The following is a 72,089-nucleotide window of genomic DNA, read 5'->3' as shown; positions in this document are numbered from 1 at the left end:
TTAGGAGCAAGGAATACATTGGTCCTGCTAAACCACGACTCTGTGAAGTGGCCACTCACGTGATTTATTTCATTCTTGGTTAAAATGGAAGCACAGGAACAACACACTGTGAGTGTGATATGCCTCCCCAGCACATGTATAGGTCGTCCTCTATCGTCACTAGCTAAGGATGGGGTCTGAGAGCTGCCCATGAGACAGTACTGGACTCACTACCAGCAACTCAGAAGCTGACTGAAGGAACTTTTTTTTTTTTTTTGTCTTACACAAAATAATGCACTCTGCAGGAATCTAAGCCACGGGTCCAGTGACTGGACATTTCACCTGGTCATCTACGTCAAGGCTCTGTGATGGGTGGGACTTCTCCTAGAAATTTTGTTTTCTGAATGTTACAGGGGTGGATGCTTTACGCCCTAGATTATTATCTTCCATCCCCAACCAGTCATTGAACAGTGTACTGCAGCTAATATTCAACCTTTGAGAACAGGAATAAGCGTAGGGCGGCTCAGCTTGTCTGCAAAACATATCTCTCACCTCCTGCCTCATACCCTGTGTGGCATCCTTGTCCGCCACATCCGTGGAAGGTAGCCATTTCGACACGACAAGCAACTTGGAAAAGACAATGTGCATTAGTTCTCAGAGCTTGTAGGCCTTGTAACGTATCCCTTAGTTAACTTTTCCATTGTCACTTTTTCTATGCATAGTACTCGTATAGAAAGTCCAAAAGTTCTAATTCTTGATCCTCTTGCGTCTTTCTTCTCAACCAGTAGCTATTAACAATGTCTTTATATTATGTGAGGGTTTTTTTTGTTTGGTTTTTGTTTGTTTTCGCTTCAACACAGCAGTGTTGACTCAAGCATCCTGGAATTACTGAGTATTATTATTAGGGGTACTTTCATAAGTGGAGGTGTACTTTTGTTGTGATTCAAGCTATTTTATCACAGTCACACTCAGCATGTGTGCTAGATCCCTAGCCTCCATCTTTAATTATAATATGCTTTTTGGCAAAGTCCCTGAATGTGAGACAGTGGTCAAGTTTTAAATGCATTGTCTGCTTTTATATAGACATTATTCTAATGCTATACTATCCAGCTGAACACATTCAGAGCCTCCATACCTCAGATTTTTAAAAAGCTTGAGGCTTGGAGGAGTGCAGGGTCTCAGTGTTAGCAAGAAAAGTTAAGAGCCAATTTCTCTGTTTAGACAGGGCGAGAAAACTTCTGGACCAATCCACCTCTTTTAATTGATGAAATGATTTGGATTTAGTCTTGCCCTCATATGTTTTCCCAGTCTTTACAGTATGGTAAACATTCTTATGTTTATAGTTTTCCAGTGTTGCGTAAAAGGTATAAAGGGAAAGAGGAGACCGTAGAAGGTATCTTCAATTTTATGGTCATCCTTTGTGAGTTCATTGGGCAGAATCAATGGGACCCACACACATGTATATTTACTGTGAAAGTAAGAAGATGTTGATGATTTTTAAGCCCTAATTAAGATTTAATTTTAGGTCACAATTTCTATGATTTTACATTTAGAATGAAAAAGGCAAAAGTGCCCATTGCCTCTGTTTGGGGTAGTAATTAAAAGATGCAACAGGGAATAAGTAGGCAATATGATTGCTGAACGAGAAAGCGAAGCTAATTATCACTCACTACAGTGCCTCAGAGTTTGTGATGTGTTCTGTGTGCCTCTTGGATAGGAGTCTCTCATTGTTAAAGGGAAAAGGTTACTTGTGGTCAAGATAAGGACATTCTATTGTGCTTTATTAAGAATCACACAGAGGAGAAAATGTTCTTTTATTAATATTTACTTTCCTAATTAATAAGTACATTCTCATTAAAAGAAAACATTCTTAAAAAAATGAAACAGATAATGCAATCTTGAAGGCAGGCAGACAAGTGTATCCATGATAGACGCAGATAATAGAGGCACAGCATCGAGACAATGACATTCCTTACACATTCCTTAATTTTCCTAGTAATTGACAAGATCGGTGATGCCTTTGTTTCTTCTGTGTTCTCACATTACTTTATGTGTACAATAATTGAAAAGGTCATTTTCCTAACCCTATTTTTACTTTTGATAGAGAAGTATTTCACGTAAGGACTTGACCTGGTCGCACACGTACTAGAAAACAAAAACACAATTTGTGATCAATAGAATCTTTATTCCAGGTACCTGTGTGACCCTTGCTTAGCCTCCAACAGACGTCCTTAGAGAAACACTGTGGTTAACATTGACAAAGGTCGACACTAATTGAACCTAAATAAAATGAAATCAAATAAAATAAGGAAAGGAAAAGAGAAGAGAAAATAAAAAAGGAAGAGGAAAGATGGAAAAAGGGGGGCAATTTTAAAGGGGGAAAGTGACCGGGTAAGAGGAAACAGGGAAAGGAGGGAAGCGGGAGGAAAAAAAAGTAGGAACTTAACTCGCACTATTCCTTAACCATTTGTTTATACCATTCTTGAGTCCTAGAAAAAAAGAAAAGTGTTTAAAAAAATTAAGAAATAACTGCAGCTTCATCTATGCTGGACACATTAGTCAAAGTATCCCATTTAATTACAATAATAACTTATTATTTCTGTAGTTTGTAAATAGAATGCTGAAACCTAGAATTATTTATAGTTTTTCCAATATCACTTTAGGCTTGGGAACAGCAAAGCTAATAAATATCAACTGACTTCTCCTTGATCAAGATGTTTTTGCCTATCAGGGCTTTTTTCAGGGTAGTCAAGAATTGGGTGTTGTCTGAATCCTTATAATTCTTTTTATTTTTTTTTTCAGATAAGTTCTAGATGTTACTTTTTTTTCTTTTTGTTTCGATTTTTAACAGATTCAGTACAAGTCATAGATAGAATCCCTAAAATGCAATAACATTCCAGTGCCTCTCTGCCTCCTAACCTCCCTCCCTCTTCCTTGTCTTCCTGGCTTCCTTCCTTATGTTCCCAATAGCAAATCAAAGAAAGGTTTGAAACTGCATGAGCATCTCTACCCAGATTCAGAAAAACATTTAAAAAATCACAAGAAACCTTCTTAAAATGGAAACGTTATGGTTGATTCTCAGCTCTGTCTCTAGAGATGTAGCAAGTTAAGAATTGCAAAGGAGCAGGCAAGGAGCAGGAAGGAGTGCCTGCTAGCGTTCCTTAAGGGCAGACAGCAGGTGTCTGATGGGTTTTGTGTACAAAGCAGAAGACTTCCAGCTGCTTTGTATCATTGCAAAAGTAAAAACATAAGTGATTCAGGCCAGCTTACATTCCAGTCAGCTAAAGTTTCACTACATTAAATCAGAGTTCAGTTGGATCTTTTGATGAGCACTTTATTGACAAACAGAAACCACTTGCTAAATGTGATGTAGTGGAAGAAAAGGAGTTATTTTATTTGTATCTATCTTCCTAATCAATAATTACATTATAAGAGCAATAATTCGTAAAAATAGATAGGAAAGACAAAGTTGAGCTGATTTCTGGACCCTGTTCCTGGAAACACTTCCTCAAGCTGCAGAGCTATGATAAATTATTTGTTTAATGAAGAAGGATTTAGGCATATCATTCTGTTGCTCCTTAAATGCTAATCAAAAGGAAAAAGAGTTTGCTTAGGTCACTGCACAAACAGTTTGTCCCTCCAAGCAGAGTTGACAGCTCAGTGTGAGCCGTGAGATACGAATGCTGCACAGGAATGCTGTTCTTACCCATTGGTTCACAGGAAATGGAAAGGAAGCCACAGCTCACATCCATTGGTGTCAGTGCATTCATCAAGGAGAACAGAAACCTAATGCTCCTACAATTTTCTTAAAGACTTTTTTATTTTTATTGGAAAGACAAATCAGCTTTATGGAGAGAAGGAGAGACAGAGAGGAAGATCTTCCATCCACTGGTTCACTCCCCAGGCAGCTGCAACCACAGAAGCTGAGCCAATCTGAAGCCAGAAGCCAGAAGCCAGAAGCCAGGAGCTCTTCCGGGTCTCCCAAGCCAGTGCAGGTTCCCAAAGCTTTGGGCTGTCCTCCTCTGCTTTCTCAGGCTACTGAACCTGGAAGAGAAGTGGAGCAGCTGGGACATGAGCCAGCACCCATATGGGATCCTGGTGTTTGCAAGGTGAGGATTTAGGCATTGAGCTGCAGAGCCAGACTCAATGCTACTATAATTTGCTGAGTAATTTTTGTTGTATTTGCTGTAATCACATTTTGGGAAAGAAATGTAACTACCAATTCTTAAGAGCTCAGTAGGATAGCATATTTATTTTCACAACTATTTTTGAAAGACTAGAAATGCATTTTAGGCAAAATCTGATATTAATGTTCTAAGAAAGCAAGCTTGCCTTTTCTTTTTTTTATTAAATTTATTCATTAATTACATTGTGTTGTAATTACATAGAATCTGGGATTCTCCCCCCCACCTTCCCCCCATGGTGGGTTCCTCCACCTTGTTGCATAACCATAGTTCAAGTTCAGTTGAAATTCCCTCTTTGCAAGTATATGCCAAGCATAGAGTCCAACATCTAATAGTCCAGTCAAGTCCATTTACTTATTGGGTAGACCCTCTCTGGTCTGAGGGCAGAAACAGCAGAGCATCATCTTGGTCAAATAAAAGCACTAACATACCATCTGCAACAATTAACATCGTTATGGAATTAATTGACATCGTATTGAGCAGTCAACATGTTAAAAATAAACGCGATTTCTTAACCACTTTCTGTGACCCCCCATTCACAGTTCAATTTTAGTTTATATATGACATATGACATAACATCCATAACATAACATGTTATGCATAACATCATATCATCTTAAATTAAGGCAAACATGTGGTATCTAACCTTTTGGGATTGGTTCATTTCCCTTAGCATTATGGTTTCCAGTTTGGCCCATTTGGCCACAAAGAACTGCATTTTGTTTTTTTTAATAGTTGAGTAGTATTTCATGGAGTAGATGAACCATAAGCTTGCCTTTTCTTAAGGACAGAACACAAGACTATAACAAACAGATACATGCATGCAAGTTAATTTTTGAGGTGCCTCATGTAAGCCATAAAATAATTCATTAGATTTTATATAGAGAGAGCAATTCACACCACTAAAACAATATGTGTTCACATGTTTTTATAATTTATAACAGGTATTTCATATTTTAAACAAACATATATGCATTGTTATAACTATTTGCATACATAGAAATATATGCCATGTTTCATGTGAAAATTTTATATTTGATTTTATTTCATCTGAATATTTACAAAGAATTATTTTTGCACTACAAACATGATGTAATGCTTCAAGATTAGCAGAGTAGATAAATATATTATTAATGTCTGCATGACAGCTTCCACAAGTCACAATGTCTTTTTTTTTTCCTTTCTGATGTATTTATTTTTGGGGGGAAAGGCAGATTTACAGGGAGAAGGAGACACAGAAAGATTTTCCATCCACTGATTCATTCACACATTGCCACAATGGCCAGAGTAGAGCTGATCCGAAGCCAGGAGCCAGGAGCTTCTGGTTTTCCCACCCAGGTGGGGTATCCCAAGGCTTTGAGCCATCCTCTTCTGCTTTCTGAGGCCACTAGCAGAGAGCTGAAAGGGAAATGGAGCAGCCAGGATACAAACTGCTTCTAAGGCAAGAATTTAGCCACTGAGCTATCATATCGGACCCCCAGTGTGTTTTAGGATGAATTTTCTTTGCTTCTAAATCTACAGATAATGAAGATTGACTAAGTTTCAACATTCCCTGTCTCTTAATGAAGTTCAGAAGTTAAAGAACGCTCGAGGTCAGTGCATAGTTAAAATGGACTCAGCATCCATTTAGATCATAGTTTACCTTTCCTGAGACAAAGTGACTGTATCTCTGAATTTTTCTTCCATTCTTTAAAAAATATAAGTACAAAATTTCAGTGTGTGTACATATATATGTGGCCTGAAACTAAGCTTCAATTTTAATAGCACCAATAAAAGATTAATTTTGTATTAATTTTTAAAGTTTTATTATGTTAGTAAGTTTTAAAATGTCAGTTTTCTATTATGTGAAAGACAGAGTTGTAGAGAGGGGAGAGATAGAGAGGTCTTCCATTTACTGATTCACTTCACAATTGGCCTCGAAGGCTGGAGCTGGGCTGGTGTGATGCCAGGAGCTGGGAGCTTCTTTCAGATCTCCCACTCTGTGCAGTGGCCCAAAAACTCGGGTTAACTACTGGTTTCCCAAGAAAGTTAGACAGAAAACAGTATCAAACAGAAGTGGCACAGCTGGAACATAAACCAGCATCCATATAGGGTGACGATGCCACAGGTAGAGGCTTAATTTACTCCACTGTGGTGCCAACCCTTGGATTAATATTTTTATTGTTATTAATTACATCTTTTCAGGTTTGCAAATATAGTAGTTAAGAGCTGGTTTCTCTTATAAATTCTGTAACTTTCTAAATCCTAGAATACTCAACTTAGGAGAGAGGAAAAAAATGATTGTGGGATCAATAGAGTTATTGTTTTATAAATATAAAAAGCAATTGCATTTGCCTCTTCACAGAATGTAAAACAACCGTAGAGATGGCGTGTTCTGGGCCCTCGTTTCATTTCACTGTGAAAGGCATCCATGTGGTCTGAATGTTTGTGTTCTGCCAAAATTCAAAATTTGTATTTTGAAATCTCATCCCCAACTTGGTGGTTCTAGGAGGTGCAGATTTTTAAATGTGATGAAGCCGTGAGGCTGGAACAACCGCAGTGGGATCAGGCCCTTCCACAGTCGACCCGGGGATGGCAGCCATACTCTAACCAACAGCCATGAACCATCCATGTGCTCTTTCCACACACTGAATAACACACTGCCTTGACCCTGGACCCCCAAGCTTTCAGAAACATAGCAAATAAATGTCTATGTTTGAAAATGCTGAGTCCGTGGTATTTTCTACTAACAGTGCAAGTAAGCTGGAAGCTTCCTGATGTGAGTCCCAAGTGACCTAGACATACCTGATAAGGCGGCCCCTGTGTGAGAAGATCCCATTGAGTAAACCTGACATGACTATGGAGAGGGGTGGTCACACTAATGTTTATGTTCAAAGGAACTTCTTCAGAGTGTCTCAAGTGGATGATAGTGGTAAAACAGCAACATCTGAAATTATACAATGTTAAAGGGATGGAAAAGCAGTGTCTGCTCTTATTATAGTAGAGAAAATACATGTTCAAAGGGTGTGTTTTCTTTTTTGTCTCATTAGGCATAATAAATGAAATTTGGGGACACAGGTGTAATATTACAATACACAGACCCAATTTAACCTGATCAAATGAAATATAATTGCCATTTCCATGTGCTTAAATTTTCTTGTGCTTAGAGTCTATGAGTTCCTCTCTTCTGGTTCTTCATACAGTATATAATACACCGCTGTGAACTATAGTCACTCCACTGTGCAATGGAACACTGGAACTTTATCTGACTGCATATCGAGAGCTATTATCCAGTCTTCTTAACCTTTCCCTCCCCAGCATGTTTTCTGAATAGCCTCCTGAACTGTAAAATGGATTGTACTAAGTCAGCCAGCATGGTGGGGAAACCTTTACATGGAGGGACATCAAATGTATAAAATATAAAGATCTAGAGTATCATGAGAATTTTTGGTTCATTGTTCCAAATTGTCTCAGGAGGTTTAGAAATTGGCATACAAGGTAGGCATAGATTATTATAGACACTGAACCCTTTGTAGGGACTGGCAAACATAACCCAGCCTGACACTAGGATAGCAATTATTTTCATAGACAAGTAATTTGATCAGATCTCAGGTTGAGATATACACCCTGTAGTGTGGAAAAATAATTGGAGAGGGATAGTTTATGGGTAAGATTGACCTTTTTTGTGCACAGGGTACGTAGCACATCTGAAATTATACAATGTTAAATGGGTGGAAAAGCAGTGTCTGCTCTTATTATAGCAAATACATAATAGTGACATTTAGTTTACTTAGCAGTAGCAATAAAGAAAAATGAAGTTTAGAAAAAGTTGAGGCTTAGTCGTGCAATTCAGGTGCTCTCTGTGCCTTAGCTGCTTCTCTCCCAGATCCCTTTACATTTCTGAGTTTAGTCACTTCCAGCAACTAGGACCTGTGTCCCTGTCCCAAGGACTTCCTCCTGGCAGTGGGAATTTATTTTCTAGAAATTATGAAGCTTCCTGGGATTTGTAATTGTCCTGTATTGACAATCAACCAAAAGTCTCACAGGTGTAAGAAAGAATCCGTCAGCTCCCTTGCATAAGATAAAGAAAACTCTGAGATGAGTCCTAGACCATCTCTACATCTTCTCTTCTTTGAAAGTTGATATTTACCACAGCTTGTTCAAATTTTACCCTTTTCAGCATGCAACTCTTTTTTGGCATTTGTTTTGCTAAATTTAACAACTAGTGTTTCCAGAAAAGCAGTCAGCGATACAGTATGTTAGCACACATTGTTGTCTCAAGATCCGCTTCGGTAAAATCCAAGCTTTGTGTAATATGTTTGTCTTGGCTACCTGAGAAATACCGGGGAAAACCGGGTATCACTCCATCACTTGACAATGGATCACAGGAAAAGTCTGTATCTCGAAGGAAAGAAAATTATGGGATGTCAGTGCTTCAGATGGCAAAGTATCCTCTACACCACAGTGCCGCCCCTCGACCTCTCTTTTAATAGTTGAGCAAGAATCACATGATGAAGATGCTTTCTACATGCAAAGTGAATGTGATAGGAAATAACTGAGAGTCACATATGCCAACAAACTAATCAAAGATGAGTAATTTCCCATTTCTGAATTACAATTGTATGAAATTACACATCATAGTCTTGCTTTATTGTATAACCCCATTTAATGCATGACAAGAATGCAGAAGAAAAACCTGAATGCTACAAGGAGATGAACTGACAAGGTAAATCCTATTTGTTTTGCCTGAACAGAGTGCAGGACAGACAGAATTTCATGGGCCTTGGCTGGGAGTAGTGAGAGTGTACTATCAGGCTCCACCTGCATTTTAGCTAATTTATCTTCAAGAATCCAATTAGAGAGTCTCCGACCCACACTATGCTGTGTGCTACCTCTAGCTGTGACTTCAACCTTGCACGGAAGTGTAATTTCCACAGGAAACTTTCTATTAAGTGTTCTGTAATTGAAAAATTGTATGTAATTAGTCAAGATGCTACTCAGAGGCCATTACACAAATTATCACCAAATTCTCCTGAAGTGAAACTCAAATAGCATACGCTAAGTTTTTTTAATTAGTATTATTACGTGTTTTTCATGATACAGCTCCTTAGGTTGAGGGATTCCTCCACCTTCCCCCATCCCTCACATGCTAAGTTTTTAGTAGTACATACTATGGCATAGCAATTTTTCTCTAAAAGCTTTATTTAATTGGGTAAAGTACTGAGGAGGCGACACAACGGCTATGTCATTTACATAGTTCATATAATTTCAGACAACAAAGGGTGGGGGTATCTTCACTTAACACAATTCATCCTCTGTATGAAAACATTCCAGGGAGTAAGAGTCAAAAATTTTGGTTTGGCCCAGCGTGATAGTGTAGTGGTTGAAGTCCTCACCTTGCACGCCCGGGATCCCATATGGGTGCCAGTTCTAATCCCGGCAGCCCCTCTTCCCATCCAGCTCCCTGCTTGTGGCCTGGGAAAGCAGTCGAGGACGGCCCAAAGCTTTGGGACCCTGCACCTGTGTGGGAGACCTGGAAGCAGCTCTTGGCTCCTGGCTTTGGATTGGCTCAGCTCCAACTGCTGCAGCCACTTGGGGAGTGAATATTCAGATGGAAGATCTTCCTCTCTGTCTCTGCTCCTCTCTGTATATCTGAATTTCCAATAAAAATAAATACATCTTTTAAAAATTGGTTTAAGGTAGCTCTACCACTTTGCCAATGCCTTTTCTTTGTATATATTTTTGATTTGTTTAAATTCTAAGAGAAACTGGTGTTGTCATATAGCAAAAAAAAATGTATAGAATTATGGTGACATTAAACCTGTTTGAACAGTTCTGTTCAAAAGTCTTTCTTTTTTTTTTTTAACAGTTTTTAACAAGCTGCTGCTACAGTCAGTAGATAACTACCACACGTTGATGTCTACTTTAACTGTTCTCTCAGGCTGCAAGTCCTGCTGTTTTAGTAGACTCACACTGACTAAGAACAAAGAGGAGAAAGATGAGACTGTCGAGGGTGCTTGAGTGACTTCTGCGCGGAAGGGCCTCTGCAACACAGCCTTGGACCACACTTGCTCTTATGTCATCTGAGGCAAGCAGGTTCTGCAAGCTAATACGCTTGGTGGGTGCTTTGCAAATTAAATTGCTTCTCAATTCCTTATAGTACTATCTTGAAACATGAGTTTGTATTTTCAATTCCACAGCTTTATAGTGCAAATACATGGAACAAAAGGTGACATGTAAAACTCATTTGTACATTTATAAATAAGTAATATTATCATGTATACACAAAGGAATCCCTGTTTGAGACTAGCTCAAAACTACAATGGAACTTGTTGGAATTAGAGCCTAATGATAGCTTACATAAAGAAGAGATATGTGAGGATTTCACAAAGTTCTTTTTTTCTTCATTTACTTATTTTATCCATTTACTTTATTTTGCTCAGGATTTTATTCCATCAATTGTTTCATCTTCCCCCACCATCGCAGGGTGTGCATTAGCAGGAAGTTGATATGGGTGTGGGCATGCCATGTGGCTGCTCCACTTACTGAAACACAGTCACACTCAACCACTGGGAAAAAACGAGGACAAGGGAAAATTCACTTATTTTTTAAAAGATTTATTTATTTTTATTCAAAAGTCTGATATACAGAGAGGAGGAGGGACAGAGAGCAAGATCATCCATCCGATGATTCACTACTCAAGTGGCCCCAAAGGCCAGAGCTGAGCCAATCCAAAGCCAGGAGCCAGGAGTCTCCTCCAGGTTTGCCACACGGGTGCAGGGTTCCAAGGCTTTAGGCCATCCTTGATTGCTTTCCCAGGCCACAGCAGGGAGCTGGATGGGAAGAGGGGCTGCCGGGATTAGAACTGGCGTCATATGGGATCCCTGCACATTCAAGGCGAGGACTTTAACCGCTATGCTATCGCACCAGGCCCAAGACTGCTGGTTTTTAAGTTCCCAGTGGAACTGAGGAGATAGTTGGAGAGTAAGGCCATGTACTGTTGTAAAGCCCACAGTAGCTTACCACTGAAGTCTGCCAGTTTTTCCTAAAGAACCTCCAATAGTTACAGCCCTTGGATAATTTCTGGGGTCTTGGAAATACTGGTTTTTGACAGTTTTACCAGGTTGTTGTTTTAAGTGAGGAGGAGATCATTGGAGCATTCCACTCTATGGTCCAGGGATATCACCCTAGACATGCATGTTAACCACTGACAAAGGTCATTAATTTTCCCAAGTTACTCATTTCAATATTAAGCAATTTAAGGTACTTCTCAAAGTCATCTTCTCTAATTGTGGTTTCAGCTTTGAACCGCAGGGAATTATGTAGATACATTAGATCTCCAAATTAAAACTTCATTTGTAGGCATAATACTTTATATACAGGATCAGTTCAAATTTAGATGAAAGACCATGTTTGTTATCCAAATGCATTTAACTTACTCTGCAGTTAATTTTGAAATATAAACAAGAGGGGAGAGTAAACTAGTTGCTCCTTTATCTTTCTGAAATAAAAAAGAGTAAAATATCAATATCATTGCAATAGAGTTAAGAACATGTATAAGAAAAGTGTGCAGAAATGAATACTAAATATTATAATGGGTTGTATTCAATTATTTACAATAAAAATCGAATACTGTTCCAACTATATAGTTCAAAGGATCTTATGCTTTTCCATAAACATGTCCTCTTTGAATTCATAAACTGAATATATTTTACACAGAATATACCACCAAAATATTCAGTGGATCATTTGAAGTAATTATGTAGTATAATTATTCAGGAAGCCTAACCACACAGTTAAAATCGCTTTGGAAAGTATTGGTTTCTGTATGCTTATGACAACAAATTGCTTGTTTTTGAAAAGTGAAAATCAGCACTGAGACCAGAATGTAAAGTAGACATCTTGTTCAAGAGACACAAATCTTGAATAATTCAGCTAGAATTGCCTTCTTTTCTTAAGATGTATTTATTAATTTGGAAAGGCAGATATACAGAGAGAAGGAGAAACAGAGAAAGATCTTCCACGTGCAAGTTCACTCCCCAAGTGGCCACAACGGCCAGAGTCAGGAGCCAGGAACTTCTTCCCACGTAGAGACAAAGTTCCAAGGCTTTGGGCCATCCTCAACTGCTTTCCCAGGCCACAGGCAAGGAGCTGGATGGGAAGTGGGACAGCTAGGACATGAACCAGTGCCCATATGGTTTCTTAATGCATGCAAGGCAAGGACTTTAGCCACTAGGCTACTGCCCCCGTCAGATCATTTGAATTTTTCCCTGGATTTGTGTCTGTGTCTTCTGTAGCTACAGTGACACAGAAGGGATGAGAGAGCTGTCAGACTGAGCTTGAATTTGCTTCACATTCATGGCCCATAGTGGAAAAGTTTATTACTGATGTTAATATTGCTTAGCAACTTTCAATATTTGTTATTTATTTTTTTTTTTTTTACTTTTTGGCAGTTGTACATGTTATGGGGTACAGTGTAATTTTTCAGCATATTCATATATTGCATGATGATCCACTTACTTCTTTGTGATGAAAACATTCAGACTGCTCTATTACACTAATTTGATTTAAACAGTACAATATTGCTGCCAGTATCATCTTTCTGTAGAACAGAACACCACAAGTTTCACCTCTTGTTCTGAGAGAATTTAATTAGTAGTTATAAAGTCACAACCTTGTATAAGTCATTGTGTCAATTTTGCATTTCATCTCAAGAGCAAAATGTACCTTTGGGTTTTAGTCTCATAAGTCTGGATTCCATTCATTAGTATCCTCAAATGCAATAACTTAAATGTTGATTGAGATCATAGTGTTAGGATTCTGTTAGAACACCTCAGGCAGTATTTTATGGTGGGTGAACCGTAGCTGTGTGTGAATCTGAGTTTCCAGCAAAAATTGATTTTTCATATTTAGTTTCTGTCTCTAATCTTACTTGAAAAATGAAGAAGCAATAAAGAAAAGAAAAATAAGAGGAATACAAAATTAAATAATAGAGGGACTCCATTTGAAAATGACAGGGAATAAATATAACACATCCGTGCATGTACAATACTGACCTGCTTTTCTCAGCGATGATTTGCTTTCCTTTCTGAAAACTGTGAAAATTGATCTTTTTTTCTATTTATATTAGATTTATAGACACAAAAATAAATAGGGGAAAGACAATAGTATAACTTCTGGTAGCATTATACATCTTTCATCATAATCCCTTATTGTTCTCATTTTCAGATTTTAAGAACAAGACGAAAGGCATCCAAAATGATCACACTCATGAAAGTTTCCTAGAGGAACAGACAAAGAAATCCTTCAGGAGTTCACAGCACCACATATTTCTGGAAGTATTTCACCATGGCACATTTGTGGTGCTGCAACATTGCAAGAAATAATCTCATGTTAATGTACATTTCATAATTCTGTCAAAGCCATGGAATCTGTCTGGTCGTCCCGCATGACTGACAGGAACTCCACGACTAGAATTGTCGTTCTCTGTTATCCGAAGTCCAAGAGCAAGGACCTGGGACAGAAGCAGAGCAGAGGGACTTGAATCACTGTTCCGGTTTGACATTCTTCACAATCTACACTCTTGCCTTCCCAAGCAAGACGGTGCAGCAAAGCACAAAGGGAGCAGACTGTATCCAGGTACTTTCACAGGTCATGCGTCGATGCCTTGGGTATAAATTGAGTTCCCATGTTTGTAGGTTCCAAACCCCTTGAAATAGTAGCGGACTAAATCATACACATACAGTACAAGAGCATATTTTAGAAAATAAATGATAAAGAAATCCCTGTATAATAATTCCCTCTGGTTAAGTATGATTAAAATTCCATCCAGGAGTCATTTGTGCCAGAAATTCATATTATAATATTCATGGTGATGGAACTTCTCAACTCTGTGGGATGAAGAATGCAAAAGAGCTTTAATTACTGGATAGTCGCATGAAATAAACATGCAGAATACGAATCATATTTGCCTATCAACTGGAAAAGACTGAAATCGAATTTTTTGAATTTCAATGGAGCATACTCCACATGGCTTGGTGAACACATTAGTATCTGAGAGCACCTGTGAACAGAATGACGGATTCAGGAGCCAAGCAGATGGTAGCCAATCCTTGAACAACAGTGTGAGTTGTCTGAAAGGAACTTGGTTACAAACACTGACTGCTCCAAATAGGAACTCCTCATTCTCCAGTCTCCTCCAAGTTCAGAATTTGACTATGAACGTCAAATGGACCAGGTTTAGTAAACTTCCACTTTATTTCAGTATTACAGTTCTTGGTTTCCATATGAATAAACAAAGTGTGGTAATCAGTGATGAAGCAAAGGCATGAGCCTCAGCAACTCCAGTCCATCATCTCTCTCAACTTCCACACCCCACTGAACATCTCAGGACCCTCAAGAAAAGGTCGGGCCTGCAACAGGACTGGGTTGCCGCCATGTGCTTGGTAACTCTCCACCTCTGACATTTTTATGACTCTTTAATGATAGATTCAATTTGGCTATGAATCCCTACCCATCTCCTTTTCTGTTCCGCATTTCTTTCCTTATATTAGCCCTAGCCATAAAAAGGTGAAATCCATTATCACAACATATATGAAAACATTGTTCTAGGTAAAACAGGATATTCATAGAAAACTCTCTATTTTATGACTTATTTAGTATGGAATCTACAAAATGAGGCAATTAATGAAAGCAATAAAAGAAGATGGGTTATTATAAATGCTTGGGATTGAGTCTGCATGGCAGCCAACACCTAAAGCTTATAGCGTTTCTCCCTGGAGTGAGTCATTAAATATTCTGAGACGTGCTGTAGTGACAGGAGCTGGAAACAGCTCAGGTCTCTAATGTGCGTGGCAGGGAAGCTGCCACTGAAGCCACCACCTGCGGCCTCGCAAGGACCTGCTTAGCAGGAATCGGAAGCAAGAGCTGCAGCCAAGTCTTCCTGCACGAGCACAGCAGCATTTTCATCACGAGGAATGAAGCACAATGCTGTTCAAAAACAAATAAAAAGTGAGAGAGAGAATAACATAAAAAATCATGCAGAATACAGAAACACATTTTAAAATATTTGGAAAACTGGAAACGTCGACCCCCAAATCAAGAGAATAGTTTTACTAAACATTATCCATTGATGATTTAATCAAGCTTGAAAAATATTAATTTAAAGGTGCTTAATGTATAATTTAAAAGACGTGGTAAACTACAATGAAATTACATATTTCAAAAGATATTTGAAAAGAAAATATAATGAAATAATAAAAAATAGATTAAAAACTTACTACTTACTATTTAAGTGCCTTATTTGATGCAGAAGACTACATTTTGTGTTGTTTGAACTAACTGTATAAAGCCAAAGAGTTAATAAAAGATGACAATTTTTCAAGTAAATATTTGAAAATAATCACAGAAAATTTGAGCAATCAAGGAAATAAAACTATCATTTCAAGTTTCATGTATTGAAAGTGAAGGATGTTGAAATATTTTCCCCGAAGCAGCATTATTCATACAGAATTTATTGATAATTAAAATAAATAATTGAAGCTTCATAGTGTAAAAGTATTTAATACTAAAGTAATTGATTAATCAGCATCAAACCTGTAAAGAATCAAAAATATCATACATATTGTATTTCATTCAATGCAAATAAACCAAATATTTGAGTTTATAAAAGAAATTGTCAGATGAGACAAAAAAGACATAGCACTATGTTACTTGAAATAACCATTATATAGAAATATATTTTGAAAAAATAAATATATATGGAAAATTTTCAGAGAAATATGTAGCCAGCAAATAAAAATCATGATATAACAAGTGTTACTTAATATCATTTTTTTTAAAGATTTATATGTTTTTATTGGATATGCAGATGTATATAGAGAGGGACATAAGAGAGAAAGATCTTCCATCCGCTGGTTCACTTCCCACGCAGCCACAGCAGCTGGAGCTGAGCTGACATGAAGCCAGGAGCCAGGAGCTTCCTCCAGGTCTGCCACGTTGGTACAGGGTCCCAAGGCTTTGGGTCATCCTCCTCTGCTTTCCCAGGCCACAGGCAGGGAGCTGGATGGGAAGCCAGAATTAGAATCTGTGCCCATATGGGATCCTGGCACAAGCAAGCAGAGAACTTTAGCCACTAGACTCCTGCGCCAGGCCCTACTTAGTATCATTTAAAGTAGGCTTCTGCACAAGGAGTATTAACAGACAAAGGAACAATTCTTTATGAAAAGGAATCCATCCATGCAAAAAGTAGTAATTTTATATCTGAATGCTTTTAAGACACTTCTGTAATTAGAGAAACAAATTTAGGTAAATAAAAAGGCAGTGTGGAAATAACTCAGAAATCTAAAACATATCAACCACATGACCCAGACATCCCACTTCTGCGAATTCACCGAAAGGAAATGAAATCCATGTACAACATACTTGTTTATAGTTAATGAGCTTACAACAGTTAGGATAGGGAGTCAACTTAGATGCCCATCAACTGATGATTGAAGGAAGAAAATGGAATAAATATACAACACAGACTTCTACTCAGTCATAAAGCCATGAAGTCCTGTCCAGCAACAGGATGGGTGCAACTACACACTGTCATGCTTAGTGAAATAAGCCAGTCCCCGAAAGACAAACAGTACATGCTCTCTCAGATACGCGACAATAACACAGAATACAAAACAATGCATGGAAATGAAACCAACATCTTGTGTTATGATTGCTGTTTGTAGCCCCTCTTGGTGAAAAATGGAATTAAAAGTTTATTTTGATCCAAAAATATTTAAAGATTACCTTGTTTATTCTAAAGGCAGAATTACAAAGAATGGGAGATAGAGAGAGAGGATCTCCCATCTGTTTCCTCACTCCCCAAATAATTATAACTGCTGGACCAGGCCAAAGTCAGGAGCCAGGAGCACATCCTGGTCTTTTACGTGGCTGCAGAGGCCCAGGAACTTGGGGTATTTTCCCCTGCTTTTCCCAGGCACGTTAACAGGAAGTTGGATTGTACGTAAGTGGAGCAGCGGTGACCAGAGCCATCACACATGTGGGATGCTGGCATTACAGGCTGTGGCTTAACACGTTATACTGCAACATTGGCCCCTGGAGTGGGAGAGAATTGAAATTCATACACAAAAGGCATCTGCAGAAGCTTCATGAAAGATGTATCTTCTGGGGGCTGGTGCTGTTTTACAGTGGGTTGGGCTTATCTACCTGTGCTAACATCCCACACGGGTGCTGGTTTCAGACCCAGCTCTTCCATTTTCTTGTTCTATCATTTTATTTCTTTCCTTTTTAGATTTATTTATTTGAAATGCAGAAAGATAAAGACAGAGAGGGAGAGAGTGAAATAGAGGCAAACAGAGCCATAGACAGAGAGAGCCAGAATGGTTCAGATTCAATTATCTTCCACGAAATCAGGAAAAGATCATTAGTCCAAGATACCATGTCTGTTCATCATTTTCTTCACAGTCTTGCAACACGCACTGATCTGAAAACATGAGATAAAATCTCAAAAGCAGCAGTTAGTATTGTGCTTATAATTTTAAAAAGCTTATTTTGTATAAAGAATATACAAATAGCAGCTGTAAGTAGTAAGTGATTCAGCAATAAATGGGACACAGAGATCAATAAAATAATTCTATCATTTACTAGCAACAAAAATGGAAAATTAAAATCAAAACAAGATCTTCTGTAGTTATGCCAAAATTGTAACTTTAGAACTACATTTATCAATGTTGTGCAAGACCATTTTCTTGAAAAGTACAAATATGATTAAGTGCAATTTAGAAGGAACCGAATGAGGAATTAGCAAACTATTGTTTGCATATCAGTTTGGCATATTGCATGTGTGTTGCCCCAAAGCTGAAAAAGCATTTTTTTCACATTTGAAAGACACAGTATACAAATAACCACATATATACTTCAGAAAGTTCATGAAAAATGGAATAAGAAATAAATTATTTTGGTGAGCAATGATTTTGAGTGATAGCCAGACACATGAGAAGTCTTCAGAAAACTTGTGAAACTATTTTTCGCATAATGGGCATTTTTTTGTTAGTTTTTTGACAATCTTTCTTATACCTGCCCTTCAATATTGCCTACCCCAGGTGCCCGGCACAGTGGACTAGATGCTAACGTCCTCACCTTGAATGCTCCGGGATCCCATATAGGTCCTGGTTCTAATTTCGGCAGCTCCACTTCCCATCAAGGTCCTTGGTTGTGGCCCGGGAAAGTAGTCGAGGACGGCCCAAAACCTTGGGACCATGCACCAGTGTGGGAGACCTGGAGGAAGTTCCTGGCTCCTGGCTTCAGATAGGCACAGCACTGGCTGTTGCGGTCACTTGGGGAGTGAATCACCGGATGGAAGATCTTCCTCTCTGCTTCTGCTCCACTCTGTATATCTGACTTTGCAATAAAAATAAATAAATCTTAAAAAAAAAAAACCAATATTGCCTACCCCGCTCCCCGATATGGACCTGGTAATTTCACATGCTATGAACTTTTTGAAGTATGTTTGTAACTTTGCCACTAGCAACACTCATTGTTAACTACCTGGTGAGCCAGAAATCTCAGCCAAACTCATCCAGAACCCGATTAGGCATAATGAGAGGATAAGTGAGGAAATGCATTCTTCAACGACCTGGCAGCATGTCTACGTACCCACCTGCATTCACTTCCTGGGAGAGGAAACACGCTAAAAGAGAAGATTGAAACATGATCCAGGGAGCAGGCATTTGATCCGACGTTTAAGATGCCATTTGGAACACTCAACATCTCATTTTTCAGTGCCTAGATTGGAGTTACAAAACCTCTTCCACTTTCATGTTTACACTTACACATATTTTGAGAGCTCCTGGATGTCTCAAATCCTTGGGTTCTGGCTCCCTATGTTACGGATGTGAATGGAGTCATGGGCTCCTGGAAAAGGTATTATTAAAAGATGCGACAGGAGAAGTTTGTAGTCTAGACATGTCCTCTGCTTTGTATAGTAGCAGCGTAATTTTTTCCTGGAAATCAAGATTAATGACTTCAGATAGAGATGTCTGTCTATATCTGTTGATTTAGAGTCATCGGGTATCAGTGTTGGCTGGGTTATAGTCTCAACTTCCAGTAAATGTATTTGTTACTGTTATTTTGGGTCCTCTTCTTTTTTCTTTTAATAAAGATTTATTTATTTATTTATTTATTTAAGGCATAAAGGTGGTTTATTCAGGTTAGCCTAAGTCTCCCTGCCACCTCCCCCAGCCCAGCAGGGGGAGATTTATTTATTTTTAATTGAAAAGAAAAACATACAGAGAGAAGGAGATACACAGAGGAAGTGCTTCAGTCCGCTGATTCACTCCCAAAATGGCCACAAGGGAGCTGATCCAAAGCCAAGAGCCAGGAACCTGCTCTGGGTCTCCCACGCAGGTGCAGGGTCCCAGGGCTTTGGGCTATCCTTAGTCACATTCCCAGGCCACAAACAGGAGCTGGATGGGAATCAGAGCCACCACTATTAAGTGGCTGAAGGGGATCCTGGTGCTTGCAAGGTGAGAACTTTAGCCACTAGGTTACTGCACTGAGCCAGATTCTTCCCTTACTGGGCAAACATGCAAATAAGTAGAGCCTAAATAATGGGAACAAATTCCAAGTTTCCTAGTGAGTTTCTAATGGAAGAAGCTGTTTCTATTTCTACTTAACTTTTTTTTTCAATAAAACAAATATAACCATATGTTATCCTTGATTGTAGATGTGAACAGTAGGGGCTCGTGTCATGGCTCAGCAAGATAATCCTCTGCCTGTAGCACTGGCATCTCATGTGGGCACCAGTTCATAATCTACCTTCCCCTATTGCAATCTAACTCCCTTTTATGAAAGCAAAAAGAATGACTCAGCTTCCTCCTGTATGCACATAGGAGACCTGGTGGAGGTTCCTGCCTCTTAGTCCTGCCCCAGCCATTGTGGCCATTTGGGAACTGAAATAGAGGATAGAAGATTTTGTGTGTGTGTGTCTTTTTCTTCATAAATCTGCATTTCATATAAAAATTAAATAAATCTTTTAAACATGTAAACAACATCCCCAAGAGCACTGTCAAACCTGAACCACATTACTTGCTGTTGATACTTTAACAATGGCTTTATAAAGTCTGGACAATATTCTGTCAACCCAGTTTCTTAAAACTGCTGAAGGGCATCATGAAACAAAAGAATTAAATGATCTTCAGGCACACTTGATTTGTTATGAAATAAGATCCCCCAGGCTAAACAATGCAGTGGGAAACTTCGGGAAAGGGATAAGTCAGTCTACAATTTCAAATGATAAAGTTTAGCAGGAAAAGTGTATGAAGAGAAGCCAGATACATGTCTGTGTGTCCATTGCAGACAGATGTAGTTCACTGTGATTGGCTTCCCTGAAGCCAGCTGACCGCCTGAAGCAATATTGCCATATCAGGGTCTCAGTGATGCCACAATGACCTGGATGGGTGGGTATCCATGCTGAAGCTCCGCAAAGCTATTTTCTTTGTAGATCCTGGCACAACAACAGGGCTTGCTCATGAAAGCAAGCGCTTGCTATGAAGAAAATGAGTCATTCTATTCACTTGATTGTTTAAGTCTTCTTCTGGGGTCATTTTTTTTTAAACAAGCATTCATATAGAACCCAGATAACATTCAGTCCCTTGTTCACGAAATTATATTCCTCATTCTAAGATCTCATTGTCTCTAACTTTTGACTATATCTCATACAATTCTAATGTAAACTAGTCAATATATTGCTTATAGTTGTTAAATTAATATTATATAGAAGTTGCATGTGACCATTTCACCTTCCAGACAAAAATGTCTGTCATGTGCATTGATTACATCTGTACCAACTGAAAGTATTCTCCTAGCCAACATTCCTTATGGTTGTCCCTACAAGGGACAGCACTTCAAGACATCAGCCGGATATTTCCAAGAACCGTCCGTAAACTAGATGTGATTTTTTTCCTTATGTAATGGGTGACAGAGCAGTTTTCACAGCAGCCCAGACCTATTTCAAAGGATTCTATTGCTTTAAAATACACTCTTAGTGGTGGCTTTTTAGGTCAATCAGAATATGGACTTGAGTAGCACACTCAGATGAGGAGTATACCATCTGAAAAAAGCCAAGGGAAATCATGAATTATTATGCCTCTTTCTTTGGTAGTATCTGTGACCAAAGGAGAAAAAGGTATTATTTGCCTTTGAAGGAATAACTCAACATGCAACATCACAAAGTACCATTAGAAATATCACTGGTGTGGAAAATCTCCAGATATTTCTCAAATCTCTTAAGACATAAATCTGTGTCGCCAATACAGCAGAACTGGTGTCACTTACTGCCCAGCAGGTCTGTTGAACATAATATCATTATTGGGATGAGGCAGCATGAGCTCTTACACGAGAAAGGTAATCAGCATCCATATGAATGAAACTATGGGCTAGAGACTTGAGAGTCTTCTGAGATAAAATAGTGAAGGTTGTTTTCAAATTTTATGAAAAATAAACTGTCACTGCACATAACCATCAGTAGGTATAAAGTTCTTTTTTTTCTTAAGCCTTTATATTTGTGATTCTAAAGTGAAGTGAAATACGCTATTGCATTATTTTGGGTCCAACGCGATAACCTAGGAGATAAAGCCCTTGCCTTCAATGTGCAGGAATCCCATATGGGCACCAATTCTAGTCCCAATGGCCCCACTTCCCATTCAGCTCCCTGCCTGTGGCCTAGGAAAGCAGTCGAGGACAGCCCAAAACCTTGGGACCCTGCACCCATGTGGGAGACCATGTGGCTTCAGACTGGCTCAGCTCCAGCCCTTACAGCTGCTTCAGCAGTGAATCATCGGATGGAAGATCTTCCTCTCTGTCTCTTCTCCTCTCTGTATCTAACTTTCCAGTAAAAATAGATAAAATCTTTAAAAAATGCTATTGCATTATTTCAAAAACTAAGGAAAGGAAAGACTATGGAGAGATGCTTGTGTGATAAATATTATTATGCACTTAAAATTGTACAGAAGAAAGACATGAAATGTGTTCTTTTTATATAAGCAAAAAATGTTTAATCAGAAGTTGCATCCCAGTTAGCAAGGCATATGCTAACTTTCTAAAGTTTTGCAACTATTCACGAAAGACCAGCTCCAATTGGAAAATCTATCTGATTAAACTGGTAGGTAATCTCTACTATCTCTCCAGGAAGGCATTGTTATCTAAGAAACTATTTTTCCTTATCAAGGCACTGTATAAAATTCCAGTTCAATTTTTCCTGCTATAATAAAAGTTTTTTTAATTATTATTATTACAATAGGTCAGGGAACTAATGGATTGCTTCTTGTTAGTCGTTGAAAGTTCTCACTTGAGTTAAGCTTTCTAGTGTAAGGAAAAGAGCACTTGGCTCCACTGGGATATAGATGTGAGCTAAAACTCCATTGATCATCTACTCTGTATATAATCCAAAACTTAATGGTGACCATATTAATGTTTTGGACCCACAGGAATTAATAACAGTTACGAGCAAAGGTTCAACAATCTTTCCTCCAGAAAATAGTCATGGTGCCATGCGGAAAAGGATCATAAAAGATAAACTCACTTTGGCCAGTTTGCAGGGTTATTCATGCCTATCCCTCCTACCCTCATTACAGAAGTCTGGATTCTATAAGCAGGCTCCAAAAATGTTTGTGGATGAATGATCATATCTATACATGATTTGAGTTATAATGCTGTTGTAGCCCTAAAAGTCTGCTACTTATGTTGAAAAATCAGTAATTTAGTGACTTCCCGTTACAGCATTACTAGTAAATCAAGAAAAATCAGCCAAGCCACAGTGGGACTATGTTTTTTTGTACCTATAACAGATCAGGTGCTACCTTTTATCCCACCACCGGAGATTGCACTGTTGCCACCACTAGATTATTTGATGATTGCAGTTTCTACAGATATTTCTTAAAGAAAATAACCAGTGAGCTAGTCAAGGATAATTAACACTCACCCCTCCTAACCCCAATACACACACACATTTATTACACGTTTATCTTTCACACTTGTGATTACACGTATTTTCAGGATCCTGGCAGGATGTATGACCTACTCTGATAGGGTAATCCACTCTGGTATTCCAATTTCGTATGTCAATAGACATTGTCCTTCACTATATATCAGTGTAGTTCTAGAATGTAAAAGGTATTCAATGTAGGCTGTTCCTCAGTTCCTATTTTATCATCTTATCTAACGTTGTTAGCCTTTGGAACTCCTTAACTTAAAATATGAAATGTCTGTTCTGAAACAATGTTAAAGAATGGCCTAACTTTGTGTCATTGTTTTTTGTCATTTTTTCAACACCTTTAATATCAATATCCCGTATTTTACCAAATAAATGTGAAATGCACAATACTTTTTTAATAGATTTATTTATTTTTATTACAAAGTCAGATATACAGAGAGGAGGAGAGACAGAGAGGAAGATCTTCCATCCGATGATTTACTCCCCAGGTGACTGCAACAGCCGGTGCTGCGCCAATCCGAAGCCCCATGGGTGCAGGGTGCCAAGGCTTTGGGTCGTCCTCGACTGCTTTCCCAGGCCACAAACAGGGAGCTGTATGGGAAGTGGAGCTGCCAGGATTAGAACTGGCGCCATATGGGATCCCAGCCTGTTCAAGATGAGGACTTTAGCCGCTAGGCCACCATGCCAGGCCCAATGCACAATGCTTTTGATCACACGTCACAATCTCATTTTGGGGCACCAACCTGGACTTAATGCTATGGTTGACGTGGAAGCCAATGGGGTTGTCCAGGCTAGATGCTGAAGCAACCCCATCAGGGCCTTATAAGGCAGTTTCTTCACAAGAGTCTTCACTGGTTCTTTATGCAAATAACACCACAGACGTGTGCTGCAAGGAACATGGTACAGTGTAAAGCAAGGCAAAGTCAGGGAAGCTGTAATTTCCCACTGCTACTTACAATAATGTTTTAGATAGAATAAAGTTACTTCTCACAATTTCAGGGATGTGGAAGTCATAACTTAAGAGTCTTGCAAGTCTGAGGAGGGACCGTTCTCATCCATGATGTCTTGTCTCTGTCCCTCCAGAATGGAGAGGGCATGTGTGCCCTCCTCTCTCTCAGAAAGGGACTTAGTGCATTTGACATGACTTCCCAAAAGACTCCCTCCCTGATCCTACTGCATTGTTGATTATGCTTCACCAGATGATTGTTGGAAGGAACACAGATATTCAGAACTAAGTACTAAAATTGCCCAACTGATTGCTAGCTTGAGTGAATATGTTTGTAGGGTAGTTTTACCATCAAGTCATATATAATTTCCGAGGTTGTTCCAAAGGTAAAATACCAAAAAAAAAAAAAAAATCCACCTATAAAATACATGAAGAAGGTCATGTTACAATAGTCTTAAATGCATCCACAGTATTCAATAAAAGTGTGCGTTTTCTAACAATAGTGAATTGAACTGCTTTAAAGCTTACATTGTATTGTAATGCAAAATGAGAAACATTGAGAATAAAAGTTTTTAAAGCAGATCTTTTATTTCTGTTTTTCCAGAGAATTTAGTTTAAAAGAAATGTCATGAATAGAGGGAAACACACAAAATTCAAATTCACTTTCAGGAATACAATCATTAGTGCTTGAACAAAACAATAAGAATTGCAGTACACAGCCGCAGATGCAGCAATAAGTGAAAAAGAAAGGAGTGAAAAAATTATATAGTGAAGTGACACTCACAGAGCGGATCAAATTCTCACTTTTGTCAGAAGGGTGGAGGATATCAACCAGTTTTTCCTCATTTCACTCCAGTTTGCAGTGACTGAACAGGATTCACTTATTAATCTGGTCTCTGCAGGAAAGTGAGGAGAGCAAAGTAGACCTGGATGTGTCACACACATTGAGATGCAGTATTTTGGGAACTTCGGTCTCAATAAATTATTTTTCTGCCTGAAATTGGAATAATTGAGAGGCGAGTCCGTCACCTCGTTACAAGATACACTGACAATACCTTTGCTAAGAGGTTCATCCTTGGAAAGCATGCAACATGGAAAAGTAACCACTTGTCTTCAGACAGCTGTCATCCCAGACGGGTAACCGAGCAACCTAAACCCAGCGCTTCCCGGAGCTCACAAACTCTGTAAGGCGGTAACTCGGCTGCAGGGAGAGACGAATGCGCTTATAAGGAACAGAAGTGCTTTATTTTTTCTCCCTGAGTCCTTCGTAGAAAAAAAATGCAGCTTGAATTCCTCCAGAAAGTATATGACTATCTCGGTCTAGCAACTTCCTATTTTATCTGTACGTGATTGTTGTAAGAACTAAAACATTACGCTCTAATTGTATTTTTCTCATTATTGAAATGTAGCATGAGAGCCATAGCCGTAAACGCTTTCTGTCATCTTATAAAAACCTTTTAACCTAGACTCTAAGATTTCTTAGGAGTTAAGAAATTATTTGTAGGTTTTTTGTTTATTTGTTTGTTTACTTTTTAAAGAAACTATGGTCCCAGCTCTATGGCTAAGTGGCTAAATCCTCACCTTGCGAGTGCCAGGATCCTATGTGGGTGCTGGTTGGTGTCCCGGCTGCTCTGCTTCTAGTACGGGCCTCTGCTTGTGGCGCAGGAAAGCAGTAGAGGATGTCCCAAAAACCTTGTGTTTCTGTACCTGCACGGAAGACCCGGAGGAATCTCCTGGCTCGTGGCTATGGATTGTCTCAGTTCTGGCCATCGTGGCCACTTGCGGAGTGAACCAGTGGACAGAGCATCTTTCTGTTTCTCCCTTTCTCTGGAAATCTGCTTCTCTAATAAAAATATTAAAATATCTAAAAAATAAATTATATTTAGTTTTATCTTATGAGTTGGACTAAATTCACCCTTTATTTTATTAAGTTAATGAATATACTTAAAAAAGAGTATTAAAATATCATTTCAATGTGTGAAAATACTAAGTTTTGGATATCATTGAACATTTGTATTTGGCCGAACATACTATAAACTCATCTACTAAGATTTACAACCTACTCCCCAAAATAATAAGCATGCAATAACCTGGTATCTACCTGGTATATGTGACTTTTTTACAATGATTTGATTCACTGTATACCTGTGAGAACCAACAAGTAAGAATGATGCTTAAAGACTTTGAATTCAATTGACTGGGATAATACTCTGCTAGCTCTGTCTTCAGACCAGAGAGGGTATACCTAAGAAGACATTGAACTTGACTGGACAATAAGATGCTGGACTCTATGTTTGGTGTATGCTTGCAATGGGGGAATCTCAACTGAACTTGAGCTGTGGTTATGCAACAAGGTGGAGGAATCCACCATGGTGGGAGGGTTTGGGGAGGGGTGGGAGAACCCAAGTATCTATGTAACTGTGTCACATAATACAATGTAATTAATGAAGTTAAAAAAAAAAAAAAAGACTGAAAAAAAAAAACTTAAAAAAAAAAAAAGACTTTGAATCTTTAGAGTGTATATGGTGGGGTATATCATGATCTTTCAATCCTAGTCCTTGTTCTAAATAAAATGTAATGAGAGGGTGTTCATTCTTTACTACTTAAAAAAAATGACTCTGGCCACTAATTGGCTAAATTAAGCAGTTGCCTGCTCGTTCATTTAGCACAGCATGGATTAAGTAGACTTTGCTTAATAAAAACCTGTAATACTTGCATCAAACTAACCTCTAATCACCAGAATACAAATCATGCACTCTACATCTTCAAGTGAACAGTGCGAGGTCTGCAAACCTGTCCTCAATGGTAGGGAAGTAAAATATTTCCAAAAGTTAAAATTAAAAGGGTGAACAGTAGTGTGTGTGTGTGTGTGTGTGTGTGTGTGTGTGTGTGTGTGTGTGTGTGTGGTGAGTAGAGGATTAAACCATTTCATTGAGAAATTCTTGAAAATCACAGAAAATTAATCTTGTTTGGCACGGTCTCTCTGAATGTGTGCCAAACACATCTTAACATGTGCTTTCTTCTCTTGGCACTCTAAGATTGCATTAGACAAGGGTTGCACATCTATAAACTGTTTCTGAAAACTTTCTTCTGGTGGTGCCTGTATCATTAAGTATTTCAAAATATCTCAGTAGAAAGTCCCTGAATAGATTCCTTCCCCAAAAGGAAGTGTAATGGGTCATACGTTAATAAGGTAATCTGACTAAGCTGAAAGAAACCCTGCTGTGTAAAAAGAGCTTTGGATCAGATGTTGAGAAGGAAGCAAATGTTTTCAGAATATTAGGCAATTCCTCACTTTCAGAAAAAGAATTAATTGAAATGCGGAGCAGATGACTATAATCAGTTAGGAGACTGGGAGTACATTGGAATTCAACCTTACAGATGCTAACAGCATGTAATTTTTCAGATGACTTCATGCTACTGATTCTTTTTCTTCATTTCATAAGCATATTTTCTTGCCTTTGCTGCAATATGAATACATATTTAAATTCTTTAACAATTAAAACCCCTAGTTCTTGAAGCCAAATTAACCATTTTTATATAATTAATTGTAAAAAAGTGTTTTGGTAGTCAGGACATAATTATGAGTGTTTTTGTGACTACAGATGATAATGTAGATATGTCAAATGGTTCTGTATTATCCACAGCTGTTTACTTTATGTTCTTTTAAAAAAGGTAATGACCTCATGTACTGGTTTATTCCCCAAATGCCCGAATTGACCAAAACTAAGCTAGACCATTGCAAAGCCAGGATTCAGGAATTTAATCCAGGTTTTTCATATGGATAATGGATATTCAAACACATGCTCCCAAGGGTCTACATGTGCAAGAACTGTGATGGGGAGTTGGAGACTGAGCTCTAACCCAGAATTTACTGCATGAGCTGTGAGCATCTGGGCCTTATCAGCTGGCCAAACAGCTGCCTGAAACTTAACCCATGAAGTAGTCTTACGACTTGGGTGTGGCTGTCCACATCCTAGCAGTGGGGGAACTGATGCACACAGAAGATGGCAAATTGCAATAGACATTCCAGGCTTTGGGGACCTTGATCTTACTCACTACCTTCTATTTCCTATCACGTGAGACCTATACCTTAAAGCTTTTCAAAAGGTTCATATTATACCATAGAGCTCATCAACAAGTTCATGAAGTAAACGTTAATAATCTAATTCATTGTTGTACTTTCATAGCACAATAATAAGGTAATTTAATACATGCTCAATGTAATAATAAAACATGGCTCCTGTCCTGTCTTAAGCTGCAGGCTGACTAATTTTTAAATTTTTAGTTAAAAATTTTGCCAGATGAAACTGTTTTTGTAGGGCACCATATAGTGTTGCGGTACATTTATTCATCGCATAATTTGTAATTGGGACTAATATGGCTATCTCTTCAAGTAATAAATGTCCAAATCTTATCTTGTATATTTCATAAGGAAACGCATAATGTATTAGTACATTGTGTCACTCTATTGTGAAGTGAAACCCTAGAATTCATTACTTTTGCCTAAACATAATTCAATGCCTGATAATTTTTTGTCTACTCTTCTTCACTTTCCCTCTTGGCATCTGAAAACTTCGATGAGGTCATCCTAATTTTAGACTCCTCCCATTTCACCATAAGCAATTAACCAAATTGTTAAAAAACAATGATCAGGGTGGCTGCTGCGTAGCAGGTTATGCGGCTGCCTGGAGTGCCTGTATCTTGCCCCTTAGTGCCTGGCCGGATTCTGTGTTGCTCTGCATTTCGGATCCAGTGGATTATGTCAAAATTGCTTGTTTTTCCTGACACCCATACGGAAGACCTGGACACTGCTCTTAGCTCCTGACATCAGCTTGACCCAGTCCCAACTATTCCGGGCAATTGCGGAATGTACCATGGATAGAGTATCCACATCTTTAACTTTCCCTCCTTTTCTTTGTAACTGTGACCTTCAAGTTAATGCATGTCTAAAAACATGATTGTGTCGAGTGTGAGAGGTGCCAAAGGAAACAGATCCACGTTCTGAATCACCTTTTGTTAACATTTATAACAAAGAAATATACCTGTTGGGCCTGGCATGGTAGCCTAGTGGCTAAAGTCCTTGCTTTGCATGCGCCGGAATCCCATATAGGCACCGGTTCGAATCCCAGCTGTTCCACTTCCCATTTAACTCCTTGCTTGTGGCCTGGGAGAAAAATAGAGGATGGCCCAAAGCCTTGGGACCCCGCAGTGACCTGGGAGACTTGGAAGAAGCTCCTGGATCCTGGCTTTGGATCAATTCCCCACCAGCCATTGTAGCCCCTTGGGGAGTGAACTAGCAGACAGAAGATTTTTCTCTTTGTCTCTCCTTCTCTCTGTGTAGCTGCCTTTCCCATAAATATAAATAAATCACAAAAAAAGAATTATATCTGTTGACAGACTTAGATTTCAGTTTAATATTCTATTTTGGGATTGAGGTGATTTATTCATTTGGCGTTTTACTCCTCATTATTGCATAATTATAAATGGTATTTATGAGCCGATATTGTGTTGAATATTTTCCCTCTATTTTTCATAGAAATCTGAAGCGACCACTATTGTTATCATCTTTATTTTACAGCTGAGGACACTGAGGCTGCAGACATGATTGAATAGTTAATTTAATTAATTAAACAGGAATGTGTAAGAAGAAAATGCCAAAGCTGCGGTTCACCCAAAGAGATCTTACTATCACTTGGGCTCCTTCCAATTGCACAATCTATGACTGTATTCTAATTTTGAAAGATATAATATCACCCCAGAATTCAAAACCAAGCATGTATCTACCCTATTGGCATTCTGATGGGGCAGCTTAATTTATAGTGTAATTGAGAGTAGGAAATAATCTACAGATTTGCTAATCATTGCTTTATAACAAGGCATTCATCTTGTGCATTTTGTGCAAAGCTCCATTTTATTTTAAAACTCTGCTAGCTCAAATTTACAAATATGTCTGTTTTATGTTTTACTTCTAACTGACATATTTGTACATATGTATGAAGCATGATGAGGTACGGTGTGCAATTTGAGACATAGACAGACAGACAGATAGATAGATATGGTATATAGTAATCACGGTAGAATAACTAGTGTGTCCATTTCATGCACACCAACTCAAGAAGACCCTTTACAGCCCTCCCTGGCCTGCCCCCAACCCTGGCTTCCACGTGCGTAGTGCTTGTGGTGGCCTGGTGGTCAGACCCTCCAGAACCCTCACCAAGCGATTCCCCGGATCTGACTCTCACGTGAGTTGAAGGGTGTGGCAGCCCAGCCTCGCAAGGCCCTCCGTGTCCATCTTGTTTCCTGATGCTGCAGTGCCCTCGTCTGTGGAAGCCCTTAGCAGTCATTTGATAAATCTCAAATAAGCCCTTGATGTCCCCGATTCTGGTCTGCCCTTAGTCTGCAGTGCAGCAGAGGTGCACGGGCAGGCAGCTGGGCAGTGATACCTTGAAATGATGTATTAGAGGTTACAGTCACCATGCTGTGATAGAGTATACTGAAAGTAAGCCCTACTGCTTAACTGTACCCCTTGGGTGATTCCATGCAGTCACTACTTTTATTTTTTGCTTTTATAATTTGTATTAATATAGAGACAAAAGATACCACATAGTTTATAGGTGCCACTGTAAGAAGATAACCACATTTCTCTTCCCCCACTCCTCTTTCTTCCTTTCTTTTTAAAATGTTTGCATAAAAATAATGTAAATAGTGCTGTCATGAGCATTGTGGAATAGCGTCTTTTGCATACTGATTCCGTGTCTTTTGGCTACATAGTAAGTCCGGGTGGCTTAGCTTTGTGGCGCTTGCATTTCCAATGTTTTAAGGAAATCTTCCCACCATTCCCCATTGTGGTTGTCCTAATTCGAACTTTCAAAACAATGTGGAAGAGTTTCGCTTCCTTCATATGTTCAGCTGCATTTGTTATTTCTTGTCTGTTTGGCAATAGTTGTTCTAACTGGAGTGGGTTCGTTGTAGTTGCGACTTCATTCCCTAGTGCCTGCTTACAACACACCTCATGTATTTCTTAGATAACTGCACTTCTTCTACTGAGAAATCTCCATTCAGGTTCTTTGACTACTTCTTTTTTATTCCCTTTTCCATTTTTTCCTTTTAAAAATTAATTTATGTGACTGGGAAAGATTTCATGCATTTCATATGAACAATTTTAAAACATAATATATTCCTTCTTCCCTGCTCCTTCTATTCTTACTCTTCCGATTCTGTAATGAGATGCATTCTGTTTATTTTATAATCACAAGATTCTGTGGCTTGTTATTGAATCATTTGTTTTATTCATATTCACAATATTAATTTTTTAGCAAATAAGTTGTTTGCAAACTTTTTCTGTCCTTTGTTCACAGGTCTCCTCACTGTTGATCATTTTCTTTGTTCACTAGAAGCTCCTGAGTTATATATCATTACAAACATCTAATTTTGTTTTTTTGCTTTGTTCAATGATTTACATTGTGCTCTTTATGTTGTCTTTTAATAATTTAATGATTTTATACCTTACATGTAAGATCTAGGTTTTCATCCATCTTGTGTTGATTTTTGCATATGATGAGAAGTTTGATTCTGATTTCTTGGTACTTTTGTCAAAAAAAGATTAGCTTGAGTGGGCTTTGAATAGTAGTATGTTTGAGGCCACAGTTCCCCTGCCAGGTTTGCTCCCAGTCCCGGATCTGTGCCTACCATGGGGCACTGTAGCCCAGCTTGACATGACTCACACCCAGGCCTGGAAATTGCCAGCTCGTGCTGTCTAGCCTTGCTGTCCCACACCCATTTTGGCTCTCATAACGCCAGTGGGTATGGTAGCCTAGCCTGCCCCAGACCAGCCTGTCTGAACTCAGTAGAGGCAGTGACCCAGCAAGGAAGTACCTAAAGTTACCCTATTAGGCCTGATTCTAGCCCAGCTTTTGTGTGTCAGTGGAAGCTGTGGCCCAGGCTGAGATGGCCCTTTCATTCTCAGCATTCACAGGCAGGTACCACAGTCTAGATGCCCCCAGTGAGCCCAGCATGTCCCCAGTAATGCCAGTGTGTGCTGTGGGCTGACCCTGCCTGGCCTGTCCCCAGACCTTGCTCATACCTGCTCAAAAGTATGCCAATCGGTGCTGGAGGCTAGCCTGGTCTGGCCTGTTTCTAGCCATGGCTTTCACACTTACCAGTGGCAGCTATGACCTAGCAGGAGAGTTCCCCAAGTTTCCCTACAGAGCCACACCAGCCATGGATCTTGCATGTGCCAGTTGCTGCTGCTACCTAGACAGAAATGGCCTGCTCCAAGCTTTGGCACTCACTGGTCGTATGCTGTGGCCTAACCCGACTGGCATATAACCATTGCTGTGCTCACCAATGGGTGCTACAGCTTAAGGTCCAGCCTGTCCCACCACAGACTTGTCTCTCAAGTGACCCAGTGGGTGCCATAACGTAGTCAAGCCTTTCCCATACCCATTCTGGTTTTTATAAGCACTCACAGGCACTGTTTTATAATCCAGTTTTGCTACCCCTAGACCCAACCCACATCACATGTCATTGGATACTGCAGTCTTGCCCAGCCAGGCTGTACACAAACTTAGCTCTCATACACATCAGTGGGAGCTACAATCCAGCAGGGAAGTCCCTAGAGTTCCGCTATGAGGTTCATCCCCAGCACTGTGTATTGTGTGTACTGGTAGGTGCTTCTACCCAGCCTGACATGGTATACCTGCAATATCAGCTCTCACTGGTATGTGTTTGTAGCCTAGTCTAGCAAGGCATGGCCTATACCCAGTCCTGGCTCTTGTGTGTGCCAGAGAGTGCTATGGCCTAGCCTCGCCCAGCCTGTCCCCAGACCCAGTCCATGTAAATACTTATGAGTGCTCCAACTTTTCCTTGTCTGGCCAACCCTAGCACCAGCTTTTGTACTCCACAGAGGAAGCTCTGGACTAGTAGCGGATTTCCTCAGGTTCCTCTACCTAGCTTGCTGCAAACCCTGGATTTTACACATGCTGATGGGCACAGAGGCCTTGCTTGGCATGCACAGCCTTAATTCTCAGTCTTTGCATGTGCTGATGGGTGCTGAAGCCTGGCTTCATCCAGCCTCCTCCCATCCCCAGTCCCAGCTGCTGCAAGTGTCAAGTGGAGTCTTGTCAGGTGAGTCCTGTAGTCCAGCCTGGTATGGCCTGTCTCCATCCCCAGTGTTCCATGTAAAACTAGACATTGTTGTAGTCCTACAGAGGCAACTCCAAATTACACGTACAGAATCTGTCCCCTCTAGTTTTCTCACACTCTGGTGGGTGATATGGTCAAGCCAATTGTGACACTCTCCCTTCCCTGACACTTACAAGTGGGTACTATGACACAGCACAACAGCCATGTCCTCTTGCCCCAGATCTAATGTGTGCCAATGTGTGATTAATGATGCTATTTAGTCCAGCCCAAGTCTTCCTTGGCCTGACCCAGATATGTCCTTTGATTTCCTGCTCCTAATCCACTCAATCTCAGCTCCTTCACCTATCAGCGAGTTCAATGGCTCAGTCTGTGGAAGAACCCAGAAGTTATTCCTTCCCTGTCAAAAATACCTTCAGCTACTTCCACTCCAGTACATCGCCAGGCCCTCACCCATGGGCAAACTTGACTCCCCCTGCTGCCCATCCCCCTGGCCCACATAAACACACTAAGGGCCTGGGTTGCTGGGTTGTGTGTTCCAGCCTGGCAGGCATCACCTACATTTCCTGCTTATATTTTATTTTTCTTTAAAGGCAACTATACTGGTATACTGGTTTAGTTGCAATAAATTTGGCATTATCCAGGCCTTTAGCTGGGGTTGTTTTTGCTTTTCTATAGTTTGAAGTGTATTGTACATTTGAATGTATGAATTTGTTTCTGCAAACTTCCATGCTAATCTTGTTTTCTCTGTATGCCAGAAGCTTCGTTTTTAAATTTTATTTATTTATTTATTTATTTACTAAACAAGAAAGAAGAGAGAGAGAGGGTTTTCATCCACTGTCTCATTGTCCGGTGGTGGAAACAGAGGGGATATTCCTGGCTTGGGCCAGGAGCTTGGAGCTTCATCCTGCTTACCTATATGGATTGTAGGGTCCAAGTTCTTGGGCCAATTTCTGTTGACTTTCCAGGTACATTGGCAGAGATCTTGCTTGGAAACACAACAGCCAGGACTAGAACTGGCTTTATAATACCAGATATTGACATTGCAAATGGAAGTTTAACCCTCTGCACCACAATATCAGCCAGACCTTCATCGATAATTTTTAATTGTTTTTACCTGTGTTGCATTTTCTGTTATTGTCACGAGTTTCCCCTCCATTTCATTGAACGCTTTATCAGTAGCCTCTTATGTCTCAGTTTCTTTGGAAACATTTTTAAAAATTATTTGGCTGGCTATTTTTTTTAAAATAAAGGTTTATTTATTTTTATTGAGAGTCAGATTTACAGAGAGAAGGAAAGACAGAAAGATATTCCAATTACTTGTTCACTCCCCAAGTGGCTGCAATGGTCAGAGCTGAGCCAATTTGAAGCTGAGCCAGGAATTTCTTCCGGGTTTCCCATGTGAGTGCAAATGCTCAAAGCTTCGGACCATCCCCTACTGCTTCCCCTGGCTACAAGCAGGGATGGGAAGCAGAGTAGCTGGGACAAGAATCAGCACTCCAATTGGATCCTGGAGCAGGCAAGGCAAAGATTTAACCACTGACCCATCTATTTCTTGAGAAGCATTGTACTTTAGAGAATCTATGCTTCATTCTTCATTGCTTCTTCCTATTTGTGATTGTGTATTTATATCTGTATCTATCTATCTGTCTATGGTATAATGGTTACGGTTAAATATCTTTCATTACAAAAAGACTTTTTTTATTTAGATGGCATGTTCAGTGTCACTTGGGCAATTGACAATTCGACAGGTGACTTAAGAAGTGGAGCTCTATGTGATTTCATTAGTTGTTTAATCTATGTCAGCATTTCTATGAGTGCCTGTGGTTCACAGAAGTCATGGCTTGACTTTGTAATGGCTGAACAGTTCCAAGAGTGTGCATTCTCAAGACTGAGAGATTTGATGTCCTTCACAATGGGGTATATGAAATGCAATTGGACCTTCATTCTGCATTGCAAGCCCAGATGATTCTGGTAAACAAAGCACACTATAAGATGCAGTAAGGGCCTTACCAAGTTCCTATTCTGTTAGTGCAGGCGTTTCTAGCATTTGTGTCCTCGCAACCATTGTCCTAAAACATGTCATATGTTGTGTGCTAATCTCCTACATCACAATGCTGCCTCCCTCTATTACTTCTTTACTGACAGGTACCCTCTCTCAGTAGAGGGCCTGGAGATGAATCCAAAGGAATGAAGAATGATGAGAGAAATCCAGAGAGAAAACAATTGTAAAGATGTGTCATATTCCCATAGCACACTCAGCCACTCAGAAGTACAAGCACAAGATTGACCAAAAAGATCATATTACAGAATGAGTCATGATTGCTTCTCAGCCTTTTGACTAAGATCAAGTGCAGAAAGAGTGATGAGTCTGGGATTTAATCTGCTCCTCAAGAGGAAAGCCAAATTTAAAATATGAGTCTAGCTAGAGTGAGTTAAAGCTGATACATTTGGGTATCAACAAAAGACAATCTGTTCGCCTCTTATGTAAAGGTCATGTGACAACTTAAAGTAAAAATTATGTTATAGGAATTCAGAAATACAGTAATGGGAAATAAGTAGCTTGAAAGTATCTCTTTCATCCTTCCCATAAGAGAATATTGGACAAACTGAAAATAATGACTTCTTCAAGACTTACCAGAAAATTGATGTTGCTGGATAAACTACCACTGTGAAAGCATTTGGAGAGATACTGCTGAAGTCAGCTGCTAAACCCCTCAATGTCAGGAAGATGTGGACAATCACTGTGACCAGTTTCGGGAGCCCGACTGGAGAGGGCAGAACCCTGTGGCCACAGTGTGAAGTTGTGCCAAAACTCCTTTGGTGTCATCTCAGACATGAGTCCAAGTCTTCACAGTGAAGGTAGCAGCTTCACTGTGCAATGCACCGCTCTTCTGAGAACAGACATCTGTCCTCCAGGACTTTGCCAGCTAATCTGGACTGGCGGAAAACTGCCTCCCACTGAGCACCTTCCAGCCACATTGAAGGAGAAGACAGTCAAAACAAAGGCGTAACTGTGAGGTAGAAGGCAGAAGGTATATGGAGCATCTTGTAAATGGAGACAAATGTGAACTCCTCCAAAAATGGCTTAAAAGGTCTACCTTATATTGGCACTTGTATTTACGGAAAGGAAACAGTTTGTAAAAACTTCTGCCTCATGTTGGCACTCATATTTAGGCAACAGCGTAAAAAGATAAAGAGAAGTTTATTGAAAGGCCCTCTGTTTATAGAATGGCTGAGTTGCCTTGATCGCTTTTACTGCCCTTTAAGAAAAATTGAGTCAGCACTAGGTAGAGGTGTTGGTAATAAATGCATGATTCATATTAGGAGTTAATTAAAAATCTATGATATGTGCTTTTATTAATTCATTTCATTTATGAGTTTTTCTTTTAATTCTGTACTCTTGATATTTAAAATAATATTAGTTAGTTTATGTTTAGTGAAAACTGATTTTGGATGTTAGTAAACCGCTTGTCACTATGTAACCGCATGTGCTGCCAACCATGGAGTTCCTGGCTTCAGCCAGATCACAGCAGGTTTGAATAAGTAATAGCTTGCTGAAAATATTTTCTCTGAAGTAAAATAATAGTGTTTCTTTAGGATTGATTTTGTAATCATTATTTTATAATGAAGTAAAAATGAAACAATTGGATGTTGTGCAAAAGCTGTGACAATTTGTGTATAAATAAAGGAGAAAACTTTTCTGAGTTGTCCATTATGAGTATCATGCCATAGCAGTCCACATCTCTCCTTGTCTCCTCGCCGATCCACGCATCCTTTGCAAGCTCTTGATTCAGCCGGAGCTGATCTCCGGTAGTGTTCCAACACAGAACATGCTGTGAAATCAGTAGCTCATAATATTCACTCTATAGTATCAAAAGAAAAAAAATGAGAATTCAGCAGAAAAGAAATACCTTCATTCAAGAAAGAGGGATTAGAATTACAGTAAACTTCTTGTTACAGATCATGTGATGGAATGCAGAGTAAATTCCTAACATTTCCAAAAAGAAATCTATTGACCTAGAATCCCAGGAAAGAAAATGGTACCTGGTCATTTATACATGAGAACATGCAAAAGCTAGATAAAACGAAAGTTCCTAGCGGAGCTTTATTTCAAGAAATGTTTAACTTATTCATAGAGAAAGAAAATACTATTGTTTGGCACACGAATCTCCAAAAGGAAAAGGATGAAAATGGATGAGAAAGGAATGAAAGTTGGGCCCAGCACCATGGCCTAGCAGCTAAAGTCCTCTCCTTGAACGTGCTGGGATCCCATATGGGTGCCAGTTCTAATTCTGGCAGCCCCACTTCCCATCCAGCTCCCTGCTTGTGGCCTGGGAAAGCAGTCGAGGACGGCCCAAAGCCTTGGGACCCTGCACCCATGTGGGAGACCTAGAGGCAGTTCCTGGCTCCTGGCTTTGGGTCTGCATAGCACGGACCATTGTGGTCACTTGGGGAGTGAATCACCGGATGGAAGATCTTCCTCTCTGTCTCTCCTCCTCTCTGTATATCTGACTTTGCAAGAAAAATAAATAAATCTTAAAAAAAAAGAAATGAAAGTCAATACAGTGTCACATTTCTAAATGACCAAATGAAAAAGCAAAGTTAGTCATAGTAAACTCACTGACTGTGAGTGGAGCAAACGCCTGTCACAAACATGGCAGTTAATAATCAAGCAGTGTACACTGAAAATATGAATTATTTAAATATTTTAATTTGAAGCGAAACATTTTCTCAGCTGATTTTTTTTTCTTAAAAGTGTTACAGCATCATGGATAAAAAAATTAAATTAAAAGACCCAAAAGTTTAGAAATAAAAGGATACAGAAACATACACCACATGAATGCTAATCTAAAGGAAACCTGGCCAGCTGTATTAATCTCAGACAAAATACATTTTGGGGGAAAAAAAAAGATGTTCAGGCGCAGAAGAGCTGGTGTATAAAGGAGAGATCAGTTCTCCAAGAGGACTACACGAATCTTGGGATCTCCAACTCTATGCACCTGAAGGGCATGTCAAACTACAGGAGGCAAAAGCTGATAGAATTGGAAGGAGAAAGAGACAAATCCACCAGGAGATTTAGAAACATCGGCATGCATGCGTCAGTCAGTAATTGATCAATCAGGCACAAAAACCAGGAGGAATATGTACGACGTAAACAGCACTATCCGTCATATTGATTAGTTTGACAATTACAGAGCACTCCATCCAGCCACAACAGAAAGCACATTCTTCTAAAGCTCATATAGGACATTCACAGGACAGATCTCATTCTGACCCTTAAAACACACCTTGAAATGTGTAAAATATACCGATGGCCCAACCTGTGCTCACAGACGGCAGTGGAATTAAATAAGAAACCCATAGAAAGTTAGAAAGTCTGCAACTCTTTAGGAAATAAACTGCACACTAATAAATGACCTGTATGTCAAAAGAAGCATTTAGATATATTTTAAAATATATTTAATTAAATTAAAATCCAAATAGCCGTAATAGAATTTTTAAGGATTCAGTGAAAACATAAGAGAAGATTTTGCAATGTCAAAGGAAAGACTTAGAATAGGTGTTAAACTGAAAAACTGAAGTTGCTAATTTTGGAAAATATGCAAAGAATGAGAAAGTACCCCTAAAGCAAGAAGAGGAGAAATAATAAAGCCTGAATTAAAAGTCAGGATACGGAGGCCATGCTGTAACACAGCGAGGTAAGCCCTTATATGCAGTGCCAACATCTCCTAAGAGCTTCAGGTCAAGTCACAGTTCTCCATTTTCTGTCCAGCTCTCCCTTAACAACATGAGAAAGCAGCGAAAGATAGAATAAGTGCTTGAGCCACTCCACATAGGAGACCAGAAAAAAGCTGCAGCCACTTGAACCGTGAACCCTTAGAGGAAAGCGTGCTCTGTCTCTTTGTAATTTTGCCTTTCAAATAAATAAACGTTTTTTTAAGTCAATGTATGGGGCAAACATTTGTTGCTCTGTTTTGAATGCTTGGATTTTAGTTCAAGATTCACTTTTACTTTAATTTTCTTCCTCTTTGTCTCTCCTTCTCTCTATATGTCTGCCTTTCCAATAAAAAGAAATAAATCTTAAAAAAAAGTCATAAGCAACAGAATTGGGATTAGATAAAGGCTTGTGGCTCATGCTGAAAAATATAATTTAAGAGGGGCATTGACAAGAGATGCAATGGTGGAAAGCTGAAACAGTATGGATTGCTGGGGTTGTTGGTAAATTTAGAAATGAAAGTTAATACGTCATTATTGATTTTATATATATTCATAATTTCTATGTGTATCGATGTTATATATATGTAGACATGGATGGGATGTGGCAATGTATCTATATATGATACATTAACTATAATATCTATTATAGATATCATATATCTATATATTAGATATAGAGATGCTAGACGTAGAGATATGATTAAAACAGAGACAGGCAATTCTAGAATGATGCCTGTATCTGTGGGCCTTGGAACCAAACACCTGAGATGCAGACCAACATAGAATAAGGAGGTAAATGTCATTCCCTGAGGGTCAATGACACATCTATTTAGTTTTTAGCTTATGCCATGATACTGATAGCTTTGACAGCATGATACCCCTTAGGGAGACGATAAGTAGACAAAAGAAAAATTGAGGAACACTGGTATTTCCAAGGTGATCCCAAAAAGAGAAAGAATGCAGAGGATACTGAGAACAGGATTCCTTAAAAGGAATTAGGGTGCAAGGGTGTCTTCAAAGGAGGAAAAAAATCCAGTGAGGAAGAAAGCAGGAGAAAGAAAAAGCAAAACCAAGAAAGACGATTGAACGAGTGGACATTTGAAGTGAGGATAGTTGAGGACAGATGGAAGCTGTCTTGCTCCCCTCAGAACAGGCTTTTGATTCAGAAAAGTAGCTTCAGTTCAATTTACTCATTTGCAAAATTAGTACAACTGCAGTTTACTTATGATATGAATGGTTTTTTTCAGTCAGATAACTAGCTCACATAAACATAGCATTTGTAGCAAACCCCATTCCCATGTGCATGCTGGCACCAGCGGTTATTATCTGCCTTTAATTCCTTGCTTTTTTTCACTTATATCTCTTGTTGAATTTTTTCGTTGGAGATAGGTAATATTTGTGTATGTGAAATACTGATGATTTTTATAATTTTCTGGAGCACATACAATATAGTATGTGTTTAATCTGTAATCTATGAATGCTAATATTGTTGACACTTCCACAGCATGCCAGAATGAACTGGAAGGAAGATTACCAGATGTGATCAAATTTTATTGCTACCAGAGAGTGTGCCAGATTTTCCCTTTATCTCCCCAAACCATGTTTTCAAAGGCACCTACAAACTAGGTAATAATGGAATAGATGTTGCTATGGTTGATAGGGTGTGACTGGACCACTTCCCACTCACTGAAGCTGTTTTCTCTGAACTGTGCTGGCAAGAACATGTTTGGTACCCTCCTAAGGACCTTTCAGTTTCACCAATTCTACCTACACTGTGTTATGTCAGTGACTTGGACTGCAGCACAGCCATGCTTGTGCACACCTAGCCACCGGTACAAATGCATGGGAACTTCCCCTATCAAGAGATGATCAGGTTTTGACTAACCTTTTGTTCTTCTTCTTTTTTTTAATAAAATTGTATGTTCCTGGTCACTTCCTATATGATGACTTTTAACAGAAAGTGTTTATCAGAACATAGTACTAATTATCCGTTTTTCTTTTGATGAAACTCAGGCGACTCAGAATTTATCACTATTAAAAACAATGCTGCCATGGATAGTATTATTGTTGCAGGAATTATTTCAGGATTATGACCAGAAGTGGAATTTTTGGAAGACTGAATATGCACCTTTCAAAGTTTCATAGTGACTGTGAAATAACTATTGATTCTTCAGCACTTACAATGTGAAGAACTACAACTACAGGTGAAATGGACACAAATCACAGTTAACGCTACTCTGGTATGTGGAAAAACAATTTTTTTTTTGTTTAACTGGTATCATTCATTTCATTGATATGGCTGATAGCCTCTTCAAATGTTTCCCAGTGATTTGCATTTTCCATTTCAGGATTTGACTTTTATATTTTTCAGAAATCCATTTATATTATTGCTAACATCATTTTAAATATTTTTATCGTAATGTTTGCTCTTCTAAAATGTGAAGAAGTTGCTCTCTGGGTTGCACTTTGGAGCAGCCACGGGTCCTCTTTTAAAACAGAATATTTTTGTGAAAAGTCCTGATGATATGATTCCAGTTTAAGTAGTTCCTCTAAACATGATATGAACAAATCATTCTGATATATTTGGTTCTTAGATAACCGAAGTTTAGTCCCCCAGGGGCACTAGAAAATCAACATGGAACACACAAAGAGCTGCTCTAACAAGAAGATGATGTGGAAGACACATTTCGCTCCTCAGTTGGTGAGCATTGAGACTTTAGGCATTCATGGATGTGAAAGGTTATAGCAATGGAATGTGCTTAAGTCCACGTTTGGCAATCTGCTGGTCCTCATCTGCTAATTTTTAATTGTAATGGCCGGTAATAGTTTCAACAAGACAAAATGAAATTGAATAGGGGACCATGATTTACTTATCACCCTCTTCTCTTACCTTATTTTAAGTTCTCATATGCAATCAAGCCCTTAACCCACAGTCTAAGTTGTTTTTCTGGCAAAGTTGCCCAGACACCTGTTTCCTGAGAGTTCTAAACCTCCAGGCACTATATAGATGGGTCCTACTTCAGTTGTTGGAAAGTATTGCATCTTATCTCAGTGATAGCTAATTTTTGAGGTATGCTTGTTTTCGAGCTACCAACAATACCTGTATTTTCATAGTAAATATAAACAATTAGCCCTACTAGAATATTAATTCATTTCTTTGAGCTATCACCCATATTCTGAACTTATGGCAACTATAGGTGGGTTCAATTAAACACCCGTTTCATTGAGTTTTGGTTTACATCTTACCATCTCCATAATCTCCTATAAAAACAGATCATCTAATATAAATCATCAGAAGTGTACCCAATATAACAATTCTAAAAGTGGGGAAATGGATGTGATGGTAAGAGGGTTAAGTCCTACCAGTTTCTGGGCTACCAGGGTAGCCCAGAGCTATGCTACCCTAGTTATTATGGGTGTATTCCTATAGAAGAGAATTTTGTTTCATAAATGTATGCTGCATTCTGAAGGACAATATCTGGATCACAAGAGATTGTACCTGTAAGTGGATACCTTGAATAAATTCCAAGACATGGTTCAAATTTTCTGGTTTTGAGTAGGATGTAATAAACTGAGTCACTTTCATTCTACCCTGCCAACAACTAAAAAAAAAGACAAATGGATTACAAAATAATATTTCTGGAAATGTAAAATAAGATTACTCAAATCTGTTTTCCCAATAGAAATGAGCTCTTCTAATGTTCTTCTAGCTGATGGGAATTAGGTGGTCCTGACCTCAATCAGATGAGGCTTGCGGAATGAGATCCATCCACCCCCTGGGCTGTCTGTACGCCGGGCTGGCTCTCATCCCTCAATGCTGAACCTTCGCAGTCATGAAAGATGCTCCCTGTATCTCCTCTTCCACCCAATGTTAGCCATTATTCTGTTTTCTCCCTCTATGATTGGGATTAGTTGAAATATGGAAATTTACTCGCTTCTCTAAAAAGTCAAGAAAGAAAGAAACCTTCTTTGCTTGCTTTTTATTCTTATTTGGATTCACTTCCCTATTGTAGCTTTATTCAGGAGGCTATTCCAATTCTCACATATAGTCCTTTAATTTGTAGTGTATGGTGATCATCACTTATTTGCTTAAATGACTGATAGACTGAGCTTCATCTCTCTAAGTTGATGGTGCAAGAAGCACTTCATACATCCTCTCAGCATCTGCCTCCCCTGCTTGCCACCTAAACTCACAGTGCAGGTGGCAGGTGCAAGCCTCAGAGAGAAGGACAACACTCATGATCTCACATTCCTTCAGAGTGGCCCGTGTTATTCTAACTCTGAGATATCTGTGTCAAAGAAAACATATCCTCTCCACCTCATGCTTTCTTATTCCTTTATATTTGTTTTGGACTTTTTTTTCAGGGGAACAACTTTTGTGATAAACCTTTGAGTTTCTTCACATGCTTCTCCATTTATCTAATAATTTTCAGTAATTTGCCGTTATAGATGTTTGCCTAATTCTTAGTACACTGAGAAAAAAAGCTTGAAACTGTAGTTGAAAGTTTATCTTCACACTCTATGCCCCTCCTTTTCGTCTTTTACCAACTGTGAATTTCAAATCTCACATCTTAAATTTGATATGTAATTGTCTAAATAATTGTAAGTGTTAATAGATTTCACCTTTGATTTGAGTGAAAATGATAGTGCTTCAAGATTAACAAATTCAGACACTGTGAATCTTTTCCAATCTAATCTTCTATTAAGCTTTAAAAGACAAAATGAGTTTAATTACACCTACAGTAATGAATTACAAGACAATCTTTATCCACAAATAAGTAGATTATATAGTAATTGCCTTTGGAGTACTTTTATTGTCTTATTTGTTGTAAATAGGAATTTTCTAGATGCTGCCCATTTAGCTACATGCAATACAATAATGAAAAAAATGCTTGTATCAATTATTCCTGCAGTACTCATTGTCTTTCACTAATTTGTCTCCTCTTTCACTTTATAAAAATATTTAATTTAACATTGCTTTAAGTTATGTCGAAAATCATTTCTTAAGAAAAAGATAAGTTGCTTGCAATAGTTTGCAGTTTTCAGAATAAGAGTATTCACCAATGACAGAAAAAGGCATTTTACTTATAATTATCCATTTTTCATAATTCTGAACTTTCTAGTAAAAAATAAATAAATAAAACAGGAAACTCACAATTTTAACCCTACGTGATACTACTCAACATAGAATTACATTAACCAGAGACTTACATGAAAAGTGTGAATGCAGAGAGCAAATTTGAATATGGATGAGGTATTGCATATATTCTTGTTGACATAAAATTTTAAACTCCAACACCATTATCATATGAGTGAACAATTCCACAGCTTAGACTTCACTAGAGAAGTAGAAACCCATCTCTAATAGAACTTACAAAAATTCATGCTAACTAACTGATCTAAGGTGGACAAAAAGCTTCAAAAAATCCAAGAATTAGCAAAGATTTAAACAAATCATGGCATGGAAAGATACTCAGTAATAAATGAAAGCATTAATAGATGTATAATAACACAGATGAATACTAAAAAATGTACTGAGTGCATTAATTCAGAAACAAAAATGTATAAAGAGTATCTTGGTTAAATATAGTGAATAGCTTTCACTCAGCAAGAATTTATTTTTTTGCTTTAGTCATTACTAGATTCATTCGTCTTGTATTAAATCAGCATTTGTGAATAAGAATTAGAAAGAGTTGTCAAAAATGTTTTGTACAATTTTAGTAGGATTTCCTCTATTATTTGCAAAGCAGGGGGAAATAGAGAAGTTGACTCTAAGCAATTTTCACACTACACATTCCAGAAGGAGTCAAAGCTGGACACAGTTTAATTTGGGAGCCTAAAACGGAGTCTAGGTCTGTTCCTTGAGTGGCAGAAACCCAGCTACCTGGGCTGTCACTCATTGCTTTCCCAGGGTGTGTATCACCAGGGAAGAGGAATGGGGACTCAAACCGAGGCACCCTGATACGGAATACAGGTACTTCAACGGCTGTGCAAAGTCCTGCGCCTCCAACTGTTCTTTATGACAGAAGTTCCCAGGCCCAATGCAGCAGCCCAGTGGCTAAAGTCCTCACCTTGTAAGCTCAGGATCCCATATGGGCACCTGTTCTAATCTCAGCTGCCCCATTTCCCATCATTGGAAAGAAGATCTTCCACTCTGGTTTCTGACTTTCTAACAAAAACAAATCTTAAAAAAAGAGACAGAAACCCCATTTTACTTCTTTGTATGAAGTCACTTTTTTGTGAGACTCTAATGCATCTGGAATATTCTGTAATTTATTAATATAACACTTCACATGCAATTTTTACTGTCAATGAGTAAAATGGATACACAATTAGAATCTATAAGAATTAATGCATAAATGTTTAAATCTTGGATAGTTGGATCAAGGCAATACATTCATATTTTAATGGGGTCTTGCAAAAGGAAAGTCTGACATATGACAAAATAGGTCGGCATTCAGTGTTCAAAATCATTTCTCAAAAATGAAGTTGTGAAAATTGGCCCATTGCGGTGGGACTCAACGTCAATACTGGCTTCAGTACTGAGGAGAAAAAATGTTCATTAACACAGCTTAACATGGAAGTAATGGACACTGTTATTGTTCTTATCAATGTATTTCTTAAACTTGTGATTGAATTTTGCAATAATTTTAAAATATTTTATTGCCATTTAAAAATTTTTCTTGGCAGTAATAGCTAGTTTTAGAGTGAACTGAAAGAATCCTTTTCTCAGTGGTGAGGAAGGATGTGCCAGAAGCATTCACTCTCCACCTGCCTGCATTTCCTTTTGTCTTCACTGGGTTTATCCAAGCCCCTGATCACAGCAAAGGTAGGTGGATTTTACAGTTTATAAGACATTGCCGTCGGCAAACATTTCAATGTATTTTTTTGCTTTCCTGATAATTATTTTTTATTTTATTTTTAATTTGAAAACAGAGTTACAGAGAAAAAAAGCAGAGACAGAGAGATCACCCACCTGCCGCTTCACTCTTCAAATAACCTCAAAGCCAGAGCTGGGTTAATACAAAGTTTCTTCTGGATGTCCACGTGGGTGTAATGGCCTATGAACTTGGGCCATCCTCTGCTGCTTTTCCAAGACATAACCAGAGAGCCAGCTCAGAAGTGGAACAGCAGGACATGAACCAGAACCCATGTGGGATGCTGGAATCACAGGTGGAGATTTTGCCTGCTATACTATGGTGCCAGCTGCTAGTCTGATAATTATTACAAGGAGTTTGTTTTGTGTCAACAGCATTCTCAGTTGTATTCCCAAGTTAAGTGAGTACACTTATTTTCATAATCTTAGAAGAAACTCAATGTAAGAATTTTTTGTTTTTCAATCCGTAGTCTCTCTAAATTATATGCAATGATGAAAAATTTCTAAACTGCTATATTACTAAGCATCTATACAACAAAGTATTTGCATACAAAAATACATCCACATGGGTCACTGTAACATTAATGTTTGTAGTATAGTAATCAGTGAGTCTGTCATTGCTTAAGACAATATAGCAGGTGATTTCTCTACTTCCCAGTTGAGTGGCAATGACTTCAACTTTCCTTTCCTAGAGTACACTTACAAAGTGACAGTAACAGCGTCGTCAACTGAAGTTTTCTTTGATACAACTTCTGGGGAACTTTGATAGATGCGTGTTCTAGAAAATTGTAGATATTAAGTCACTAAATTGAATGAAAATGGAAATGGAAATTAGGAGTCTAAGTTTATGTATAAAATTATGTATTTTTATGCTTACAGATAAGATATTTATTTTAAAGGTAAATACAGAGAGAGCATAAATCAGAAAACAGATTTAGAAAAAGCTAAGCTAATGGTTATTAGTGTAGTGTTTTAAACTTTTATTTGTTAATTGTAATTCCAATATTACTTATATAGCCAGTACAACTTTGGAACTGCATGATAAAAAAAAAACATTCATTTCATTATACGTACACTTTTTAAAAATGAGACCTAAATCAATTTTTTTAATGCTTTTGAGAATTCATCAGAATTTGATATATTTATGTTCTAATGGTGCCTGTTATTAGAGAATTTCTTCTGGAATCTACCAATTCCAGTGATTACTCATTGTAAAGCAAATCTCTTGAGTTTTAAAACAATTTTTATTTTTATTTAAGTTTTTAAGTATCTTTAAGTTTTACTGTTTCATTTTCTGGAAGGAAATCAAAGTGTAAACCAAGTTTAGAATGCTCTCCTTCTTGTTTTCAACTACATTGCAAAATTAAACCTTGCTTCTAAAGGATATAAATAACGAAGGATAAGAGTTGAAATAAAATGCCCATTTAAAGCATCAAAACAGATAATGGGTCTTTGTGCATGCTACTGTTGTCTCTCTGGAGGCTGAAGACTTAAATGACACTGATTATACCTGTTCCTCCCATGCATTATTCATGAACTGTGTGATAGAGCATCTTGAAGCAGCCTGTCATTTCCCATTACCTTCCATCAAAGAACCATATGCTGCTCTCAGAGTGTATTGGCACTGAGGTGTGCATAACACCTCACAGGCTGCAGAGGAGCCTCTGAAAACACTTATTCTGGGGTTTGAATGTTTCATACGATTATGCCGTGCTGTGACTGACAAGCTTCAAGCTGCTTGACCTTTGCCAAGGGTCCGTGTGGCTGATTACCACCATTAGTGAGACATGGGACTTCAGACTCAGGGAGCTTTGATGTCCTGTCCCCCATCTGTCATCCAGAGTTAACAAACTGGCTACAAATGTGGAAAATAACAAATGCATATGAATCATATCAGTCTCTGTCATTGTAAGGATGCTCAATAAATGCTAATTGTATTTGCTTGGCTTCTGTCATGTAGACAGGTAAGAACAGAGGTGCAAAGGGAATATTTAAAAAGGTAAAACATGCATCAGAATTCCAACTAGACAAAGCTGTGCATGGTTGTGTTATCTTGTAGCAATCAGTATTTTACTAAATATAATTCTTTGTAGGCCACTCAGTTGTGATCCTAATTCTCTTATTTTTTTTTAAAGCTGGCATCATTCAACTGTGCTCACAATGTCTTCCAGTTTTTCAGTTTCGTATGTCATTGGGTGAAGACATTCACGTGCATGTTCCTAAATTACCTCAAACATCGATGTACAAGTTTCCCAGCAGAACCACAATTAGAGTTGACTTTGATGGTTCAAACATGTTCTCTGTCTTCAATCTTCTTATGATGACCAGTTAACAATGGTTGTCAAGAATTCCTATGTAGCTAGCCCTCTACCTAGCACATTAAAATGTATCGGTTTGTGATTAAGGATAATCAATGCCTTTTAGACTTACAAAGCTTAGTACAGTGATCTTAACTTTGTATTTTGAAATTATTATTCTCATCCATTTTATGGCCATATTGAATATAATCTTACCACATAGGAAACAAAATCTAAAAATAAACTAGATTAATTAATTCATTTGGAATAAAAGTGTAGGACGCCATTTATCTACTAATAATCCAGATCTCAGTGACAGATTTTCAGAGTTAGTAAAACGGGATCATTGATATGACAGAAGATATTTTGGATTTTTTCTAAGTGTATTTGTTTATGATTTTCCATGATTCAGTTTTGTAGGTATAGGGATCCTCTTTCTCCCTTCCCATTTTGCCCTATTGTGGTGGAACAGCCCTTTACTAACAATTAGAGGCTTAACATTCTGCTGAGTGTGTTATAGCATTGTAGGCATACGCAATGGTAGAAAAACCACTATCGAATTGTCAAGGTATAATTAACAGTTTAATTGGGAGTCCTACTCCCTGAGCTTAAAACATGCTTGTCTGAACAAGACAAGTGCTTTTTAACAAATAGATTTTAAATTTAAAAAGACAACATTGGCCAAATTAAAAACAATATTTGTAACACTTTTCCATCGAAAGCAGTTGTTTTGAATTTCCAATTTCAACCAGAAGTGGTAGAAATTAATAGTTGAAGCTGACAGAAAAGCAACAGTTTCTTTAGCTTGCTTGGCCATGTAATTGATCCTCAGAAATTTTATATATTAAGTTGTGTTTTCCTTTAAGAGATTTACATTTTGTTTTCTTAATCATTTTTGTTCACTTGAAAGACAAAGTGACAATACAAGGCAATGACACTCCATCTACTTGTTCACTCCTCCAAGAACTGACACAGGCCAGTGGTGGCTCAGATCAAATCCAGGGGCCAGGAGAACCATCTGAGTAGCCCATGTGGTTGGCAGGAGCACAGAAATCATGCTCTCATTGGCTACTTCCCAAGATGTGTAGTAGTGTGGAGGTGTTTAATCCATACATTTTGATGTGGGGAGCTAACGCCTAAAGCTGTGGCTCAACCTGTTATGTCACATTTTAAAGCCACTATACCCATTTCACATAAAATTACAGGGGGATTATTTAATTTTTGACTTGCTAATTAGTGTAATGTAAACAGAGGAATAAGTTAATATATATGTGTGTGTGTGAATATACAAGTAATACATTGCTGTAGATGTAACAGATTTCAACATATGACATATAATATGCACAATCTATGTATGTATCCTGGGTACTTATACATATATAACCAAACACACACAAAAATACACTGCATCCTTTTCCTGAAAATATCTCAAGAGGTAACATATATGAAAATTTTCATGAAGTGTTCATCTGTTCTTAAGTTGTATTTATATATGCGTATATGTATACACACACACACACACACACATATATATATATATATATATATATATATATATATATATATATAGAGAGAGAGAGAGAGAGAGAGAGAGAGAGAGAGAGAGAAAGCGAGCAAGAGAGGAGAAACAAAAGGGAGACTGATCTTCCATCCCCTGGGTCCCTCTCCAAGTACCACAATAGTTAAGGTTGACAGTACCCACCCTACATACACTTACTTTGTACTTCTGTTGTTGATATGCTTAGTGGTACAAAGTTTTGCTGTTATTATATACTTATCTGTCTTCTTTTTTTCCATTTATAGCTTTCAAAATAATTATCATGGGAGAGTATTTTGAATCAATGGGTTAGGCTACTGTTTGGGACGTCAGCAGCCCGCATGGTAACACTTGATTCTAGTCCCAGATACTGCATGCTTCTGTCTGTTCTATCCAGATGTTAATATGCATCCTGAGTGGCAACAGGTGATGGCCCAAGAACATGAGCTTTTACCACCCCCACGGGAGAAGTGGATGAAGGTCCTTGCTCCTGGGCTCACCATGGCCTAATCTAAGCAGTTGTAGCCATTCCAGAAGTGCACAGTGGGTTTCTCTCTCTCTCTCTCTCTCTCTCTCTCTCTCTCTCTCTCTCTCTCTTTCTCTGTATGTATGTATTTGTGCATGTGTGTGTCACTGTGACTTTTGAAAAACTAAAAATGCTATAAAAGACCAAAGAATCCTTTTCAAAATATATTGTAGGAAGCTCAATTCAACATACGTAATTCTACTCAAACTTGACCCATGTTGTTTTGCTTCAAGATACTTTGACTCTATAGCTAAGCTTGTGTATTAGCTGTGTATTATTTTTGAAATAGCTACAGTATTTGCCATAATGATAGTGTGGACTTTGTACTCTGATTAAATGAATCTGTGCTTTTAATAATAAATTGTGGGCCATAGTTGTGGGTTAAGCTTCCCTTGGCAATGCTGGCATCCGATATGGATGCCTGTTAGAGTTATTACTGTCTCACTTCTGATCCAGCTCCCTGAAAGTGTGCCTGGACAAGTAGAGGATGCTAGCCCAAACACTTGATTGCCTACAACCATACATGAAATCCTGAGGAGGTTCTTGCCTCCTAAATTTAGTCTGACCCAAATTTGGTTGTTGCAGCCATTTGGGGAGCAAACCAAACCAGTGAATGAAAGAAATTCTCTCTCTCTCTCGCTCTCTCTCTCTTTCTCTCTCTCTCCCCTCACCTCTTTTTCTCTGCATGTGTGTTTTTGCAGGTACCTTTCCCTCTCAGTAACCCTGCCTCTCAAATAAATACATTACATATAAAATGTGAATTATCATTTTGTTATTTTATCAGTACATTAAGAGCCATTTTTACAATTTGTGTGTTTTCATACCAGCACCCACATGCAAAATAGAACATTCAGTTAAAATAAAATGCCCAAATAGCAGTCAATCACAGTCATTTGAACAGATTTAAGCCCAAATTGAAATTTTAACTTTTTTTCCAGTTTTGATTTTTTTATGATCTTTGCATTTGGCTATTACTTTAGCTATATGCCTTTCAAACTGGCTGTCTCTATGCTCACATTTTGCTGGCGTGTTCTATGTAAGGTAGCATGCTTCTAGGACCTGCGGAGAAAGAAAGAAATGCATGTTTTGGATATGTGTCTCAGTAGCTTTTCATATGGCTGTGATGACGCAATTGAATCTAGTGGCCAGCCTCCTGACCCCTCAGCATAGCCTCACTGTCAACTTCTGAGTGTGGATGTGGAAGTGACCATGCTGCAGTGTTGCTATGTCTTTGCAGGACATATTAACTCCATGTTCAATGTTACATAATCGTGTGTGCTCTTCTCTTTTGAGTATTAAAATTTTTATACTGAATTTTTTCTTTCTTCCATTACTGTGGTGATTTTTCAACATGAAGTCAATCATATATTATTTGTGAAAGTTCTATTTGGTCCTAACATGCAATTATATGTTTGCATAAATATAATTGTGTTTGTTATATCAATATCTTTATAGAATTTTGGATGTATCTTCATGAAAGAGATTATCCTAACAATCTTCAAGCAATGACCAACATTAACCTGGTTTGCCCAATGGTGTTTGTGTAAGTTTAAATGGAATTATTTTTTATTTTTCTAAAGAATTAGTTTGTGTCACCTAAATATTAAATTATCTTCAGGAAAAAGTGAATATAACTTGAAATACACTTGCTTGATTATTTTATACAATCATCTGTTTTAAAGCAAAAGTAAACAAACAAAAAATAAAATCGTTTGATTTCTAGCTTGACACTGATACCTCAGCCAGTCAATGTGTCACCTTCCTGCCTGGTGGCTGATAAAGTGATGTACATGAAATATAATTGAAGAAAGATGTTTTTTCAGCTTTTCATTGCAAATACGTATAAAAAGCTGACCTATAACCAGAAACTTGGAGATTTAGGTATGTGTTTGGATATTCTGTACAGATGTTGTCATATTACTATATTCTAATATGTAGCTTTTGAAATTGTACTCCTAAAAATGACACCATTTATAGGGCCAATAAAAAATATGATTTCCGTTGAGTTTCAGTGATTTTAGTGACATGTTGAAAAGTATGCCATATTAAAAACGCTAGAACTTCCTTACAGGCAATAAGATAAAAGGTTCAACAAGTATGTAAAATTTCAATCAGCTATTCTTCTAAGAATAAGAGAAAAAGAAATACACATATACTTTAACATCCAACTAATTATTTTATTTTCTGATTCAAAAAGTTCTTGAGACATTGCTCCATTTTTTCCATAATATTTCAGCATTTAATAAAATAAAGCGAAGGAATACTTTTTTCCTCAATATGTTTTTTTAAATTTTCTGTTGTCTGTTAGCTCTCTTATTCATCTTAGCAACATGAGAACAATACAGAATCTTTTTCAGTTCAGAAAGCCACTTAAATATTATCAAATGAAGTTATTTTCCTCTTGATGAAGTCAAATTTTGTTATTTTTGTCAGCACGAGCATTTGTCAAATGACCTAGTTACAGTTATGAGAAATTAGAATTAATTTCTTGCTATCTAGTATTCACTTTTCTTCCTACATTTCTTAACCTTAATTTCTAATTAATAATTAATAAGTAATAAGTAAACTTTTAGTGTTCATCAAATCTTGTGAGGCATCTACTGTCTTTTAAAAAAATTTTTGAATCTATTTTGTTTATTTTTATTGCAAAATCAGATACATAGAGAGAAGAGGAGAGACAGAGAGAGAAATATCTTCCCTCCAATGATTCACTTCCCAAGTGACCATAATGGCTGCTGCTGTGCCTATCTGAAGCCGAAGCCAGGAGCTTCTTCCGGGTCTCCCATGCAGGTTCAGGATTCCAGGACTTTGGGCCATCCTCGACTGCTTTCCCAGGCCACAGCTGGACAGGAAGTGGGGCTGCCAGGATTAGAACGGTGCCCATATGGGATCCCAGCACATTAAATGCGAGGATTTTAGCTGCTAGGCCATGGTGCTGGGCCCTACTGTCTTTTTAGTAAGTGTATTTTCTATTCAAAATGTGTTTATGGCCAGGAAACATGATCAATTAGAACAAAGTTAAAACTGAGGTTCAAAGAAATGGATACTTGATTCAATTAGGTGTGAAGGTTAGGTACAACCAGGTAACAATTAAATCCTAAATTTTCTATCATTATGCAATAGTACAAAAAGACTAGTCACGTTATCTTGTGGTGTCATGTATAATGCAAACTTCTTCTGAGTTCCAGCCCTGTTCTTGCATTGGTTGAATATTTCCACCCAAACAGCTTTCTTGTAAAGGAAACATAATTATCATACTAAAAGAACTCCTATTACTTGTAGTCCTTGCTATTTTTTGCATGTGGTTTGTCTCTCAAGGGTACTTTTTTTTGAGTCTTACTCCCTTAAATGGCAATGTAAAGATACGTTGGAACCTATAATATGTGGAGTCTAGTAGGACAAAGGGAGATGCTTGATAAATCCTTTGGGATACTGGCCTTGGATAGGATTAAGGTAGTTGTTAGTTTGGTTAGTTTTCCAAGAAGGGTCTTATAAAAGAGCAAGAATGATCTTTTCCTTTTTGTGGCTTCTTTTCTTACCATGTTTCATCCCTTCTCACCATCATATTGTTAGATCCTCCCCTTAAACATAATTGATTGGAAAACCCGACCTTGGAAGTTTATTCTCTCAAACTATGAGCGGCAGAAAGTATTTGGTTCTTCATTTCAGCAAGAACAACAGAAATCAACATCAGTGAAATTGAACCATCAAAGGGAAATTAAAATGCTAATACAGCAATGGAAGAATGGCAGGGAGAAGGTAAGTGCGTCACTTGTGTATCAGCTGATACCATAAAGTAAGACATTCAAATTCCCTGAAACATTGTTGACATTTATTGAAGCCAAAATGACAAGAAAGAAGTAATGAAGAAGAGAAATGCAATGCAGCAAGCTCCCAGTAATCAGCATTAATGGAAAACACACACACACACACACACAAGCACACACAAGCACACAGTTTCTACATAATTTTTATGACATAATATTTACTTCATGTGATCAAAATATCTTCTTGTTCTCTTTTTTTTTAGTACGTAACTATTGCTAAGGAGATAAAAATATGCTTTGCTCACCCATAACTATTTTTGTGAATATCACCTTACCATAAAATCCAGTTTAACAAGAAGAAAATCCAAATATATTTTGTGTTTTTTTAATTAGATAGTCATAATAAAAGATTATTGGGCATTAGGACCTGACTTGTTTCATCCCATTTTTGATGAAGAAATGGGTGATTGTAAAGAATTATGCTTGGATAAAAAATTTCCTCTAAGGTTAATAATCTGGTGAGGACAAAACAAAGTATGCTTGACCTGCCTCTGTCAGGTAACTGTGGAGATTAAACACGCATGTCTGGTTTCCCAGTGCAAACAGACCACATCGCCAATGAAGATCTTATCATACTTGGAAAGGATGAAGGCAGTGGATCAGAAGGTGATCTTCCTATGGCCTTGACCTATTCCCTAGTAGTGGACAAGGGAAAATAGAGAAAAAACATTCTTCTGCTGCTTTGTATTCAAATGCCAGAGCTCCAGAGTTGAGACTGCATCACCTGAGACCTTCATGGTGCTTGGACTTAGTGATAAAAATTAGCTCTTGTTTAATGTCCAATTCTCAGACAGGGGAGAAGGAATGATACTACTCAGAAAACCTTGGTTCGTATCTGGACGTCTAAATTATAAAATCTTGGTCTGAGGAAAATTTTATTTCAGTGTTTCAAGGAGACTATAATTTATGTGTATAAACTATTTGCATTTATATATGTTAATATTTGTGGCTAACACCTTGGATTGATGGATATTTTTCAATTGCAGCTACTTAATATCTGTAATCTCTGTGAACTTTGGAGAGATCTGATAAAAGGTCTCATCTATTGAATATAAAATTCCATCTGCATGTGATCTGTGACACATCAGAATTAAACAACAGGAAACCTATATTCAGTGTGACCTTCTGTATTCCACACTTCTACACACACACACACATACACACACACACGTATACATTTTTATGGAAGTGTATTAAAGTTGGATGAGTGAACAAGAAGATGAAAAATTTCAGAACATATGAACCCATAAATCTAAATAAAATGAAAAGTACATAAATATCCAATTAACTTTAATGTAGGACAAATGTCTATTTGGGGCTCACAGCCTGGAGTAGGATGTAGTTGTGGGATAATATACATGCATGTATTTGGATGGTTTTCTTAATGGACCAAAGGGGAAAAAAGCCCTTAACAGTAAACAATGGCTAGCATTTAACGTGCCAGTAAGAAAGGGATGAGTAGATTTTTGAGGACACAAGAACATTTATTTCTGGCAGAAGAGAATTTGGCTCTGTGATGTAAAGAGATTAAGTGATGAAGGACGAATTCCGTGGCTATGATATTTGGCAGGGAAATAGGCTAGAAGAGCTGAAGCAAATAATGTGATTGGTATGAACAGTCATTTGTGGAGAAAAATCAAGAAGATTTACAAGAAGATACATAAGAGAGGTGTTGAGAACAGAGAAATAATTTAAAGGAATCTGCAATAATTCCAAGTCAGAGGCTGACTGGGCTCTTAAATATAATTCTAATGATGACGATATTACCTAATAACAAAGTTAATGGCTCGCTACTCTCCCAGAACAGAGAAATAGTCAAGATTCTGTTCAAGGCTCCTAGAAAACTGCCTCTAAGCGCTTGGGACTTTCTGTGAACTAGTATGCCTGCTTCATATCAGAACTGCAGAGTTTACAGTGAGGAAGTGACTTGTGATGGTTCCTTGTTCACTTTACCAACAAACTCTTCTGTCTGCAACAGTTATCAGCTTCTTATTTATAAATAAAGGTGAAGAAAGAACCCACCCGGCTTTGCCTGTAACAAATGAAGGCGTGCTTTACTGACTCAGAAATGGAATCCCATGTGAATAACGATATTCTGTAGATAAAGTACTGAAATTGCAGACAAGTTTCTCAATGTTACTATCTTTAAGTTTAAATTAGTAACTTTCATAATATGTAAATTCTTTCATTTAGCAAAATTTATATATCAATTGACCTGTCCAGATTTTTATTACTCAATTCATAATGAATACCATGAATGTGATAGCAAAACTGCATTAACAATATGGTTATCCAAATAGTGAAGATATTGGCATTCTGTAACTCTGACCATATTATCTCTCCACAATCTTTTTCTTAATGAGACCATTTTATGGACAAAATATTTCAATTAAAGGATTAGTCAGAATTGTGTAACTTAACACCTCATTTTTATAATGCATAAAAACATATTCTCCATACAATATATGCAATTTTAATCTACTTAAACAATGCATGAATGTGTGTATGTTATTCATGTTTTGTACGAACTGTGTGAATACAGATTTAGGAGTGAAGTGATACAACCCACTTGACCCTTCCTCTTGCCTGTGATCCCCTACTCCATCCTCTTTCTTTAATACTATTTTTTTTAATTACCATGATATGCTTACAATTTCCTTAACAATCACAGACCTGACCCTGCATTAAAGAAAGAATTCACCAATAGCAAGCAGAAAAAAGAACATTATTTCTCAAGACTATGGACTAAGTCAATAAACAAAAATCAAGTCTCAAAATGTCAGTTTCGCTCATGTAGAATGCTCTTTGATACATTCAATTTTGAGTATTGCAGATCAGCGAAAATATAAGATACTTGTCTTTTCGACATAGGCTAATTTCGCTAAGTATAACGGTTCTAATTGCATTTCCTGTATGGCTGAGTAGTATTCCACACAGCGTGTATGTGTGTGTGTAAATGTTTTCTCTATCCAGTCATCAGTTGGTGAACATCTGCGTTGATTACATATCTTAGCTATTGCCTATTGAGCTCCTATAAACCTGGTACTACAAAAAGTCACTCGTAAGCTGAGTCTGTCACCCCCCAGTAAGTTTTCAGGAGTGCAATGCTTGGGTTATAGGATAGGTATAATGTCAGATATCTGATAAACCTCCATATTGTCTTCCACGGTGCTTCTAGTAGTTTACATTCCCGCCAGCAATACATTAGTGTACTCCCCCCCACCACATATTAGCCAGCATTTATTGTTTTTTGATTTCTAAATGAGAGACATTCTAACTGGTGTGTGGTAAAATCTTACTTTGGCTTTATTTGCACTTCTTTGATAGCTACTGAGTCTGAGAATGTTTTTGACATCTGTTGAGCATTTTTATTTTATATTTGATAATTGAGTGTTCATGCCCTACGCCTATTTCTTAGCTGGATCATTTTTTTCTGTTGTTCAATCTCTTGAGTTAGTTATATATACAAGATATTAATCCTCTATCAGCTGTATAATTTGCAAATATTTTCTCCCATTCTGCTTTAAGGCAGGGCAGTATCACAGCAGATCTGCCTTTGGTGTCTTCTGGTGTTTGTTGTTGTTGTTGTTTTACAGAATTATGTTGTTGATGTTTTACAGAATTATATGCAGTTTTTTGTTTATGAGTAGTGATAGGAAAAGTCTCTGACCTGAAAGCAACTTTCTGAAGTTCTCTTATCTGAGGTGGAATGTGTCAATGTTCTTCATTTATGCCATCAGTGTTTTGTAAAGCTAATTAAACATGAATTCTTTAAATAGCTTTCTAATAAACCAGGCAGACAATAATGATACAAAAGTTCAGTTAAGGAAATATGACTGCAATTTAGTAAAAAGTCATTGATGTAAAGTTACTGTGTTCACAGAATCATTGAACAAGTATGCAAAATTCTTGTATTCTTTTATTTCAACTTGTCTTGTAATACAATCTTGACAATTTCTGAAATTTAAAGCCAGAAGTAGGTTGTTAAACAAACCGTTACAATTTTTTTATTAAATTTTAATATTAGAAATGTGAAAAAGCTTTTAAAAAAAAGAGCAATTTTATCTGATTGTCATGTAACATAGGTATTTAAAATAAATGTTAATGAATATTTTAAAAATAATATATAAGATTTTTTTTCATATTAAAGAGAACTTTTATTTTTTTTTGTAGATATAATTTTATTTTTTATTTTTTTTCTTTAATATTCATTTATTCGTTAATTACATTGCATTACATGACACAATTTCATAGGTACTGGGATTCCCCCCCCTTCACCCCAAACCCTTCCCCCATCATGAATTCCTTCACCTTGATGCATAACCACAGCTCAAGTTCCGTTGAGATTCCCTAATTAAAAGTTTACACCATACAGAGTCCAGCATCCCACTTGTCCAGTTCAAGTTCAACGGCCTCTTAGGGAGGCCCTCTCAGGTTTGTAGGCAGAGCCAGCAGAGCGTCACCTCGATCAATTAATTGGAAATGAGCAATCTGATAGATACTAATCTTTGATCTCTGGAAAATTCTACCACCTTATATTTTGTCCTTCACTTACAGAATGAAGCAAGGACTGAATAAAAATAGAATCAGGAGCCATCCTTGCAGTGCAGTGGGTTAAAACCCCAAAGTGAGATATGCGCAGTCCGAGTCAGCGCCGTGCTGGCAGCCCTGTACGCTCGGCTGCTGACCCAGCTTCTTGTCAATGTGCCTAGGAAAGCAGCAGACAGTGGGTCAAGGGCTGGTGCCTCTCACAGCCCCCCGGAGACCAGCACAGAGTTCGCATGTTGGACTTTGGCCAAGTCCAGACCTGGCTTTTGCAGGCATTTCAGCGAACAAACCAGTAAAAGAATGAGCTCTCTTTTTCCTCTCTATTTTCCTCTCTCCCTTCCCTTCAATCAAACTGCTTTTCAAATATTTCAATAACAATTTGAAAACAGAATCAAATCATTATTTGAAAATAGGAATTTGAGTTACTTATTTTCCTGTTTCTGTGTACTGTACAGTAAAACGTGGGTAAGTTGAAAGTTACACATGAGAGATTTGTGAACTAAAAGCAGAGAATATATTTACTTATTGAGTCTTTTTATTTCTCCTATGCTATTTTGATTTTTATTGCTTTGAAAATAGTACAAATCCTCACTCCATGAATACACTTTACAATTTCTTAAAAAATACTGACAAGCGTTCTAATTACAGCCGAAACTGAAAAATCATGATAGGTTATGTTAATGCTTCATTTTTCATACTGTAAAAATTTTTAACTGGCACAAGCATGATATACATTTTAATAGCATTTGATATGTACATACATGTATTTATATGTGCACATTTATATAATATGCATTTGTGTATGTGTGTATATATATATATATATATATATATATATATATATATACAATCATACAATTTAAGGAAGTGTTAATTCTTATAATATAAAACATCCACATTTATTGAAGCCCAAATCATGGACATTATATGGACTGCCTGTTATATGAACACATTTTTTGCTGTGTAACTTATTTCTTTGATGGAGAAAAAGTCTTATTCTTGTTGGTGGTTTTTTGGCAGAGATCATAAACAATCGGTAGAGTTAATATTTGCACCGTAGCAGCCTAGTCACTCTCACACACATGACTACTCATAATTTGTCTTTATCCACCCACAAATTACGTGGTGATTGCTTTCCATTTCAAGTACAGACTTTAAAAACTAACTCAACACTTAAAAAATTAACTCCAACGAGGAAATGTTCTTACGTGCTGGACAAATGGACCTTGTGTGCCTCCATTATACCATCCACTGCAATGTTTGGCTTGTTGTGGTAAGAGGTGACCTCAGAGCAGGGCATAGCAGCAATGGGAACTTTGCAGTCAGTCTCAGTCCTGGTACTTAAAGCTTTCTGTGCTCTTACAGAGTGCAGTCTTTCAGTTCCTTCTTACGCCAGTTGCTTATTTTGACAACCGGGGTAGAAACAAAGGCTCATACATCTTGGCAGGGAAAGGCAAAGAGCAGACAGCACTGTTGTCATGTTCAATGTCTCTGAATGCCTGCAATTTATTTGATGAGAAAAACAGTGACCTTTTTTAGAAATGATCTTTGTTTTCTGACCTCCTTCAGGGTCACTCATTTATTTGTCTTGAAGTTAACCTTTAAGATCTCACTCAGCTGCTTTTGCGTGGGTCCACAGATGACAACCACATTGTTCCCAAATATTGTCTTCTATTTGAGAGTTTGCTTCATTTCCTTATTCCTCCTTTCTTGAAAATAAAGGTGAGCGAGAGTAACTCCAAGCAACAGCACGGCATGTCATCAGTATGCACAATGTCTGTCATTATTATGTCTCTTTTTTCAAATATTTTTTCTCCATCTGCCCTGTCAAATTTGTTTTTGCTTTATATTTACTCTGTTATGGATATTTTCCACTGTTGTCTTCATTACATTCAAATTATAGACTTATTTTGCCTTTGCAATTGATTTTGCCTCACACTTTACTCTATTATCTGCTACAGCAAAAATACCAGCTATCATTCCTTCAAATCCCCAGGACTTTACCTAGTTCTTTCAGTTATTTTTTTTTCTTTTTTAAAAATAATCTTACTTAGTTGATTAGGATACTACAGGCTTTCGCTTATTTTTTTTAAATCTTCAGAATTATAGAAACCATAACTTATCTACATGGGCATATATCTAATCAAACAGTAATTCTTTGTCCTGAGAAAGACAATAACAATTAGGTTATAATTGATTGTTGGCAATTGAAAATGTTAGGCATTATTTCTGGAAAGTATGAAGAGGAGAAGAGTCATGCTCGTGTATTTCCATCATGTTTTAGGAAGTTTTTTGATTATGGTTGGTGAAACTAAGCTGGTAAGGACACTGAGTGAGTCATGAGTTCTTCCAGCCTCATCCGTGAAACTCACACCTCTGATTCCAGTCACGGACCTTGTACTTATCAACAAAAGCAAAGTTCTACCTTCTTCAGTCTGCCAAAACTTTCTATTTTATGCCATTTATGAGGAAATTCAATCTTTGCTGGTATAATATAGAAAGCTTTGAAATAGAATTCTATTTAAGAGACTCATTTAAAATGTGTTGCCGACTGAGTCTTCAGAGAGAAGGCACGGTCAGCCTAGAGATGATGGGTAGTAAATATAGAGGCTACTTTGAAGTGTTCAGCTACGCCCACACTGACTTGAAAGTGGTGTTGATGACAACTAAGGCATCATGGGAAAAAGAGGAAAACATTTTAAAGTGTTGACTAATTCAGCGAATCGTTGTCACTTTCTGAAAACAAGTTTACTGAGATGAATCCAATCTCCAGCTATCTGTTCTCCATACAGTATCAGAAAGTGTGTGAACACAGACCAGTTCTTCCTGTGGTGTGCAATCATGTCCATCAAGGATTCTTTCCTTTAGAGTATTACAACATTGATAAAACTGGGATTTCAGGACAAATGAATAAATGTCTCCTATGTTTTTCCTTATACCCTAAGTGATGTTCCATTTCTTATAAAAGCAGCAAGATTCTTTGTAGTTTAAAAAAAGTTGTGTAATTATTTTATTGCTAAAATAAAATCTATTTCCTAAAAGTAAACTAAAACATTTTAAAAACATGTATCTAATTTTTATTAAAATGTTTTTTTTTAATTTAAAAACAGTAAAGATTTAGATCTCTCTCAGCTCCCTCTAAACACCAATAAGCTTCTAACCATTTTCCTTTTGGATTACTGAAATCAAAATCATAAATGAGTTTATAGTTAGTCAGGAAACCTTTTGAATTTAAATAATTAAAGCATGACTTATTTTTATTTTGTTTATTTTTCAGAATGCTTAAATATTGATCATCTGCTCTGTTTCACTTGGCCCATGTATTAAAACTTTCTTATCTATGAGCACAATTTCAGTGAGTTGAGTTTTCCTTTCATTGTTTCTATTTCTTGCTTCTGTTTTAGAACCATTACAGCCATAGAGAATTTGGTGCTATTTTGATTTCTAGTTGAAATTTATATTATCTTTTGTGATATTTTCGAGAGAATGTTTGCAGGTCAATCTCCTTGTGTTCTCCGCGGATACTGTCATTTTCCTCAATAAGGCCTTAAACAGGTCCCTTCTGCCCACACTGCAACTTACCGGGAGACTAACAGGATTTTGAAGTTGCTTGTTCGCTTTTCTTTGATGTGTGTCTGAAGATTGCAGAGAACACAATCAACCTCTGGTGTGTTCATATGTTTTGATGTCTTTTCAAATCCAATTTTTGCTTCTAAAGTGAAATTCACAACCATATTTCTAACTTTCTTACCTTCTGAACTAACATCTTTCAGCCTTTTCACCTCAATCATCAAGACAGAATTAAAATGTGCACTTGTGTTGTGTTTTTTGACACTCAAATGGAAAGATTGTGATATTGAAATGTGCTTTTAATGTAGTGGATATATACCAGGCCATACCCTGACTCTGTCAAAAATAGTGATTGAAGTGGCATCTCTGTTTGCTGTGGTAACGGATGGTCCAGGTAAGGTACAGAGGACACGGCGGGGCAGGGACAAGCAGAGCAGGATTTGTCTCTCTCATCATTTGGACTAAGAGTATGGGAGCGCTGGTGGCTGATTACTCCTGAAGGAACATTCAGGACTAATTGGGATCCACTTTCATAGCTTCGTAGATGAGGGATATAATCTTACTGTTTACTAATGAGATTCTGAAATGCATAGCCCTGATGCTAACCGCCACAAGTTCTAATAGTTAAGATACGAAAAAATGTTTAGTTTCTTCCTGTATCATTGTATTATTAGCTAAATATTTGTGAGTGTTAGTTATGGTTAGTACTATATTCGTGAGAGAGGGAAGCAGTGTGAACAATAGCATGCGTACTGGGTTATGTTTCATTGAAATCAAACTAAGATTTGCAAAAAATTTAAAATAAATCATAGTAATAGTTGTTGTGGATGTTAAAAGAAGAAATGATAACTTAGAAGTTAATTGATTCTTCTTTAGACTAATCCAATTCCTATTGCTTTTTAGTATAATTTAACGAATTACATTGGTTAAGAGCACATACAAACAAAAAGAACCAAGCCTTACTTTTCTAGTTCACTCTCAGTTTTTCTGTACTTGCTTCACAATTGAACAATTTTAGCAAACTCTGTGTCTGCTTCACCACAGTTTGAAGACTAACATCAAGAAAATCATTAAGGCAAAACTGAAGAATATTAGTTTCTGGAAATATTTTTAAAATATCTTAACCTCAACGAGACTTGGTTAAGGAGACTCTTCCTATGTCCACATAGGCTGCAATGCTTTCACGTTATTATGTTACCCACTTGCATATTTCCTCAATCATAAACAGACTGGTAAATTTATCTTGAGATAAAGATTTATTTTTATCATTTATCTTTACTATTTTTCCAGTTTCTTGAAATGAATATCTAATTTAAATTGCTCTGCTAAAACGGAAATCTTCAAGGACACCTGCTTCTGATAACTAAGTATTATCAATAAATTACAGGTCACAATACTTTACTTTTGGATTAGATGATAGCCATTACTATGATATTTAGTCTGTGATATTTAGTCTTAATACAGTATTATACATTAAAATGTGCATATTGACATTAAATCATTTCTTAACAGATTAACATTTATTTGTAAATATGCTACAGAACAAACATATGTAAACTTAGGGGAGGGATTGTGTATAGTTTTTATGGAGAATATTTTAATAGAAGAAGGTATTTACTTTTTAGTACTAAAAGCTTAGAAACTTCTAAGTAAGTTTTTATTAAAAAGTAATGATTTTCTGTTCCCTCAAATGCTTGGCATTAAAATAAAAGCAATGTTTGTATTTTAAAGGGATTGACATATCAATATTTTGTAATTTTATTAGTGAAAACATATGTATATTCTTATAACATATAGGCAATAACAATTTAATACTTGTAACATGTGTTGCCATAATTTGAACATAAATCGTGGTTTGAAATAGAAAAATCTCTCCCTTATCCATCAATTTCTGCTTACCTGTTTTAGATTAGCTCAGCTCAGCTTCTGAGCATGAGCCCATCTTAATTAACAAAACACACGCCTGCATCCTTGTACAGATATTAGATTTTTAAAACATAACTTTTAACATTTTAAGACAGCTTAAAGTTCGAATAAAATGAATTTTGAGAGATAATAAAGCCATAGGAATAGACAAATGAAATTAAAGGCTTGTGATAGCTCGTTTTCCCAGAAGTCTTTGGAACAAAAGCTGTAATTTCCACCCTTACAGTAAGCCATTTATTCTAGAAACAGGAAGGGAGTATCTATCATTTGGATATGTTGAAGCAGACTCCCATAATGCATTTCTGATAAATGAACCATTGTACTGCCAGGGCACAAAAAGTAACTGAAAGCAATTGACCTTGTGCCATTCCCCACTGTGCTAAGGAGTGCTTCTCACATCATTATTTCCTTATGTTTGGTTTTCGAAACTCAGTGTCATTTAATTATAATAGAAAAAAAGTAGCTTAGGAATCTCCTTATCCCGAAGGCATTCACAAAATTCATCAAAAGAGTAAGTGTTGGTCTTTGATTTAAAAAAATTTTTTTCATAGTGAATTAGTTTTAAGCATCCAGGTTGACATTTTTGTCTTGATGTTATATAACGCTTTGTTTTAATTTTAAGAAAGTGGCAGTGACCCTGAGAAATCTTCCTTCAGATACCAGGTTACTCAGATAAAAACTTCAACTCTTGAATGATGTGATAATTTAGTAAATGAAATAAAATATCTAATTTTAGAAAAAGAGAACTTCCAGGCCCAAAGTACCCTTTTCAATATGATGGCTGTAGCATTTTAGGATATTATAAGTGACCCGTGAAATGTAACTTCACTTACATTTTCTCCATAGGAATGAACGACTAGCGTCTGATATACCTTGCTCTAACTTTTTAGATCAAAGAGATAGGGGAAGACAGTAGCTTTTGAACATGTGAAAAGTTCTAAAAAGAAAAAAATAATAATTTATGTCACATAAGAGGATTTAAAATTGACTTATATAGAAAAAGAAAAGGATAGTTAATTTTTGAATAATGTGACTTACAGTGTTGGCATTATAAAGATCAACCATTTATAGGACTTTTGATTATGTTTTACTGATTGTAAACAACATCTTAATTAAGTGTATCAGGATTATTTGCCTTAAAAATCTTTCTCTACTGTTTTTTCTGAATCAGGGATTATGAGATTACAGCTTTAATTTAATTATTTTCCTAAAATAGATTGCATTTGTCATTGAGGTATTTATATATTTTTAAATGATTTCACATTTAATTTATAGGAAGAGATATAGGCATTGCTATTTTGAGGATAAATCTTTTTTTTTAAAGATGTATTTATTTTTCTTGGAAAGTGAGATACACAGAGAGAGAGGCAAAGATCTTCCATCCGCTGATGTATTCCCCAAATGCCCGCAACAACCAGAGCTGAGTGGATTCAAAGCCAGGAGTCAGGAGCCTCCTTCAGGTCTCCCACGTGTGTGCAGCGCTCCTAGACCTTGGGTCATCCTGGACTGCTTTCCTAGGTCACAAGCAGGGAGCTGGACAGGAAGTAGGGCAGCCGGGATATGAACCAGCACTCATATGGGATCCTGGCACATGTAAGCCGAGGACTTTAGCCATTAGACTACCATGTCAGGCCAAGAGTAAATATTAATGTGTTTTTGTAAATAACATTATTTTGACAACATATACAGTAAAAGTATTTTCTTGAAGCTTCAAGCCCAACCTAATATTAATCCTTACTACTTTTTTTTTTAAGTTATGGAAGCTCATTTTGAGCACAAGAGGCAAATTTATAACACAATTTATTAGATATAACATGGACAGAAGTGCATGAAGTCTGCATGTTATAACTGAAGTGCATTAACAAGCTGTAGAATTAACAATCTTATATGCATTTAAAATTCCATTAATGCGGGCCCAGCACCATGGCCTAGCGGCTAAAGTCCTCGCCTTGAAAGCCCCGGGATCCCATATGGGCACCGGTTCTAATCCCGGCAGCTCCACTTCCCATCCAGCTCCCTGCTTATGGCCTGGGAGGGCAGTCGAGGACGGCCCAAAGCCTTGGGACACTGTGCCCGCGTGGGAGACCTGGAAGAGGTTCCAAGTTCCCGGCTTCGGATTGGCGTGCATCGACCCGTTGCGGCTGACTTGGGGAGTGAATCATCGGACGGAAGATCTTCCTCTCTGTCTCTCCTCCTCTGTGTATATCTGGCTGTAATGGAATGAATAAATCTTTAAAAAAAAAAAGAAAAGAAAAAATTCCATTAATGCAAAAATCACAAATAATATGGGATTACTAAGAACACACTTTTAGGTATATTTCTACATGGATTTCATCAGTAAATTACTCTATTTTAATTTGTTTTTTTTTTTTTTTTAGTGATTGCTCAACTTTAAGATCTTGGTCCATTTTGTGGCACAATCATATATATTTGATGCTGATTAAACATTAAATCATAGAGGTACAGCAATGTGGCTTATTAGATGAAACTATTGCCTGCAAAGCCAGTATCCTAAGTGGGGACTGGTTTGAGACCCTGCCTGCTCCACTTTCACTCTAGTTCTCTGTTCATACGTCTGAGAAAGCAGAAGAAGGTAGCCCAAGTGTTTGGGCACCAACACCCATGCCGTTTCCTGGCATTGGGCTAGCCAGAACGGAGCCATTGGGACCATTGTGGAGTGAACCACAGATGGAAGATTTCTCCCTATCTTATTATAATTCTGCCTTTCAATTAAAAAAATGAATTTAATTTTAAAATGTCCATTAAAGATCCTATCAATCATGTAGCAAAGGGTAAATTCCGGTTTTGAAAAATAACATAGCTGAAGATACTTGGGTTACTCATGCTAAAAATTTTAAAGGCAAAAATAATCGCATGTACAAAGATGTAAGCCTGGTCAAGGTGGGATGGAATGCAATTGTTGACCTTTTGAGATCACACGCCTTATCATATCCAGAGTATATATTTAGAAACAGTTAAACCTCACAAACCCGTTCTTAACTTCAGTGGCTTTTTCATTACCTCAGTCACAATATTCAGAACATGTATTCTATAAAGCTTTCATTAACAGTCTTAAGTGAATAAATGATCTTGAAGCAACAATTCTGTGATTTGTTATTTATTCAGTAGTGAAATAGCAGTTCTGTCATGCTCTTAAAGGAAGAGTTGTTGAAGTAAAAATGAATAAAATATAAGGTCTTTCAGATGCATCACAAGGAAATTTATTTTTTTTACAAATGCAAAGCACCATATCATTTCAAAAGACAGTGGCTGTCTATCTCCATCCATGAGTTTTTTCTTCATGCATACTATATTTTATCCTAATAAGACATATATTATACCAAAATATCATTAAACATCCTAGGGGCATGAATATGTTACACAAAATCTAGTTAGATCATGACTCACTTTCTGATTTCTTTCAAGAAATAGCTTTCCCACTGCACCTAAGAGATTCAAATCTCAACTTGCATTAATATATGCATAAGCATAAATAGAAACACTTTTAGTGAGTGTGACTCGCTCTTAAGATTGTTTTCTTTTTAATCAAAACAACATGCTTTAAAATGTATCTTTTAAACATATTTTTTTAACGTAGAGGGAAAGAGAACAACAGAAAGATCTCACATTTGCTGTTTTTGATTTGTTTTTGTTCTGTTCTGGTTTCTTTGTTTTTCTCCCAAAATTCCAACAGCATGTCAGGATGTGACAGGCTGAAGCCAGAAGGCCAGAGCTCAATCCGGGTCTCCATTTGGGGACGTCAGACCTCAGGACTTGAACCATCATGTGCTGCCTCCCAGGAAGCACATTAGCTGAGGACAGGAGATCAGGAGGGGAGTGAAGACTCCAACACAGGCTCTCCAGAAAGGAATGGGAAATACCAACCAGAGCTTCAGTGCTATGTCAAAGCCACACTGCTTGATTGAGCTGCAAATGAACAAAACACTAATGGGAAGACACAGGGTTATCACTTTCGCCCAAACAGCACGTTGGTTACAGTGAGCAATTGTTCCCAACAACAACAAATTGGGTTCTGTAAGGGTGCTTTATAGTGGGAAAGGAAGAGACGAAATGAAAGAGTGTTGTGCTCACATGAAAGGCCCGTCCTTTATATTGATTTCTGGCTGTAAGTGAATGCACAAGAATTGAAGTAGCAGACTCGGGGAGTTGAACTGCATTTCTACTTGAGCTCATCATTGTGTTTGATAGAACAAAGCAATGACGAACCTCATCATAGCCTATGCCTTGGGAAAGAGGGTTGGTCAGAAATTCAACCAAAAGTGTGTTTTCTGAAATCTTCAGCCCTCCATGCTCTTCTGTATTCTACAAATAGATTGCTGCCATTCCTGTAGAACTTAGACCCCCAAGTCCACTGTTCATTCTTCACTCTCATGCAACTCTAGACCTGAGACCCAGTGGTACTCCCTTGTTTATCGGGGAAAGGCTCAAGCTCAGATCGAGAGGTGAAAAGATTTCCATATCCCCCCCGCCATTTTGTGTGTTTGTAACAGATTTGCAGTTTACACATCCATTTAATTTTGTGATGGAAGTAAATACATAGCAACATGAGTATTTGATCACAAGAACACACAATTACAACCACATTGTACAGGATAAGTCTTGGTAGGTATTGATCCAGCTTTAGAGACAGTGGTTGAAGCAGCCATATCTTTTGTCTGAGTGTCTGGGTTCAGGTCTCCTCTCTGCTCCAGGGTGCAGGCCCCTGCTGATGAGCCCTCTGGAGGCTCATGGCAATGGTGAAAACATTTGGGTCCTTCTCACGCACTTGGGAGACCTAGAATGAATTGCTGATTCCCAGCATTGTAGAGGTCATTGAGAAAGTGAACCAAAGGCTAAGAGCTCTGCTTTCTCTGTTGCATTATGTCTCTCATTCAAAAATCACACTATCTCACTCACTCGACCAAAAAAAAAATCTTAAAATGTTCCTATTGATTGATTTCATGATTATTTGTGTCCTTTTTCATTTTGTTTTCATGTGTGTTAATAGTTGTAAATGATTTAACATGTTTATTGCCTTCATGTACGCAAAAAGGAGAAACTTCCTTCCATGTCCCCTAAATCTACTGATGTATTGATTTTTTTCCATATTGCTCTACTTTGCTATCATATTTACCATTATATTTCTTTCCAAGTGATTATTCTAATTGTTTCGCATTTGCAAAAAGCATGTTTTTTTCTTTCATCATGTACACACTTCAAAAATTATATTTTTATTCTGCTGAAACTAATCCTGTGACAATGGTTAGACAATGATGGTAACATGGCATGCCTTCATTGTTCCTGACATATGTTAATGGTTTAAAGAACTTCTTATTGGTCTTTAAAGCCCATATTGAAAAAAAAAAGAATTTCATATTAGAATAAAAATGACTGCCCTGGGATGCTTTCATGTTGCCTTTAGTTTTGATGAAGAGTGTGTGTGTGTATGTGTTACTATATCGTTTTCTTTTTAATGGAATTTTGATTTATTTGAATGGCACAACATGGGTGTTGTGGTTCAAGGACTTGGGCCAACCTACCCTGTTTTCTCAGAAGCACTAACAGGGACTTGAAGCAGAAGTGGAACAGCCAGGATTTGAACTGCAGCCCTAGGGTTGTCAGTACCTGAGGCAGGCCCTAGCAGATATTAATTTTAGAGAAATTTTACTTTCATAATGAAAACAGAGAGTACAGAGGATTTCCATTTACCCCTTTCCCTGCATGTACACAGACACCCCCAATATTGAATTACCACCCTGGTGACTCTTGGTAAAAGTGAGGCAATTATGCTCTTTGACAGAATGTTTTATAAAATTTTTTTTTCAGTTTGAAGAAGTCACTCATAATTTCTAATTTAAACGTTCTCCTGGAGTGAATATCCATTTATAATAATTTAATATTGCAATTTAGGTCCTTTCTTTTCACATTTTGCTGCTGTTCCATGATTGTATACATCACCTTTATTCACTTGCTCAGTATTAGATTGCTCTATTTTTTCCACATGATTGATGTTCATGTTTTTTTTCTAGGCATACAGCATTAAAGTTATTTTAATATGCTAATAGCAGAAGAGGGAACCAGCTACTACAAATATCAAAAGCTGATTCCTTTATCAGGACTTTTTTTTTCCCTTCTAATTTCCAGGCTATGTCCCTTGAACATTTTTAGCTTCTATCCCACTCCAATTTTTTTCACTGCCTTTTGTTAGATTATCAAAAAACAAATTAGTTTTTTTTTCATTTTCAAGAATCCTTATTCATTACTTACAAGTATTCCAAATTCCCAGCAAATCACTATGATTTTTTCAGACAAGTGAATATATGTAGCTAAAACAGCATGACTCAGCCTAGGATTGTCCGTGTCCAGTATATCGAGCCTTTTGTTCTAAAATTAATTGTAGGATCCTACGTGAGAGCCTCATGGCTAAATTCTTGCCTTGCATGCTCAGGGATCCCATATGGGTGCCAATTTGTGTCGTGAGTGTTGAGGTTCCCATCCCGCTCCCTGCTTGCAGCCTTGGAAAGTAGTTGATTATGGTCCAAAGCCTCAATACCCTGTACCCACTGGGAGATCCAAAAGGAAACTCCTGGCTCTTGGCTTCAGATCTGCTCAGCTCCAGCCGTTGTAGCCACTTGGGAGTGAACCAGCAGATGGAAGATCTTATTTTTCTGTCTCTCCTTCTCTCTATAAATCTGACATTCCAATAAAAATAATTAATAAATCTTTACAAAAAAGAAAGGCTGTGGGCCTCACTCATGCTGCTCATGATGGCACAGTACCCCACTGGCGTGGCATTAGGCAGGTTGGGAATAAGCAGCCCAGGAACTCAAGACAGAGCCCATGGCGGATTGAAAACACTGATTTGGGGGAGTGGACAGGTTGGAGGGAGAGCAAGGTAGGAGCGGACAGTCTCACAGGTCGTAGGCAGTCCACCACTGTTCTGGGAGTGGGTAGGACAGGGGCCTCACGGTTGCTATGCAGGTCACTCCCTCAGTGTGCACAATGTGCTTTTGTGGAAGTGGGCAGGTCAGTGTCCTCACTGGCCCGTTAAGGTCTGTGCATATGTTGGGCCCCCACACTGGGGAGGAGTGGTCGGTAGCGGTCTGATGGTTCTAGAAGGTCACACCCGTGGCACATCACTGTGCTAGTGGTCTGGGACCGGGGTCCTAGGACTGTCGTGTATTCATTGTAAGGAAAACGCTTTGCTCTTGCGCTCCATGATCGTGCAGTCCGCACAGGGGTGATCTATCATTGCCCAGTATTTGGAAACCGAGAGTGCAATCCTCCTTTGTACAGTACAGTCTACTTGCAATTTATCTCTTATTTTGTGTATATTGCTTGCTAGACTTGTGTGTTTTTGAGACCAAAGGCTTCCCAGAGGGGAGATGAGGATGTGGGAGACACAGCCATTATCATCAGCTGGAATTTCTGGAGTTTATGAGATAGACCCATTAGACGATATGGGAAAGATTTCCATACCTGTGGTGTGCAAATCGTATGCCCCTAATCAGCAGGATGTGGTTATGGAAGATGAAACAAATCTACATCCTTCACTAATCCTTACGAATAAGGAGTCCAGGGCCCGACGTGATAGTGTAGTGGTTTAAGTCCTCGCCTTGCACGTGCCGGGATCCCATATGGGGCGCCGATTCTAGTCCCGGAGACTCCACTTGCCATCCAGCTCTCTGCTTGTGGCCTGGGAAGGCAGTCGAGGACGGCCCAAGGACTTGGGACCCTGCGCCCACGTGGGAGACCCGAGGAGCTCCTGGCTCCTGGCTTCTGATTAACTCAGCTCCAGCCGTTGAGGCCGCTTGGGGAGTGAATCATCAGACGGAGGATCTTCCTCTCTGTCTCTGCTCCTCTCTGTGTATTCGCCTTTCCAATAAAAATAAATAAATCTTAAAAACAAAAAAAGAATAAGGAGTCCAGCCCATTCTGCTGCCTCCATTCCGGCTCCTGCGCTGGCTGGTGGGAAACCCAACCAAGACTAAGCATTCCCTTAGCTCCTCAACCAGCCCTGTTCCCAGCCACAAATCT

The sequence above is a fragment of the Ochotona princeps genome, chromosome 18 (genome assembly GCF_030435755.1).
Source record: "Ochotona princeps isolate mOchPri1 chromosome 18, mOchPri1.hap1, whole genome shotgun sequence".
NCBI classification, from domain to species: domain Eukaryota; kingdom Metazoa; phylum Chordata; class Mammalia; order Lagomorpha; family Ochotonidae; genus Ochotona; species Ochotona princeps.
The sequence above is the reverse complement of the archived record's forward strand: the minus strand, read 5'-3'. Positions refer to the sequence as shown.